The sequence below is a fragment of the Notothenia rossii genome (genome assembly GCF_949606895.1).
Source record: "Notothenia rossii genome assembly, chromosome: 3".
NCBI classification, from domain to species: Eukaryota; Metazoa; Chordata; class Actinopteri; order Perciformes; family Nototheniidae; genus Notothenia; species Notothenia rossii.
Window position 1 is genome coordinate 55,035,370 of NC_136901.1, and position 72,089 is coordinate 55,107,458.

Genomic DNA, 72,089 nt, shown 5'->3' on the forward strand with positions numbered 1-72,089 from the left:
GGTTCTTTGTTTCTTATTAGAGGTTAACAGTTTTATATAATGTAATAAATAGCCTAATAAATGCAAAAAAACTGTAGTTTTTGTCTGATATAACAATAAATACAAGCTATGACATATGTTTTGCGGCTCCTGCCCTAGTAGGACAGTAGGGTATAATGAGTTCTTTATTTCTTCACCCTCTGACATTTGTCAGAGGGTGAAGAGAGCAAAACACCTTGAAACTGAATATAGTTTGTCGGATCGATCCCGGCTCCTCTTGTCCGCAGCCGTCATTGAGCAAGGCGCTGAAGTCTGTGTCGCATGGCAGCTCCACCATCCGGGTGTGAAGGAGCGAATGGGCAGCACATTGTAAAGTGTTTCGTTCTGTAAGGTAAAAAGTAGTCCAGTCCATTTCCAGTCTCTTTAATCAGTCTAAGTAGTCCACCTGCCCGACTCATTCATTCGCCCATCGCTCATTAACACTGTCCTTGTACACAAGCGACTGAATAAAAAAGTAATCTGGAGTTTAAGGTGATATTCATGTGTCGCAGGAAGTTCTTCTCATTTGATTGGTATTCTCAATGATTTTTGATGTGTTTTGCCGTAATGTAACAGACACTCTTTGTCCGGTCAGCCAATGTGTCTTTCCAAGGACTGAGGAAATGTCTCAGTTTGAGTTCTAACTGTGATGGGGAAGAGTAGCAGGAACTTATGCTGGGTTCCACTTTACAATAAGACTTCCCTTATAAAGGATTCAGAAAGGGTTTATAATTAGGTTGTAAACACTTTATTAATCATTAAGAACCATTTATTTGGCAAGATGACTAAGCCTTATATTGGCTACTTAGCGAGAATCAAGTCAGTGAGCAACAGATACCAAGGATGCTGACTGATGAAGAACACAAAGTAAGCTAGGTAGCCAATATAAGGCTGAGCAGTACAGATAAATGTCGGCTCACTATTTGGCAAGCAACCGGTCACAGTTGCCCTGTTCATCTCATGTCTTATAAAAGCGTATTAATGATTTATAAAGTGCTCACAACCTAATTAATAAATGCATTACAAACTATTCGCAAACCCGTTATAAGTCTTATTGTAAAGTGGTAACATTGACAAAGGACAAATTCAAGACGTTTACTTTAAGATCAAGTCAAGTATATTACTTTAAGATCAAGTCAAGTATATTCATTTTTGCCATGTTAAGTTCTCGACACATTAATGTCTATTTAGTTTGTTAGATATCCAGTTATATGTTACATGTTTAGCTTATGATAATTCAAGTGTAGTCTTGTTGTGCACTGTCTTTCATTGCACTTCCTGTTTTATTTTGTAATCTCCATCTCGTTACTTATCCCTTGACTTCCTGATGTTGTGTGTGATCGTTGCCACCTGTGTCCCATTAACTCTTCTGTAAACAGTCCTCGTCTCCCTTTGTTCTGTGCCGAGTCAACAAAGCCAGCATTTTCCAAGCCAATAACTCAACTCAGTCTTTTACCGTGAGCCATGTTTATTTAGTCTTGCATTTTGCCTTTTTTTCCTCTTGAAGCTTGATTTTCTTTTGTTTTACTTCAATCTAGTAAAGACTTTTACTTTTGTGTCGAGTCGTCGCATTTGAGTCCCAGTCACTGTCACGTCCTTGACATTTAGTAGATTCAATCCAGACAAAGGGCCTTAATTAAGCAGCTGAGTATCTGCTCTTTGCTTATGTGAGTTGTCAGTTTAATGGCAGTTGAAGGGTGCTTTACGTTAAATATATGTCCAATGAGAGACATTTTGAAATGCTTTCACAGACCAATTCCTAATATTGTACCGTGCAGATGTATCCTCAGAATGTCCTGGCTCAGAGAAGCTGCTGTACATGGGTCTATTGGAGGTAGGAAAGTTCACCTGATATACAATTCATATTTAAGCAATAGTTCATACTTTGTTTCAAGTAGATACATAAAATGAAAGTCATTTATTAATAAAATTACTAAAAGGTTTCAAGATAATCCCGAGATTGCAGACCTCAATGGCTCAGAGTTCAGATCCATGTAGGAAATAAAAAGCGATATATATCGGTTGTTATTATGATATGAAGGTTCTTGTTTGTTATGTAATGTCACATTTGCGGTAATTTGTTATAATGAGAAGAGACACTAGAGGATGAGAAACTTTTTGTTGCGTTATTTCCCGTGGAGCATACTGTACAGTTTATCCTTTATGACTCATATGATGACATTCTTAGCACACAAATTCAGATTTAGTTTAATCCAGGCTTCTGGGCGTGTAACGTGTCAGTCCTCTGCTTTTGTTTGTGTCACTTTCTAATGCTCATTATGCGAGGAGAAAACCACAACAACACCCCTAACTGTGAGGTCACGCTGTAAAAGAAGCTTCAGGTGCACCTGTTTCTGCAATAACCACGCTGGTCCAGTGATTGCACGATCAATTATGACTAATCCTGGAATATTTTCACTCAGCAGAGGTTCTTATTACATTTAAGAATCACCGAAGCTTTATTTTACAAGTTGGTCAATTTTCAAGGACCTTTCCTGCAGATGATGTTATTAATTATTGCTTGTGTTCAGCTGCAATCACAAGTGATTTATACTAATACGTGTACCCAAAAAAGCATTTCAATTCAAATGGTTCAGTTCAACAGAAAACAATGCTTTCAGCAAAGCATGCAGTTAGAATATACTTGATATGAAGAAAGACATTTCCAATAATACAGATCATAATTGTGTTTAACTACAGTATGAATCTACAGTTTATTACAATTTCAGATAAACTACTATTTGAATCTTCCTTCCTGAGTGTATGCATCAAGCTTCTCAACACTAACATGTGAGATGTTGGCCCTGGGGGTTGTGCAGTGGTTTGCTATTGTCAGTCAGTGTATGTGCACACTTATATTATTCACATAATTAATGTGTTAATATGGTAATATCTTTTATCATGTAGTAATAATACATTTAATAATAAATGTAATTTATATAGCGCTTCTCATCTGCCAGGACACTTCTCGTAGCGCTTGTATTTTGTAGTATGTATGATTTGTATGGAGCTGCAGGATGGAATCCAGAACACATTTCCTTATGGGGACAATTGAGTGTAGGCCAAAATGTGAGATTAAATGAAATATTTAGTTTCGCAATTTCACCCTTTATCATTATATTTGACTATGGAGTCTGTTTACTTCTTTCTGATCTATACCTTTTCAAATGATTTATTCATTAAAAGCTAATGATTGAATTTGTAGTGTAAAGTCTTTTGCACAGTAAGTCCGCTGCAGGTGTTTTTTTTTTATTGACAGTACAGATGAACACACCTTGGTTAAAACACATTTGAATCTGCATTTGTTCTTAATACTAATTGTGTCAGGGAGCTTTAGGGCTGTTGTATACTTGCAATACTAAATGCATTACAAATGTATGTTTTGACTGCACCACGGCCAACAACACAAAACATTTGTAAATGTTGTACTTACAAGAGTTAGGTCAAAGAATCAGCACCAGCCCACCGGCGTATTTAAAGCAAATGTACTTGTTTCTTGCTGTTCTGAATGTGTAGCTCTATGGTTGATTGTAGACACCCTTGGAAAGAAGCTTCAGGCAGAAGAAAAGCAGGCTTCAATCCCTGCATAGAAGTGTTCTACACAAATGGAACACAAGCTTCTTTAGTTTGAAAGTATCACTCCAGGTGTTCATGAGAGCAAAGGTGATACAATTACAAGTCCTGCATTCAAAATGTACTCAAGTAGAAAAGTATTTGCATCAAAATATACTTAAAGTAGTCGTTGTACAGATTGGTCCATTTCAGAATAATATACGTTTTATAATGATTGATCATTAAAGTGTTCTCAAAGCTGGTAAAGGTGCAGCTAGTTTGAATGACTTTGTATACTGCAGGGTAGCTTGTGAATTTACTCCAGGTGGAACTAAAGTCTGAATTAACACTTGATTATATTTCACATCATTCATCCACATCTGTGAAGTAACTAAAGGTATTAAATACATGTAGTGGAGTAGAAGTACACCATTTACCTCTGAGCTGTAGTGGAGTAGAAGTACACAGTAGCATAACAAGTAAAGGTCTCTCAAAACTGTACTTAAATACAGTAGTTGAGTTTATGAGTTTATTAGGATCCCCATTAGCTGGTGCATAACAACAGCTAATCTTCCTGGGATCCACAAATAACATAAAACATGACATTTGACAGTAAATTACAAGACAATGAAACAAATCGCGTACGGCGTCAATTTTCCTTCAAACAGTGACTTTCATATCAACCATCACATACAGCTTATTTTCTGATTCCCCATTTCCTTGGAAAGAAAAATAAAAGAAATAAAAGAATAATAGTAATTTTACAAATGTCTCCCTTCGCTTCTTTTAGAGTAAAAACAAACTAAACAAATACAATCCTAATCATAACTGTGAAATGCTATGTGTGTGTCTGTGTTAGCGAAAGTGCCATATTCCTGCATGTGTTTAAAAAACCTATATGAATCGGTGTGCTGCTGTATGTTTACCATAACCTGTCTGCTGCTTGTGTAATTTACAATCTTTGGGCTTCTAGATGCCTCTTCAATCGTCTTTTGAAGCTTGCTTTAGTTGTTTCTTTAGAAATCTGATCTGGCAGTGTGTTCCATGCAGCCATGGCTCTATACAGCACTGTGCTCTTCATAGACTCTGTTTTGGCTTTAGGGATTTGAAAGCAACCTCTTGTGGCATGTCTCGTTTTATATGTATGGATTTTAGAGCTAGGTGTAAGTTGCTTATATAGACAGGTTGGATGTTTCAGCTCATTTATGTTTCTCAAAAAGACAAGGAGTGATACCATTAGCCTCTCCGTGACTAATGTCCAGGAGAGCTTGACATGCATTTTGTTTACATTATGTCTTGGTGTACACATAAGGGCAAGCCGAGCTGCTCTGTTTTGAACCAGTTGCAGCTTTCCCAGGTCCCTCTTGTTTGCCCCTGACCAGATCATTGAGCAGTAGTCCAGTTGTGAAAAGACTAGAGTCTCAATGACTTGTTTTGTCAGTTGCGGTGGTAAAAATACTGAGCACCTCTTGATGACAGATATATTCCTCCCCATTTTTGCCACCACTGAATCTATGTGTTTCGTCCATGATAAATTGTTCACTAGGATGAGTCCCAGGAGCTTTGTTTCCTCCACCTGATCAACCTCTACATTATTCAGCATCAGATTCAACTGCGGTTGAGACCTTAGTACGTAATTTGTGCCAAATACAACACTTTTTGTTTTTTTAATGTTGAGCACTAATTTGTTGCTGGTCACCCATTCCATTACTGTTTTCAGTTCTTTGTTCAAAATATCAGTTATCTCACCGATTGTGGGAGCCTGTGTATATATTGTTGTGTCATCCGAGTACATAGAGACTTGTGCTTTTTCAAGAGCTAATGGAAAATCATTTGTAAAGATTGAGAAGAGTAAAGGACCTAGTGAACTTCCTTGAGGAATTCCACTTGCAACACATCTAGCACTAGAGATACTGCCATTAAAGTATACACTTTGAGTTCTGTTATATAGATAGCTTTCTAGCCATGATATCGCCTTTGGGGCAAAACCATAGCACTCCAATTTGTCAATTAAAATTCTATGGTCTATCAAATCAAAGGCAGCGCTATAATCTAATAGTATTGCTCCCACCATTTTCTTCACATCAATCTCTTTCATCCATTGATCTGTCATTTGTGTTAGTGCTGTTGAGTGACCCTCTCTATACGAATGTTGATACTCACTCATCAGACTGTTAACAGAAAAATAGCATTGTATTTGATTGAATACAATTTTTTCTAGTAGTTTGTTTAGAACAGGTGACAGGCTTATTGGTCTGCTGTTAGAGCCAGTGAAGGCATTCTTTGCATTTTTAGGGAGTGGAATAACTTTAGCTACTTTCCAGATTTGCGGTTATGTACCTTCCAGACTCATGTTAAAAATATGACAGATGGGTGCAGCAATGAACTTGGCTACATTCTTTAATAGCTGACCGTCTAAGTTATCAATACCTGGTGGTTTATCATTATTGATTGCCAACAATAACTTGTCCACCTCTTCTGTACTAACTTTACCCAGCTCAAAGGTGCAATTAAAAATTTTCATAATACGTTCTCTAATATTAACATAGGACTCGCAGCTAGATTTTGGCATTCCCTGCCTTAGCTTCTCCACTTTATCAAGGAAATAGTTATTAAAACAATTGGCAATATCTAGTGGTCTAGTGATGTATGCCCCCTCTGATTCTATAAAGGATGGTGTTGAGTTGTTTTTCTTACCCATTATGGTATTCAAGGTACCCCAGAGCTTTTTTCCATCATGCTTTATATCATTTATCTTAATCTCATAATACATTTTCTTCTTCTTTCTGTTCAGTTTTGTCACATTATTTCTTATTTTGCAATATAACTGCCACTCAGAATGATTGCCGGAATTTATTGCTGCCCTTTTTGTTCTGTCTCTATCAGCCATACATTTCTTTAGCTCCTCGTCAATCCATGGTGCCTTTACTGTTTTAACGGTTAACTTCTTAACAGGTGCATGTTTATCCATTACTGGTAACAACAATTTCATGAAAACATCCAGTGCCACATTTGGGTCACTCTCTTTAAAAACATTAGACCAACATACTCCCTTAACATCCTCCACATATGAATCACAGCAAAACCCTTTATATGATCTCTTCAGCACTATTTTCGGTCCTGCTATTGGGACTTTAGCTTTCCTACATATTGCTACAAGCAGTGGTGTAGTCTACGTGATACGCTGGTATACGCCGTATACCCACTAGAAAATGCCAGTGATTTCCGTATGCCCTCTTAAAAATGAGCGATGATACGTAACAACATCATTTTGTGACTTCGCTTTCACGCTTTCGCCCCCTTCTGTGTTAATACTTTTGGACGTCTGGGGCTTCCGTCGCCTTTGGCCTGTTGCTAAGCAACAGCAACACACTTTGTTCGGCTCAGCGCCATATAGATAGAAGAGTTACGACAGCGGAAGTCCAAAAACGGTTATCGTCACGTGGTTCATGTAGACGAGGATCGTTCCTCGGAAGTTCATGGCGGGCAATGTGAATGCATTGATAACAGGAGATAGAACTACGATTTTTGGTAATTATTAGTGAATAAAGGTTTTGATTTACAATATTTATACAACAAATCGATATGTGTATGTATTTACATCAATATGTTTTAAAAAATAAAATAGAATTTGCTAATATTAATTGATAATATTAGGATTAGTGTGAACAACTAGTTTACATGTTAGGCTAACAGTGCCTTGGTTAAAGAGCCTGTTGCGGTTTATTTATAGCTTTGAATTCTTTAAAACCAATAGTATCTTCTTAAACTTGTATGTTAGTCAGGAGCATCACTTTCTAATGTTTATTGATATATTTAGAGGGAGGGGATCTAAAGGAATGCTTCAAAATTCAGATTAGATTCATTTCTACCATTTTCTTAAATTCATGTTAGTTTCAGTAATCCCATGGTAATTGAGGACACAAGTTATCTAAATGACTAATGTCATCTTTATGGATTTCAGAAAGGACAGGAGACCGACAGGTGACTATCAAAGGACTAGCAGCAGCAGCAGCAGCAGCATGATGATGATGATGATGTTAAATGTGTTATTTTAGGAATATCCATTGCAAATTCATGGAATTCAATAAACATTGAATAGCATATCATGCAGTTTGTCTGTGCCTTTTCCTCCGTGTTGTCCTGGTTTGCTGTGCTGCCTCCTAGTCGCCACCATGGTTTGCTGTGCTGCCTGGGGATGCTCAAATCGCTCCGAGAAAGGAGTACGAATGTACGGCTTCCCCACTGACACAGAGCGGAGGAAAAAATGGCTGGCTCAAGTCAGCAGTAGCAATTTCACGACCAACAGCAACAAATATGTGAGGTTATTATATACAAACACTGCATTTGCACTTTTTCACAAAACGAAAACCACACCATTGGGAAAGCTTAATGTTTTGTTTAATACAAAAAAACAGGGAAAGGCTTGAAAAACACTGAGAGTTGAGACTCAGGGTGCAGGGTGAGGGTCTCAATGCAGGTATTCAGGCTCCATTGAATCCCCCTCTGGTTCTTGTGCTGAAAGAGGGAGTAACAGACAGGAGAAAGGGTTATACACACCTATATAGCACACCTATTGGATGGGAAATTGCCTTGGGGAGATAAGGTGTGGTCTTTGTTCCCAACTGAAGTTATGGAACTTTATTATTTGTGAGTTTAACAAAGTATGACAAATGGCATCAGTAACAGATGTGATATGAATTTCTATAAAGTTGTCTCACATTCTTGGTCATATTTTATATACAGTATGTAATGAGTATAACATGTCCAGTAAGTATAAAGTGTTTCCTAATACTGTGTATTCAACCACTATGGTATAGTGTATGCCGGTACTATGGTATGGTATCCTAGCTTAATCTGTTATCTGTAAACGTTCCCTAAATCTACTAATTTAGGGATAATCCACTGACATCCTTTAATACACATGTTAATTTGAATCAGATGCACTGATAATATCCGCAATATAAATCTTTAAACTTCTTCTTACCTTTAAAAGTCCGTCACGAACTGGCTATTATGCTGCAACTCTACAGCTCTGTTAGCCTTGGCGCTAACTTCCGGGGAACGATTGAGAGGCTCCACGATCCGCCATTGCAGTAAAAAAGTGGTCCATTGGCTGTGAACGGAGATGACGTAACTCTCAGTCTATATGGCGCTGGTTCGGCTCTGACAAACCCCACGTTTCTCTAACGTTATCAGAATTTGATCCTTCCATCATTCAAGTTCGCAGAGTGCTAAACAGGAAGCAAACATGAAACGAAAACAGACGAAAATATTTTAATGTTTTCCGAAGTGTTCCCCTATTACCACTACAGAAGAAGAGCCAGGTCAGGCGGCTGTCCTAAAGGTGACAGAGAACGAGCCCGGCGCTACCGCAAATTTGCCCGGTAAGTGGAATTAGCATGGTTATCATTAACGTAACAGTAGCTGGAATGTAAGAACAGGCATCCTTGGTTAGAGTGGAGGGACAGAAAGTTAGGTAAATGTCAGCACACATGCAAAGGAAAGCTGATCTAAACAACATAAATTCATAAAGTCAATGACTATGCAAATGAGAGTTAATTCATGGTCATGTTAAAAGTGCATTTAAAACATTTGCACCATTATATTACTATATGTTAGTTATCAGTAGTTGTCAAATAATTAGCTATTGAAAAAGTGGAACATTTTTCTCCTTTTATCTGCTTTTCATGCATTTGTTAGCCATGATGTAAATATTGTAAGCAGTTTATTAAATACTTTTGAGTAAATCTTGGCTCTTTTCTGCATATATTATTGGTAAAAACTTGTATTATGCTAATTAGTCATGGTTTTGTTTATTTCCAGGTTGTGCTCTTTGCAGCGCTACAAAATCAACAGGTGTCCTCACAGAACAACGAGTGTCTATGTCTGAGGAGTGGGTGCACTTTAAGATCCAGTCCTCAGATTCAAGCAGATCAACATCTCTGGCCTCTTTGAGAAACAAGGTTAGACGACATGAGACGTTCAGAGCACACAAAATAGCCCAGGAGCTCACGGAGAAGGGTGGACAGGATTTAGTTGGAAATTTGGTGAGAGCTGTGTCAGAGACAGTGTTTGCATTAGGCCATATTGAGATTTTGATAAAAATGTCGATTAATTGTTCAACCCTAGAAGATAAGTGGGCTTTTTCCATCATTGTTCATTCTTTTATTTTTTTATTGTTAATGTCTCTGGCAGTTAAAAGTCACATAAAAATGCTTATAATACATTGACATGTTGATAACACATAACCAGTCTCAAGACTAGTCTATGCATTAGTAAGTGTGATGGTGTTCATGAGGTGTTGCTTCGAGACAGGATGAATACAATTATTACAGTATACCCACTACAAAAAAGTAGACTACACCACTGGCTACAAGGTTATGATCGCTGAAGCCAATTGGTACTGATACCGCTTTTGAGCACAGTTCACTGCCGTTTGTGTATATGTGATCAATGCATTTGGATGATGTTACTCCAGAGCTATTGGTAATTACCCTGGTTGGTTGATTGATCATCTGATCTAGGTTACATGCACTTGTTACCGTCATCAATTTGTTTTTCAATCAACAGTCTGATGACAGAAAGTCAATATTCACGTCACCCAATAAATATATCTCCCTGTTTTCATCACATTCCTTCTCAATCATTTCACACAATTTATGTAGATAATTACTATCAGAGCTTGGTGGTCTATAACAACATCCCAGCAACATAGGTTTTAAATGGGGCAGGTGAACCTGCAGCCATACCATCTCTACCTCACTTAACATCAAATCCTCCCTATACTTCAGAGGAATGTGACTTTGTACATAAAAAGCCACTCCTCCCCCATTGCAGTTTCTATCCTTTCTGTAAAAATGTTACCCCTGTATTGATATTGCACCGTCCTCAAACGAGTCATCTAAGTGAGTTTCAGTGATGGCCAAAATATGAATATTATTTGATACCAACATATCCTGAACACACTGAACCTTATTTCTAAGGCTGCAGATATTCAAGTGAGCGATCTTTAGCCCTTTCTTAGGTAGTTTAGCATTCACTGACATAAATAGAGAGACTAACAGCAAATTAAGCACAATGTCCATTACAGTCCTGATGCTAAAGTGCATGTATGTGTGCATCCCTTGTGTGTGCGTGTGTATATGCATGCACCAAGCTACAAACCCCTTCTGTCTCTTTAGTCCCTTTTCTCAGTCCTCTGAGATGAGTGGCGTGAGTCCATTCTCACAGCCCTTTGGGATCGGGGGAGGGGTGGGGGTTTGCGGAGGATGAACAATTAGTCTGTCATACCTAATGTAAGCAATGTTCCCTTTGCTCCTTTCGGCCTTCATGGCAGGGATGAGTTCCTTTCTCTTCTGGCGTACCGCTTCAGGATAATCCTCGTTGAGGAAGATGTTCGTTCCTTACAACCTGTTTCGTCTCCCCATCACAGCCGTCTTGTCCTTGAAACGCAGGAACTTCACAACAATCTGCCTAGGCTTGTCTGCGCCCCTGCCGTTTCCCATTCGATGTGCCCTCTCCACCTCGATCCTCTCCTCATCCATCTGTAGTTCTGTTCTGAGCAGCTCCTGGACCTTGTAGTCCGATTCCTCCCAACTCTCCCCTGGAGACTCTGGGATTCCATCAATAATTAAGTTATTGCGTTTCGATTGGCCCTCTAGATAGTCTGATTTTCCACTCATTGTCATAACAGATTCACCCACAGTACTAATGTATGTGCGTGCTTCTTGGCTCTTCTTCTTCAACTCCTTACAAGTATCTTTTAGTTCATCCACTTCTTTTTGGGAGAACTGTAGACTGTTCTTAAGGTCCTGAGCCTCCCTATTCATATCATCCATTCTCTTGTTGGTGGAATCAACCAAGATTTGGATGAAACTTTTAAAATGGTTTTCTTGCTGCGTTAGTAGCTGCCCGTATACATCCTGTTGTTGTTTTAACAGTTCACGCACCTGTGACAGGCTGACGTTGTCCTCTCCTCTCGGCGGCATGGTTGCTTGGTTACCGTGAGTTTGACGCTAACTCCAGTTAGCTGCTGTTAGCAGCTACGTTAGCCTCCTTTGGGTTCCCTCTTGGCACGTCCTTACTCTGTACCAAAGGGCAGGCTGGGCTCACGTTCGGTGGTCCTATATAGTGTCCCGGCTGTAGAGGATCACAGCATTACAGCTCTTCAGCGACCTACCCGCCCGGATCCAGGCTAAAGGCTAGCCACACCAGGTTTAGCAGGTCGCTAGCTGCCGCAAAGCACTAACCACGGTGGTCCAGTTTGTTCGAGGGTCCCACACGAATCACAGTGCCTCGGAACCGGTGGTATAGCAGTCCGCCTGTGATAGTTTTGGCGGTGCTGTACAGTTCAGGGCTTCAAAAATCAGTTACTAATTGTCACGAGAAAAGAGTTTCAATTTCCCACAAGCATGAGAAGCCTTTCCTCATCCAGCAGCCCCAGCCTGCCATGTACTTAGTTACTTTACACCTCTGAATGAGAGCTCCAGCTCTCTCCTCCGTGTTAATCACTCCTGAACGAGGCCTGTCCTGTGTTCCTCTCCGATCCAACTAATGTCCCGGCTCAATCCCGTTCCCCTCCATTTCCCCCCCGCTCCGTCCTGTCTCTCATGTGTCTCACCTCTCCTGCTCCCGCTGGCCTTCTCTCCATCAAGATCAATGGGTTTCGCCTGAGAGGGAACCAACGCCGGGACACACACACACTCCTGCAGGCACGTTCCAACGAAGACAGGCACACCAGTGTTTAAGCACGTGCGCATATTGTGTCACGCTGAAGCCACACACACACACACACACACACACACACACACACACACACACACACACACACACACACACACACACACACACACACACACACACACACACACACACACACACACACACACACACACACACACACACACACACACACACACACACACACACACACACACACACACACACACACACACACACACTGAATCACAGGCAGAAAGGTTACATTGATCTTAGTCATGGGTGAGATTGCAAAAGCCTTCATCCCTCATCTCTACCTCTCTCTGCCTTGTTCTCCCACTCTCCTTGTATGTCTATACCTCTCTCTCTCCATGTTTTCCACTCTTTGTTTTGCCCCTCCCACCCCCTCTCCCGTCCTCCATCACCATTTGCTCCTCTATCCTCCGTCATGCTCCTCCTCCTCTGAGTGCTGATAATATTCACTATAAATCATGACCACACTGCGATAGCAGCTGTACATTGCCGCGGCTTGCTTACGTTGCTAACCATGCATTAACTATGCATTGGCTCCTTTCAAGCATTCTGGTGTGTGTGTGTGTGTGTGTGTGTGTGTGTGTGTGTGTGTGTGTGTGTGTGAAAGAGAGAATGTGTGTGTGTGAGAGAGAGAGAGAGAGAGAGAGAGAGAGAGAGAGAGAGAGAGAGAGAGAGAGAGAGAGAGAGAGAGAGAGAGAGAGAGAGAGAGAGAGAGAGTGTGTTCGTGTGTGTGTGTGTGTGTGTGTGTGTGTGTGTGTGTGTGTGTGAGAGAGAGAGAATGTGTGTGGTAAATCTCCAAATGATTTCGCTTCGCAGTGAAATAGCTGTATTAGTCATCGGCACACAAACGCACACTAACAGGCCTAACACACACCGGGATAATCATCACATCTTCTGAGAAGTTCCTCTTATAATAACTCACCACTATTCAAGCAGGCCAGTGAGTTGGAAGCAGTCGGATAAGTGATAAGATCCTCGGCTTTAGGACGTGAGCAGAGTTCAGATTTATTTCGGAAAGGAAGAACGCCTATTGGGAGAGAAGCACTTTCTCCTCACTCTGATAACCTCATTGAGCCATTGGAAGAAGAAATGTGTAAAGGAAGAAGCATATCATTTACGAATGTTAAAGTAGAAACACGCTTTCAAATGCTCCATCCTGCAGTTAAATATTTTCTAAAGAGACAGTTTGTTACAACTTGCATCTGTTCACAAGTTTATGACCATGACTTTTATCAGTTTTGTACAAAAGAGAGAAAACCTATACAAATCGAGGCCATGATTGAGTCGTTCTTGCACCTGATATGTGATATCCATCGATCCATAGATCCATCGCACAGTTAGACTCAACAGCTGGGTTAGGGGGATCCAATAGAGGGGTTCTTTCTTTACATACCTACGTTCCAGTGGCATTCACTTGTATGTCTGCATTTTTCTAGCGAAGCTTTTTGACAATGTAGAGGCAGTCCAGACACCAAACTGACCTCCAGTCTCCAGTTCTGATGCATGCAGTTAGATGGGTGTTGGATTGCAGCTTAACAAAGAAAAAAAAGCATGAAAGAGGCCCTATTCTGCCTAACGCTCCAACACATTGTACGTGATCTCTAAGGACATCTCTAAGTGGTTGACCGATCACAACAGAGCCGGCCAGCTAACCAATCAGAGCAGACTGGGCTCTGGTTTCAGACAGAGGGTGAAAAGAGGTGCTGCAGCATGAGAGAAATAAAGATCTTTTTAAACATTAAAGCATGGAGACATGTCAGAGTAGAGACACTACATACTGATATAAACCTGAACATCAGCAGGAGAGGACTCTTTTAAAGTAGAGACACTACATACTGATATACACCTGAACATCAGGACTCTTTAAAAGTGACCTATCATGCAAAATGCACTTTTGTAAGTCTTTTATACATGAATATGTGTCCCCGGTGTTCCAGGGAACTCACCAAGTGTCAGAAAACACATCCCTCTCTATTTTCCTCCATACCCAAATCACTAAAAAAGGGCCTGCAACGGATCTGATGCAGACTGATCCAGATTTGAACACTTCTCTGACGTCACAGAAGTGGCGCTACGGCTATTGGGCCAACTCCACCAATCAGGAGGAGACAGCCACGGACATTGCCGTTCGAAAGCGCTGGAGACGCTGTAGTACATATGCCAGGCCTGTAGATGGTGCTGTTCTCACAGAATCAGCCCATGAAAAGACAGTGTTAAATTGAGCGAAATGAGGAATGGCTAAAATGCATGATCTGTTTGGTACTTTGAAAAATAAAAAGTATAAATATGCCTTATATAGGTATGGTCCTACACTATATTATTCAAATATAGCATGATAGGTCCACTTTAAAGTAGAGACACTACATACTGATATACACCTGAACAGGACTCTTTAGAGTAAAGACACTACATACTGATATACACCTGAACATCAGCAGGAGAGGACTCTTTAAAGTAAAGACACTACATACTGATATACACCTGCACATCAGCAGGAGAGGACTCTTTAAAGTAAAGACACTACATACTGATATACACCTGAACATCAGCAGGAGAGGACTCTTTAAAGTAGAGACACTACATACTGATATACACCTGAACATCAGCAGGAGAGGACTCATTAAAGTAGAGACACTATATTCTGATATACACCTGAACATCAGCAGGAGAGGACTCTTTAAAGTAGAGACACTACATACTGATATACTCACGAACATCAGAAGGACATTTTCCGATTCACCAAACATTGCGTACCGGCGAGGAAAGTATGTACAGCACTTCCTACGCCGGTTTCCCTTTATAAATCACAATCGACTCGAAATGCGGTGCAGCTTTTGCGGGCTTCACGTAACGCCCATATTTGCCTATAAATAGTCAAAGAAACACCCTTTCATTCATTCATTTTGACTGACTACATGAAGAAGATCGCAGGAAATGACGACAGAACAGCTAAAAAACCCATCTCACACCGTGTCAGATTTTTGTTATTTTGGGGAGGTCGAGATAAATCATATTGTTTGGTGGATGCTGTTTGAACCAGAGTAGCAGCATGGAGGTCGGATCATCACCAAAATAAATAAATAAGTGGTCCGAAAAAGGTTAATGACAAAAAAAATACACATAGCCTTCCTCAGGCAGTGTGTTTGTACCGGGGAAAGGAGACACCCCCTTGATGAGAAACTCTAAGAAATGATCGGGGAATCCCTCCGGAGTGGAGTCATGACGACTGGATCTGAATTATGTTTTCGTATTTGGTGGTTTGTGTCCCAGCTGTCGATCAGCTGTGTGCATCGTCTCCGCTGCAGCCTGTGCATCCCCCCCCCCCCCTGTTAAAGGAAATACAACTAATGTGTTGCGTTATATTAGCTGTACAATTGACCACATATGGTGTTCTTAGTTTCCATACCTCCTGTGTTTTATGAGCGACTTATCAAGTCTTAGCAAACGGCATAAAACATGAATAAACATGATAGTATATAAAACCATGCTCGTATCTACAACCTATAGAATAGCAAAACGGCGTCAGTTTAGACGTAATTCTGTCCTCCTGCTTACCGCATCATTTATGAGAAAACATTTCATAACATTAACACAACATATTCAAGGTGGTTTTAAATAACATCCGTATTTATTTATTTCTCCCAGTTAAGTTTTTGTGTGCACTGAGGAGTCTCAAACAGGCGTTTGTTAAATAATTTTAAGATTGGCTTTAATCAATGTTTGAAAATGAATTCTTCATATCTGATAAATGAGAGGTAACATTTTATTTATGGTATTATTTTCACATATTTCTCTCCATTCTGCCTTCTGCCAACGGTGTCGCAGTTTCTCGTCTCTCCCGTTTTTGTGTTTAGTGCGCACGCATGGATTAGAGTTTGCGCGGAGGACCGCACGTTTTCCCGTCAAGATAGTATTTTAGAAATTGCAAACATTGCGTAGAAACTGGCGTACGCCATTTTTTTTTTGCGGTATATCCCTTTATAAATGAGGCCCCTGAATATCAGCAGAAGAGGACTCTTTAAAGTAGAGACACTACATACTGATATACACCTTGAACATCAGCAGGAGAGGACTCTTTAAAGTAGAGACACTTCATACTGATATGAACCTGAAAATGAGTGTAATATGCCCTCTTTAATTTGTGAGCTAGAATATTCTTCGGGTAAGACAGCCCCAATAGCTGGCTAAAACTACAAACAAAAAGGTTCTATATGAAGGCTGATACGTTGACAAAAAAGTGCATTCATAAAACGGCATGTTTTCTCTCTAGATGGAGCTCTGCATTCATGCCCTTATATTGAAACAATGTTGTAGCTCCAGGCAATGCACCATATTGACCCTTCATAACTAAATATAATATAAAGCCATTACATATCCTAAAAGCTAATTATCTGAAAATATCCCTAACCTACCCAAACACTGCTCAGTTGTCAATAGTCTCCAGTCCAACACTTTCTCATTGGCTAGACAATCGTTACCCTTTTAGTGCAACAATAATCAGGTTAAAAATAATTTAATATGCTTCAAAAAGGTTTTTGATGTCTATTTAAAAGGCTAGCGGGAGAGTGCAAGGACCTATCAATTGATGGAAGGCGGACTTCTAGTACACCCAGACTTCCATTGTGTGACTAAGCCCTCAGTGGTTATTTACAGAAAGCCAGACCAACAGACCAGCCCTCTCCCAAAGCATGGTGTAGTGAACCTGCTTTAAGTATCTCAAAGTCAGCAAAGTGGTGACGATGTAATCCACACACTCTTATATCCTCTTTATATCCTTTACCACAATAGTCCCTTCCAAAGCGAGTGATGAAGTGATGTCAACATGTCTTGATTACTCACCCCGAGGCTAAATGAAGCTTAATTAAAGAGTCTATGTCCAACCAAGGACAAGTGCCTGAAGCTGGAGGAATGAATCAGTGCGCCTTGAACACTGCCAAAATTATTCAAATATTTAATTGGTGCCTTGGTCTTGGAACAAGGTCACAATGTGTAATTTGTGACGGGGCAAAAAAACAAGCTGTCATCAGAGAGATTGTATACAAGCCGACAATAATATCTTACAACGTACATTAAATCAAGTATTGCACTTTGACATATTTGTACTTTACTTAAGTATTTCCATTTAATGCTAATTTATTCTTCTATGCAAATAGTGTACTTTAACTCCCCTACATTTATTGTACCAATTACAGTTAGCAGTTACTTTGTGCATATACAAACACATGATACGCAGATATTGTATAATGCAGTATAGTACTACTACTCTACACAGCATTTCCAAGTTTTGACAACAATACTAAATTGCTCTGACATGTATAAAAAAACATAATAACATAATACTGTGAAAAGATCCATTCTGTGTATTGAGAACATTTCGTTTTGATACTTGAAGTACATTTAGCTGATACTTCTTCTGTCCTTTATATTATTCTGAAATGGGTCATTGTGCAGAATGAGTACTTTTGATGCACATACTTTTGTACTTTTACTTAAGTAACATTTTGAAATCAGAACTTTTACTTTTACTTTTACTTGAGTATTTTGAGACCATATTATTTGTACTTAAGTAAAGAATCTGAATAACAGATGCATATGACACACGTTTCAACATACTCAGCCATTATTCTTTTTGGTTTCTATATCAAGACTGCATCTTGGTGCAAATCACCACCTTGGCATAGACTTTCTTCACATTCTATTTCCCAGCGTCAATGGGAAAATAGAATGTAAAAAAATAAGCATTTCTTTTCTAAGAGGCATTAGGCGCGTTCACACCACAGTACTTTTCCCACTTTAGTTCCGATATAGTTCCGAAATGTCGCGTTCACACCAAAAAGAGCGGGAACTCAAATGAGTTCATCAGAACCTTTTTTACACCCTTTTCCGTCCCTGCTAGAGAGCAGGTACTTTCGTGGGAGAAAAGGGTTCCTATGTCTGATTGGCTGGGCGGATTGCAAACCACGCCTCGTAAAACTCCCAAAAAGTTTTGTGAAGCCGCCATTTTATTATCCTCGCATTAGCATTATTAGCATTAGCCCAGCGCACAAACGCAGAGAGACTAACTTATGGCAACACAAAAGAAAACATGGGAGCGGTGGAGATGAGGAGGTGTCGGCGTTCTGGCGATTTACTCGGAAGGCTTCAGTAGAAGCAGCTGGGAGTCCCAGCAGCTTCTACTGAAGCCAGTAGAAATGGGCGAGTCCTGATTCATCCGGATCATTAACCCGGATCCTAGAAATGAGCTGGTCGTGACGAGTCTCCCCTCTCCATTAACCCGAGTCCTTTGAGTCCTACACCTGGTGTGACCTACAAATTAAAACTATCAATTGCGTCACTCGCTACTCTCTTTATAACATGTAAAATAACATTACAACGTACCCCAGTCCATCTGCCTACCCTTTAGCAAGTAGGATAGCTTCCAGAAGTTATCGTTTGGCTCAGGGGAGGGGACGCGGATCAGTGAAACTTCCTGCAGACTCGTGGGGACTCAGAGCCCTATATTATGCACGAGTCAACAGCAGACTCAGAGATTCGCAAATCCTGACTCACTGTGCAAAACATAGCAGACTCGTTCGGATTCAGAGCCGTAACCGTATAGCAGCAGATCCAGAGATCCAGCAGACTCGTCCTCATGCACGAGTCAACAGCAGACTCAGATTCCCCAAATCGCAAAATAACCCTTTTTTTTTTGTGATCAACATTTTTTATTAAAGCAAAAGGCACTGTGTAGTGGAGGTTAATGTAACATCAGTTGAATATGCTCGTGAAATGCAACAAATTTTCGGTTTCACCGGTAGGATTTCTACTGTCTTGGTGATGCTGACTCAAATGACTCGTATGATCCGGATCTCTTCAATGACTGACTCATAAGACACCGAGTCCATAAAAGGATCCGGATTTGCCATCTCTAGAAGCCAGTCCCCAACTCCGGGGACTTCCGGCCGGGGACTTCGGGTGGCAGTATACGCCGTGAAGTGGTTTGCGGCCTGCCAGTAAACCCAAAGCAGAAGAAGAAGAAGTGACGTCAGCGGCTTAATTTGCCTGATCCTCCCTCAGGGACTTATTCCGGTGTGAACGCAATCTGTACTTAGTTCATGAGAACTAAAGAGTTCTCGTGAACTAAGTTCTGATGAACCTTTGTGGGAAAAGTACTGCGGTGTGAAAGCACCTCTTGACTACTTGTGTATGTGCAGCATGTCGGGATGTGGTATATCTGGCTCTTAGTTGACACATCTGGATGCTTATAATTCTTCCAAATGGGCTCATATACAGACTTTGCTAAAGTGTGCGCACAGAATGCAGAGAGGAGTCTGACTGACTGGTGAATACATCGTTTATTTCCAGATGGCCTAAGGCTGACTATTGAAGGAACCCCGTCTACTGGCTGCTTCTTTCTCTCGTTTTGTCAGAAAAAACAGGTTTTACAAGCAGCCAAATGTATTGAAGTACTTTTGATATTATCCTGTTGGGAAGTTTGATCTTTAACTTTGTATCACAATTAGTTAAGTGTGGCAATCTCTTAAGGACGTCATTTACCTTTATCTATGGTGAAAAACTAACAATTAACTGAAGAATAAAACCAATGTTAAAGTGCTCCACACTCAACTGGTTTTAAAAATAAGTCCGATTGTATAGAAACCTACTGCAGTGTTAACGTTCAACCCTGAGGGTGGATTTTCGTTTCATAAAAGTTAATAACATTCTGGTTAACTTCAAAGCTCTTGTTCAGCGCTCAGTTATACTTAGTTTAACTTCTGGTTCCAAAAAAACAATAAGAAAAACACAAAATGCCAAACATTAGGCTTCATAACCAAGTCCACTTCTCATATGAAGACTATGGTTCTAGTATGTAAAACTGATAATGCATTTTGTTACGAACTCAGACACTTAGGATGTAGGACCCAATTGCACGACCGGGAGACAGAGGTAAAGTATTTGTAAGATACTTTATTTTCCAATACAGCAGTGAACAACAAAAAGGGTAACTATCAAGATGACAAAAATAGTGAACAAAAAATGAAAGCGCTCACGCAGTGAGGAATTAAACTTTTCACGAGCACAAGAAACATCGACCTGACCATACCATACCATAAGACAATACGAGCTGACAAATAACATTGTGAGACAGGGGAATTTAAGCACAGGGTGACAAGACACAGGTGGGACCAATCAGGGGCGGGGCTGACACTGATGAGCACAGGAGACACAGGGTGGATGACAGGTGCAAACAATCAAGAAGCCTGGAATGAGAGAAAGCAAACATAAACAACATGAACCTTTCTAGCATTTCTCTCAGTGCACAACACATTTTGATCCTTTGATTTGCTGGAAGAAGAGATTGTGTATTTAAATGGGACATTTCTGGCTAAATAAAGTATACTATAATAAATTAAATGTAGAAAAATAGTAAATATCTCTCTTTTTTTAAATGGCCAAAATCCAAATTTCCTGCAGAAAAAGAGCAGCAAACAATCTTTACAACACATTCTTAATAAGCTGCTTCAGATCGTTTTTGTTTCCCTTGCAGAAATGTCCCTAATATATTTTTAAGGGGTATTGATTTGAATAAAGTGCCCTTATTTATTTGAAAGGCTGCGATCCCAAACCTATGAAGTGACCATCTGCCTGAGTACAGTCTTTACTATAGAATCACCCTCCTTCACATTTCATCAGCAGTAGCTTTATAAAAAAAACTATAACTCAGAAAAATGACTTCAGTTTGAGTGTCTGCATAATTAAATACAGACGAGGCAATGATTAACCAGCAGAGTCAGAGGTGCTTTGTCACTGCATTAAAGACAAACACCGCGGCCAATCATAATGCGGTCAAATCTGTGGCCATTGCCCCCGAAATGACCTTCGCTGCTATATGAAGAGGTTTTATTTTCATGAGGTTTTTCTTACAGCCTGACCTTAATGTCTGGTCCAATCGCATCACATTACAGCAGCTCACAGTTACAGTAGCCCAGCTGTGCGTCAACATGATGCCAGAGTCAGGGGAGGAAGTCCTCCGCAGGGGGACTCACACACATACACGTTTGTCTTGCTGTTATTGTGGGGGCCCTGTGTAGACTACTTTTCCTGAGGCTAACCCCAACCCTCACCTTCGCTGAATGCTTCATTACATTTAGAGTCACAAGTCACAAATCCCCAGCTTGTGGCTTGGAACAGCCATGCCTGTGAGAGGTATGTTGTTGTTTCATCTGTCACAGTCATGTTTAAAGGATATTCTTCTCAGAAATCGGCCATGACACAGATTGTTTTTCTCCTTTGGATCATAACCTTGAAATCCTGCCTATGAGTGGAATGTTCTGTCAGTGGAATAGTGTTTAGTTTGACAGTGAAAATTGGCTAATGTGCAATGTAAAATTGGAGATTTAGAACATTGGCTAATTCGTTAGCATAGAGGAAAAAGTGCAACATTTGAAATGTAAAGATATAGTTCTCGATGGTGTCAATCTTTTATTCTATTAACATACATATTTAATTATTTTGTGCGGGAGCCGACAATTAGCTACAAAGGCCCAAACCACTCCCATTAGGAAAAACGCCTGTCTCCTTAAAAAACAATTCAAATATGAAAAAATACATTTGAATATGAAGAAACATCTTCACTAACTTAACGAAACATGCATTGCCATGAGGCTTCTAAAAATGCAGTGTAGATGAAACGCTGCAAATACAAAACGCTGCTAGAAGCTCAGAACACAACGGAAACGGGGTCTCTAGGATTATGAAGTTGGCAAAGTGTCTCTGTTTGCACAGTTAGTCTGTTTCATAATTGAGTTTTGTCGGTACATTGGAAATGACTATGTTAGCAATGCTAGCTAGCTAGCATATCTGCATTAATATCAGAAGGAATCATGCGATCACATTTCAATATAAGTCAATAAAATGTATATTTTAGCTAAATTTCCACCAGTGACAACTGGCCAACTTTATATTCCCCGAACACCAACAAGTGCTCCGGTCCCAGCAGTGTGCGTCATTGTTTATTGTTTTGGTTGTGTTTTGAGCTTCTTGCAGCGTTCTGTATTTGCAGCGCTTTTAGTAAACAATGTGCATGTTACCTAAAGTTGGTGAATGTTTACGAAATGCTGCGCATGTGTTGTCTATTTGGTGAAGATGTTTCTTAATTTGAATGTGTTTGAGCACTTCTGTTTTTCCATCTCCGTTTGCACCTGTCGGACACCGTCATTTTGCATTAACAAAGTACATTTGGGGGAAATGTTACCTGGATTTGGTTTTTTATCATTCAGGCAAATAGAACATATTGAAAAACAGTCCCTCTTTTTTAAGTATCTAATTCCTTTTGTGTGTTTTTATTGTTGGCTGTAAACAGTTTGTACCTTGTTCTTTGGGGACAGCGGTTTTTGTTGACTCATGCTGCATAATCCACTTTTCTCTTGATCTGTATGTTCAGCACTTTCACTGTTTACCTCGCACAGTGTTGTTCTAGCCAACTGAAAGTATCTTATGTATCAGTTAACTGAAGAAGCAGTGACTGTTGGAAATATAGTAAAGATACAAATCAACAGCACAGAAGGTCGTTGAGAGCTTCTCCTGGACTTTCCAATGGCCTCTTTGTCACTTTAGCCACTCTTCACGTCTACCAGGGAAGACTGAAGAAATCATGTAAGATTTTGAAAAAGCGAGTTTATCAAAAGTTATCACTGACATCCAGCATGTAACACAACAACCTCCGGGTTCTCAGCGACTTCTACACCTTTAATTTCCTCTGAGTTTATTCTACTCCCTGTTTGATCAAGTTTCCCTTAGCTAAACTTGAACCCGATCTCACCCCTCACACGACTCCTCTTATGTGACGATTAACCAGATAAGCAACTTTTATAAAGGGAGGCAAATACTTTGACACTAGACCTGTGTTCATACTGAAGGTTCACAGTGAACAATAGATCTCTGTTGCATATAAGCTGACATGTAATGTTAACTGTATGAGGCAAGGTTGCAACTAGAGCTGGTTGCAGGATTTATGGAGTCAGGAATCCAAATTCTGGCGATTCCAACCCCACTCTCCAAAGACATGTTGACTTTATTTTTAATCGTGTTGTTTTTATTATATTGACTCCTCCTGTGTATTAATGTGTTTAATTAAATACATCTCCTTCAATAATGTTTTGATTGATTATTCATACTAATAGGCATACAAGCTGGGGAAAGAATGACTAAACTTCTTCATTTCATTTAGCATAATTGTTGTCAACACATAAAGTTACTGGGCTTAAAAACATCAAGCTGAAGAGATGTTCATGTTTGTGTACACCATAAACCACGTCAGTGAAAAGCCTGTTGTTAAAAATCTACAAATTGTATGTGTTTAAAAAAAGGCTGTTGGTAACAAGTTGCTAAATGGACAACTACAGATGTAGCACTGAATTTCAGACTCCATCTTACAGCTTCCTGCCTACGACCTGCCAAAGACCAGTATAGAGGAATGTTAAGCCCTCCCACTATTTTCCAAGAGGGCGTTGCCAGATTTTCAATTTCAGGTTTTAACCAGGAGATGGCGCTTCATTCACAAATACAGAAAGACAAGTTTCATGGACTTTCAGTTGTGTTTTGAAGAGCATTTGAACACATCAATATTTTAGATCAACTAAAGTATATCTAATCTTGTAATTCAATAATATATAGTCTTTATATATTAAATAATCATAATTATAATGTAAATGTTTACATTACACTTCTTTATTTGTTATGCTCATACTTTAACCTTTACAATCGTTTGCTTTAATATGCAGTATATTTTTTGTATATTTTTGTGTTTGCTTCCTCCTGCTCCCTTTCGGAAACATACTGTATGATTTATTATTATTATTAATATGAAGATATTATTAAGATAAGATAAGATGTTACTTTATTGATTGAACATTTTAGTTTAGAATGTGCTGTCCCACGGTAATTCAGAAGGCTCACAGGTCACATTCCGACCATTATTTAAAACAATAGGTGCTTTCACACCGTCTACAGTTTGATTTGTATAGAGGGAGCTCTGTCAGTTTTCGAATTACCCATTTGCTTTCGGGGAGCCCTATTTTTCAGAGCACATCCTGCTACTAAATATGTCACACGCACGCTCTGTTGACTGGCGCAGCAGCGCGGATGCGATCAATTAACCTTTCGCAAAGCCACGCCCCCCCTTGGTTACTGTTGCTAGTCCGACAAGCTGAGAGCCAGATGCGTTAAACAAAGCCATAATGGAGGGTCTCCGTAACGTCGGAGTCGCCTTAACAGACTCATTTTGGAGCAATAACGTAGCAATATCCTCCAGGTCCCGACAAAAGGGGCTACAATACGCTATGGAGGGTTATATCCACAGTATAAACATTAGAAAAGAGGGAGGCACAACATCAATAGAGGCACTTGCATACAGGTCGCAGTGCAAGAGTGAAAAACCACATGAGCTGTATGTCAAATTCGACGAGCACAATATTGTGGACCAGGCTTGTTCGTGTACTGCTGGGTATGTTCTGCTTTTGTAATATCGAGTTGTCATTGCTATTGAAATCGTACATCTAGTTATTTTTTAGGGCTAACGTTAACGTCGATGTTGATCATCCTATCAAGCTAGCTAATGTTTGCAAGTGTAGCTGTACAATAAATGAATCGAGTGAAACATGAAATAAACATGCCACCAAGCTGATCTTTTAAAAATAATTTACAGTATGCCAGGTTACTGTTCACATACTGTGGGCTTGATGCACACACTGGACATTTGGCGTGCAAAAACAGAACAGATCTCCTCCACAAGCCAACCTCAACAATGGCACAAAGCCAGAGGGAAAAAAATAACTGGCCAAGCTATTTTCAATGTGGTGGTAGCCAAGGCCAAAGTCAACCGTAAGCGGAAGCCTATAACATCCAACTATACCCACAACAAGTAAGTTATTCCATTCTGTGTAGTGTGTACTGCATATTACCATACTTACCATATTTACCATCAGTCATGCTCTTGCTAATAATGCTATTTCTGTGTCTAGGCAAACACTAGGAACAAATACATACAAGCTCATGAAAGAGATGACAGATGCGCCTATAAGCTACCTTGCCGCAGAAGACACACCTGAGGTAGAAGTTTGCGGCAGGACATATGCTGTGGGATGTGGCCTAAGCCACCAGGTGAGAAACGTATATAATTATGGAATATGATAAGACCCCCCCTATATAATACAGCTCTGTACACATACATCTGATTAACACTACACTATTCATTTGTATATTTTGTACCCAGTTTAACCACCTGTTCATTGTATATAAATACAATGTACAGGTGGTTAAACTGGGTACAAATATACAAATTAATAAAAGTAATTAAAGTACTACAGCATAACTAGTAAGAGGGTAATAGTAGAAATATATAAATATAGGCATTTGAATCTAACAATATGAGAGAAATCAACAGTGTAAACAAGTGTGAGGGTCTGTATGCCCTATTAGTTATATTGATGATGCAAATTAGACAGTTTGAAATTAGTTGAATACAGAATAGAAGTACTTTATTACATTTTGGTAGTAAACAAATTAAATACAGAATAGAAGTACTATAAAAAAAAAACTGGATTACACTTTCAGCATATTAATGACTGTCATATTAAACATGTCCCACTAAACACAAATGTCACCAAGCCAAACATTTGATAACATCTATCTGTAGCTTTGTTCAATAGATTCAATGTTGTACTTTACTTGAGTATATTTCAAAGGAAATATTGTACTTTTTAACCCATTACATTTATCTGAACCCTGAAGTTACTAGTCACTTTGATGTACATACATTCTAAAATATACAGTAAAATGTACAGGAAGATATACAAGGATGTATAGAGTCCGGTGCCCTCACTGTTTGAGAATGTGTGGCTGGAAGTTTGAGAATACGCTCACCACATACCAGATCTGACTTATATTCCCCAACCTAGTATTGGGAATTCGGTCTGACACCATTTTGAATTTCTTTATCTTAGCGATGGCCCTTTCAACATGAACACGGTGCTTTGCGATGCGCTTAGTTGTGAGCACATCTCCAGATGGCATTTGCCTCTTAGACCTCGCAAAGGGTGGCAGGTTTAACTGCAGTCCGACAGACTTGATATCGTCCTCTATCAAAAAGCCCTTATCGGCCATTAGGCCATCACCTTTTTGCAGATAGCCAATTTCTATCTGTTTCTCCGGTAGTGGGATGAGACCACTCTCTCTGACTATCTCCTTGTCAGACATAGAGCCTGTGAAAAGTGCAGAAGAGAAGATCACAGCACCACGGGGGTCACAGGCAACTAACGATTTCAGAGTGTTTGTGCTTTTGTAACTCGAATAGCTCTGACTTTGCAACACCAGTGAGGTAGGCCGTTCCATTTTTAGTTCAGTGCAATCCAATATTGCAAATGTTGATGGATCCGTTTTGTAGGTGTCTGGCATATTTTCCATAATGACATCTCTGTGAGGCCAAATTGGTATTGCACCCAATACGTCGAGCATATAATGAATCCAGGAGTTGAAAAGATTACTTGCACTTTGCACGGTTATGCTGAATCTAAAGGCAAGGTTTTTCAAGTCTTCATTGTTGCGTAGTTTCATTAAAACAAATAACAGCTGGCTACGCAGGGGCATCTCAACAACTTGCCAATCATTCCGCTGGTATTTTAAGGGGACATTTATTTGAGTGGCACATGGATCATTTGGAATGCCAAATATTGTGCACAGATGGTTGAATCGTTCATATGTGAACCCAGTACTATATGCAAACATTTGGGGCATGGCACTGTTTTGGAGGAGTTCGGGTGTGAGAGTTCCTTTTCTAAGTGTGCCAATGTCTGCTTTCAGCCTTTCTACCTCTGTTTCCTTTAAAGCCAGCATCTCTTTCAGGTTACCATTTTCTAATTCTAATTTCTTCTCTTTTTCTGTGGACTGCTCCTCATCTGGTCCCCCTTCCAGTTGACCTTGTTCAGAAAGGAGGGGTGGCTCCACAGTCTCTGGAAAGACACATATTTACATGTTAATGATAGCATTTTGATCCCACCTTTTCTTTTTTACAGCTTCCCCTATTAAACAAGGGAGCCCCTTCTGCTGATGCTGAAGCGCCGCCTGTCTGTCAACCAGATGACTTCCCCAGCTTTCCTCTACCATCCCAACCGACAAGTTTATGCACAGTCCTGGATGAAAATGGCACGCATAGTTACAACAGAGTGACCATTTCCCTACCCGAATCTATAGCCCTAGAATGTGACACCAGACAACAAAACACAAACAACCTGTGGTTTAATGCAAGAGCTGATCGCTTAACATCAAGCGCCTTTAAAAGAATCTGCTCCAGGAGAGCAGACCATGACACACTTGCTGTAAACTTCAAGTATAAAGGATCAGTACAAACCAAGGCCATGAAAAGAGGTACAGAACTAGAGCCCATAGCAGCAACACAATACACAAAGCTAACAGGAAACCAAGTGTATACATGTGGTTTTGTTGTGAATCCGCAGGCACCACACCTCGGTACATCACCTGACCGTAAGGTCTTAGAAATAGGAGAGAGTGAAAGTCCAAGCTATGGGCTTTTAGAAATTAAGTGTCCATCCAAGGAAAGCTTCACTGAGTGTGCTAACCTCTTAAAGCAGGCAGATGGCAGCTACAAGCTAAAAGAGTGTCACGATTATCACTACCAGATAACAGGGCAGCTCGGGCTCACTGCTATGTCATGGTGTGATTTCTATGTTCACTGTGCAGAAGACTACCACCTACAAAGAATACACTTTAATGTAGCAAAATGGGAGCAGATGAAGAGCAAGCTTGATGCTTTTTACTTTGATTTTTACAATCCAGCGTAAAATGTAAATGACACTATGTAATAACCCATCATCTACACTCACTGCACACACATGTACACACTCACTTTAAACAAACACTCACCTTATCACTCACTTTAGACACTTTATATGTATCTATTATTAAAGAGATTTGCACTACATTCATACCTATTTGCACCTTAACTATACAGTACAGTTCTCGGCTACTTGTTTTGTTACAATGACTTGCTTTGTCATTTTGTTTGGAATTTAGTTGGTATGTATGTGACAAATAATCCTCTTGAATCTCATTCACTCTGTATTGTATATATGTATATAACTACTTGAAACTTGAACTTGAAATGTGGAAAAAAAGCTATGGTTCATTACTCACCATTGAAAATCACACACAGAGTCTCTTCCGGGGTTTCAATGGTGCTGGAGGTGGATGCCTCTTGCAACGTTTTGATGAGTCTGTACAACCATAATTTGTGTTATTTTGGAATAAAACAATACAATCACAAGAGGCATTAAATGTTGTAGTTTGTCTAAAGTTAACTACCGTTTCCTTGGTGGCTTTCTGCATCCACCTTGTTGTTCCTTTGTGGGGGTCGGGGTGCCCACTTGTGCAGCAGGATTAGGGAAGTCAGCAGTAGGCTTTCCATTAACAAAATGCTACAAAGATTAAAGCAAAATATAAATGAATGATTGCCTGTTGGCTTTCTTGTTTGTACTTTGACCACAGGTAGACTAATAACGGAGCTCAGCTGTTCAGACATTATTATGCATCAAGTGATATACATGGTCAAAACGACCTATAAGCACACAGCTTACAGCTGTAGTCGTGTGACTTTAGCTAACGTTAGTTAGTGAAATTAGTTAATTAAATTAGTTAGTGAATTTGTGAATGTAATCTTTGCTAGCTAACTAGCTACCTTAGCACGTATTTACCTTGGAGCAAACGTATTTGTGTTTGTTGATATTCGCCATATTCAGCTGGGCATGGGGCCTGCCGCATTTCTTTATCCACTGGCGGCATCTCTCCTCTCGGGTTTTGGGTTTAGGAAACGGGTAAAATATCACCCCCCCCCTCTAAGCTTATGGGATATCTGCTATCCGATTTGCAAAGACCATAAGCACAACGCTTCACCATTTTCGCAATGAATTTGAACGCTGAGCTTGTCGGACTTCCACAGGGAGCCGCGCACGTGATCGAATATGATTGGACAACGGGCATTAAGGGGCGTGGCTTTGCGAAAGGTCAATTGCTATAAAAACACTCTTCTACTAATACAGACGGTGTCACTATGCCGGCGGATGTGGCCGTTGTTGAAGCCTCTTCAGGGTCCGCATCGGCAGGCCTCTCCCTCGGTGTGGAGCTGTCAAGCTCGACGCTAACGCCGCTTACAGCCGGCCAACTAAAAGTTGTTTTCCGTTCACGTTGTCATTTTTAGACTCCTTCGCTTCTTTGCTTGTGAATCCAAAAGCTGTGACGCTTGGCTGTTTTCGTTTTTGCCATATTTTTTATTACAAAGTCAGAGTTAAAAAAATATCAATATGAACATTTCAAATACCGCGCCGGCGTCACCGCCATAACCATAGCAACGTAAGAATGCAGCGCCGCCACGTACAGATGGCAACACCCAGACATATTCACAAATATAAAACAAATATTCAGAAACTGTAATGAACAATAACTATTATTTATTTCAAGAACTGTTATTTACAGAAACTCAACATTTCTAATCTGTGTGACACAAATATGCACGATTGTTTTGGGCTCCCCGTATTTATCTCAAAGTCAGCCATCAGGGGAGCTCCCTCCCTCTTCGGGGGAGCCAAACTCCCCCTAGCTCCCCCCCATTTTGAACAGTGTCTGTGGCTGAATGGCCAGCGATTAGGTGCTGCGCATTTATCATAGGTGATCAGAGATAACTGCCTGCCGTCAGATTTCATTTAAAAAACAGATCTGATTTTAAGACTATTTCTGCGCTCATAAAGAATGATAAGAATAAGAATAATGCGTAATGAACTGGTTTCATTAATTAGTGAGTTTATTTAACACTAGAACCGCCAATCGGGTCAATTTGTGTGATGTGTGTTGTGTGTGTGCAATGTAACTTTTTTTCAATAAAATATTAAAGTCTCTCAGTCCGTGACTTTTCCTGAAAGTGTGTTATTTAGCACCCTATGTTGTTAAAAATTGCATTCTAATCGCGGGATTTGATGGGTTTAGGTAGGCTTATACAAAAACCTTTGGCGGTTCTAGTGTTAAGGTAATTAGGTACAGTAGAAGCCCTTTTTTTTAATCAGTAACGAATTTAGCAGTTGAACATAAAAGTCAACTAACTGAGGGTCACTTGCAATGACAGTGTTATGTCTAACTGTAAGCTTGTCACTCAAAGTAACCTACCGTTAATTTAGCTGCTGGAGAAGAAAGATCAAGGGGGGAGGGGGGGAGAGAGCTGTGGTTGATGGGCCATTAGTTGTGTAAATACACAGCTGAGAGCTGCCGTTTCATTCAGACTGTTTAAAAAACTGTAACAACGGACTATTTTTCTTAGCGGATGCATGTCAATTTAAATCAATACATACAACTATTTTTTAAATCAATACATACAACTATTATTTAAATCAATAAAAACATTTTCTAAATCCATAAAAGCATTTAAATTCATATTGGGAGTCATGTCGTTACTTTGTTGAGAATGTGGCCGTGTAATAAGCGGGATAATTTGCAGAGACTTGTTCCTTATGGGGAAAATAACACCCGTCATGTGTGTGTAGAGGTGTGTGTGGTTAAAACACTTTCATGAAGTGAAGGAATTTCCTTCTATAAAACAGCTGTGGGCAGCAGTGAGTGTCACGGACATGAATTCATAGATCAAGGCAGACTGGTGCACACACTCTCCTGTCCTGCCAGGCGACACGCCCGTTCTAAGCCGTGTCCCTCACTCCTCACATCCCAAGCATCCCCAAAAAGTGTATTATGTTGTTACATCTCAGATGTTATGTCTCAGATGTTATGTTTCAGATTACTCCGGGACCCGGAGTAATCTGCAGCCTTGAGCTGTTATGTGCCATCATGACACTGTTAGAAATTAAAATCAATGTTTTGATGGTATAATGTAGCTTAAACATACCGTCAGTTTAAACGCTCTTTTATATTGAAAAACCAGAAATTCTTGTACACAAGCAGTTAAGCTTTTTTTCTGAAAATCCTTCATCTACGGTTAGCATTTAGCATGTAGCTAATATACAATTTCCTAAAGAGGTGAATAGAGTAGTGAAATGACATGGAGTGGTGCAAACCGAAACCTACTGATTTAACACTACAACTATAGATGTCGAGATACTACCATGCTGAATATTAAATGAAAGTACAGTTTATTTGAATACACTATTGTTTACAGACGAGAGTAGCATGTGACAACATCCGGAATGACCGGAAACCAAACCAGCCGTGAAGCATTTTCTGTATGTTTTAGAGTATTGATTACAGCGTTTAGAATGTGTTACATGAAAAGTGATGAAAGAGAATATGAGGAGAAAAGGCGTGTTAAGCATATGTTGAAGGTGAAAAGTACCTATCCTCTGTTTAAATGCAACAACGGACATTAGAGGCGAGGCGAGCCGGCTGGCGGGGAGGAGCCAGCAGAGGATATATAACGGCACCGAACGGGGGATTGGCTCTTCTCTTCTTGCTCAGGAGAGCCAGATCACAGCTGTTTTCTGCCGGAACAATATTCTGTCTGTAACACTACCGCGCCTTTTTTAATTTAAGTATCCCATTTGAATCTTTTCAGAGACTCCATTTAGTCTCATTTTAAAGCTTCTCTCCTGGACGCGAGAATAAAGAACATATTTAACAACACGCATGGTGTTCTTTTTTTATATATTATAATGAAGTACGAGCTGTGTGCTCGAGTCTTTCTGCCTGTCGGCTCTGCTCATGGATGTATAATAAGGCTCTGCTGCTCCGAGATGATGGTCTAGCTTCAGCAGCTACGGGTGCGTTCGTTAATATTAACTGTGCGTCCGGAGTCACTGTGGCACAGACTGGACCTCTGGTGAGCAACTGTTAGAACGGGCCGTTCAGGTGTTCAGAGCAGTCTTACACGCTTCTCTGCGCTCTCTCCTAGGCAGTCATCCATAGGAATCCCGAACCCAATAAAATACCTAATATTAACGGTGTGTGTGTCTGCCCAAGGACAATTTCAAGTAAAACCTAATAGAGGTGTCATACATAATAACCTAATAAAAGTAAATGTAACAACTACTACAGTGCAACAAAACAGGCAGATTAAATGTGGTCTCTTAAACATAAGATCTCTAGCATCTAAAGCAATATTGGTAAATGATTTAATATCAGATTATAATATTGATATATGCTGTCTCACTGAAACTTGGTTGAGACATGAAGAATATGTCAGCATAAATGAGGCCACTCCACCCAGCCATATCAATACTCATATTGCCCGAGGCACAGGCCGAGGAGGTGGAGTTGCAGCAATCTTTGACTCAAGTTTACTTATCAATACTAAACAAAAATGTAATTATACCTCCTTTGAAAGCCTCGTTTTTAGTCTTACGCATCCGACCTGGAAAACTTTGCGGCCAATCTTATTTGTTACAGTGTACCGTGCACCAGGTCGTTATTCAGAATTCTTATCAGAATTCTCTGAGTTTTTATCAGCTTTGGTACTTAAAACAGATAAAGTAATTATCGTAGGGGACTTTAATATTCATGTTGACGAAGATAAAAATAGCCTTACTGTTGCATTTAACTCTATATTAGATTATGTTGGTTTCTGTCAGAGTGTAAATAAACCAACCCACTGCTATAATCACACTCTTGACCTTGTTCTGACTTATGGTATTGAAATTGAGCAACTATTAGTCGAATCGCATAATCCTGCCTTATCCGACCATTTCTCAGTAACTTTTGAAGTACTGTTACTCGACTACAAAGCATTAGTCAACAGCTCCTGCATCAGAAACCTATCCGTTAGTGCTATAGCCAAATTTAAGGAAGAGATTCCACCAATACTTAACTCGATAGCATGTCTGCATGTAAGGGAGGACACTTATACAAAATGTACACCACCTCAAATTGATCATGTTGTTGATAGTGCTACAGATGCGCTGCGAATAAAATTAGACTCTGTTGCTCCTTTGAAAAAGAAGAAAATAAAACAGCATAGATTAGCTTCATGGCATAATGCCGAAACCCGCAAAATAAAGCAAAAGTCGAGACAACTTGAAAGGATATGGCGTTCCACTAAACTTGAAGAATCTTGTTTAATTTGGCATATTACTCTCAATGAATATAAGAAAGCACTGCGTAAAGTGAGAGCAGCCTACTACTCTTCATTAATAGATGAGAATAAGAATAATGCAAGATTTCTTTTCAGCACTGTAGCCAGGCTGACAGAGAGCCACAGCTCGACTGAGCCTTCTATTCACATAGCACTACAGTAGTAATGATTTTATGTGCTTTTTTAACGATAAAATTGTTACTCTTAGAAACAAAATTAATGACCTCTTGCCTTTGACCAGTATAGTATTATCAACAGCTCCCGGAAACGTAAGTTCTAATATTACACTAGATAGTAAACTAGAATGCTTTTCAGCCATAAACCTTGAACAATTAAATTCAATGATTCTCTCTTCTAAACCATCAACGTGTATCTTAGACCCGATTCCAACTAAGCTGTTAAAAGAAGTGTTTCCATTAATTAGCACTTCTTTATTAAATATTATGAATATGTCTTTATTATCAGGCTATGTTCCACAATCATTCAAAGTAGCAGTGATAAAACCGCTTCTTAAAAAGCACAACCTCGATCCAGAGGTTTTAGCCAACTATAGACCTATTTCTAATCTTCCGTTCCTCTCAAAAATTCTTGAGAAAGCAGTCGCAAAGCAGCTGTGTGATTACTTAAAAAACTATGATTTATTTGAAGATTTTCAGTCTGGCTTTAGAACACATCATAGCACAGAGACAGCTCTGGTTAAAGTCACAAATGACATTCTAATAGCCTCAGGCAAGGGACTTGTCTCTATTCTTGTTTTGCTCGATCTTAGTGCTGCATTTGATACTATTGACCATGATATACTATTGCAAAGACTAGAGCACTTAGTTGGCATACAGGGAAATGCTTTAGGCTGGTTTAGGTCCTATCTATCTGAACGCTCTCAGTTTGTACGTGTCAACGATGAATCTTCCATGCAAACCAAAGTTAGCCATGGAGTGCCACAGGGCTCAGTGCTTGGACCTATTTTGTTCACATTATATATGCTTCCGTTAGGCAATATTATAAGGAATCATTCTGTAAACTTTCATTGTTATGCGGATGATACTCAACTATATTTATCAATCAAGCCTGATGAAATTAATCATTTAAATAAAATTCAAGACTGCCTCAAGGACTTAAAAACGTGGATGACCTTAAATGTTTTGATGTTAAACACGACCAAAACTGAAGTTATTGTACTTGGCCCGAAGAATCTACGAAACAAATTATCTAAAGATATACTAACTATGGATGGCATTAATTTGGACTCTAGTGAGACTGTAAGGAATCTTGGTGTTATATTTGATCAGGATTTATCCTTTAACACCCACATAAAATCAATTTCAAGGACCGCCTACTTCCATCTACGTAACATTGCAAAAATCAGGCATATCTTGCCTCGAAACGATGCAGAGAAACTAGTCCATGCATTTGTTACTTCAAGGCTGGATTATTGTAACTCCTTATTATCAGGGTGTACCAAGAAGTCAGTCAAGTCGCTTCAGTTGATTCAAAATGCTGCAGCTCGTGTACTAACCAGAGCTAGGAAAAGGGAGCACATTACTCCTGTTCTGGCTGCCTTACACTGGCTCCCTATAGAACACAGGATATAATTAAAAATTCTTCTTCTCACCTACAAAAAGCCCTTAATGGGCAGGCGCCATCTTACCTTAAATAACTCATTATACCCTACTGTCCTACTAGGGCATTGCGTTCCAAGAATGCAGGGTTGTTGGTTGTTCCTAGAGTCTCTAAAAGTACAATGGGAGCCAGAGCCTTTTCTAATCAAGCTCCACTTTTGTGGAATCAGCTTCCAGTTTGTGTTCGGGCGGAAGACACCCTATCCGTTTTTTAAGAGTGCGCTTAAGACCTTCCTTTTTGATAAAGCTTATAGTTAGGGCTGATTAGATTCAGCCCCTAGTTTTGCTGATATAGGCTTAGTTTGTCGGGGGACATCTTACTTCTTCCTTCTCTCTGTCTATACCTGTGTACTCTCATGTTCCGATTAACCCAGCTTCCCCAAATGTCTTTCTTTTTGGTGTCTATATACGCCGGGATCCGGAGTTATGGATGATCCTGCGGTCCTGTGTCATGGATCGCGAGTCCTGGATCTTGAGTCGTGGCTGTGGTCCTGGATCATAAGTCCTGGATGGATATCCTCGTGGATTCATCTTCCTATTATACACACATGCATTTCCAAACATTTGGACTACCTATGTTGCAAATGTATTATCTTTTCAATTTACACACGGCATATATTGCACGTCTGTCGGTCCTGGGAGAGGGATCCCTTCTCTGTTGCTCTCCCTGAGGTTTCTCCCATTTTTCCCTTTAAACTGTGGGTTTTCTCTGGAAGTTTTTCCTTGTACGATGTGAGGGTCTAAGGACAAAGGGTGTCGTATTGTCATACTGATATTCTGTACAAACTGTGAAGTCCACTGAGACAAATGTAACATTTGTGATATTGTGCTATATAAATAAACATTGATTGATTGATTGAGAGCTCCCTGTCGGAGCGGCAGAGCGTGATGTGAACTGAAAAGTTTTTCTGTGGCAATATTATTTAAAGAGCATCTTGCAGGTTGTTATTTTTTCTACATTTATGCTTAAACTTGCTTGAAAATTACAATTAAAAAAGTGAATGTAGGATTTGATATGTTTTTACGAGACATAACGGCAGGAATTCAGAGGGAAAGGAGCAATTTTGAGCTCTGCTCTTAAAAATTGCTTTTTTTTAAGGTCATACGTCAAACGCGTCATATTACATCACACAGGGGACACATCTCCCTCTCTGACCGCGGGTATAGTAGAGTTGCGTTGAGTAGAGCGGTTGTGTTTTGGTGAGCTGGTATTTTTCGGTAGTTTTACATTGTATTTCACCATTTGTAATCATGGTGCAGTATTGTGTTTGTGCAGGTTGCACAAATACCAGCCTGTCAGGACATCGAGTCCACAGTAAAAAGGACCGGAGCTAGCGTTCATTCCTGGGTGCGTTATGCATCCACCTCCCTGCAGCACACTCCCCACAGCTTTATCAGGAAACCGTATTACTTCTCTCCCCCACCCCCTTCACTGCTCTCTCTCTCTCTCCTCCGGTACACGGCACCATAAGACGTAGTGTGGAGTTCCATTAGGTAACGCTGTGGTGGCTGTACTGCTCCAGCCGTCTCCTTTGTGTTTGTTTGTTTTGCCCCTGTCTGTTATGTTTGTGTGTGCGTGGTGGCTGTCACTCCTGGCTCCCGGCTTAACCTCCACTCACCTGCTGCAATCAGCTGTGCACCCTCCCCGACTACACACCTGCTTTCCATCAAGCCATTTACAACGACATATCAACGGAGGCTCCACAACCTTTCTCCGCCAGATCGTCAAGTATCAGCCGTATCTCGCGTCTCTCCTCCGGTACACAGCACCGTAGTGTGGAGTTGCATTAGGTAACGCGAGATACGGCTGATACTTGCGCATTAGTTTCTGTTATGGATCAGTATCAACAGTCCTGCCAGTAACGTTACTATACTATCAATGCTACGTTAGTTATTGCCTGATATATGATAGCTAACTTTACAATGTTGTGATGTGACGTTAGCTAACATTCTGTAGCTAACGCCGGTCACTCACCAAGATAGCTGCCCAGTTCTCCACTGGTTCTCCTCACACCACAGCTCAATTTCTCTCCGATGGCCGTTATTTCTTCTAATCCTTGGCTGCTCCTGGTCTCTTGGACGCCTAGCAGGCTCATAATTATAAGGTTGTGGTCCGTCATATGCATTTGAATATTCATGTTCAACTTCTTCTGTGTCTTCTGTGTCGAAACTAGCATTGGGATCCATGTTTATTAATACGTTACACCGGCCACTCTCCCCCTTGTGTCCCCCGTGTTACGTCACACACGGGAGGTCACGTGCCGAGGCTTTTTTATGCGGAAGTGAATATTTCTTACAAAAACGACGCCAGATGTCACTGTAGTGTATATTTCTGTATATTTTTTGGAAAATCTAGTGTATTCATCATTTTCATACACATGTATTCACAGGTGTCTTTAACCTGGAAGTTGCTCTTTAAGAAATCGTTGAGCTAGCTAGCTAGCATACATTGTCACTATCTGCTAACGTTAGCTTTAGCCTTCTATTTCTAATAGTTTTTTTCATAGGCTATAAACAGAGGTGGTATAAGTATATATATATTTTACTTGAGTAAAAGTAGAAGTAGTCAGATCTTGTACTTGAGTAAAAGTAGAAGTACTCAGGTCTTGTACTTGAGTAAAAGTAGAAGTACTCAGATCTTGTAGTTGAGTAAAAGTAGAAGCACACAGATCTTGTACTAGAGTACAAGTAGAAGTACTCAAATCTTGTACTTGAGTAAAAGTAGAAGTACTCAGGTCTTGTACTTGAGTAAAAGTAGAAGCACACAGATCTTGTACTAGAGTAAAAGTAGAAGTACTCAGGTCTTGTACTTGAGTAAAAGTAGAAGTACTCACATCTTGTAGTTGAGTAAAAGTAATAGTCCCAGAGTGTAGGAATACTCTGTTACAGTAAAAGTCCTGCATTAAAAATGTTCCTCAAGTAAAAGTAGAAAAGTATTATCATCAAAATATAGTTAAAGTAGCGACAGTAAAAGTAGTCATTGTGCAGATTGGTCCATTTCAGAATAATAGATATGATATGTTTTATAATGATTGATCATGAAAGTGTTCTCAAAGCTGGTAAAGGTGCAGCTAGTTTGAATGACTTTGTATACAGCAGGGTAGCTTGTGGATTTGCTCCAGGTGGAACTAAAGTCGGAATTAACACTTGATTATATTTCACATCATTCATCCACATCTGTAAAGTAACTAAAGCTATTACATACATGGAGTGGAGGAAAAGTACAGCATGTACCTCTGAACTGTAGTGGAGTAGAAGAACAAAGTAGCAAAACATTGAAATACTTAAATAAAGTACAAGTATCTCAAAATTGTGCCCAAGTATAGTACTTGTTGAGTTTATGAACTTAGTTACTTTACACCAGAGGTGCCCAGTACGTCGACCGCGGTCGACCGGTCGACCGCGGGGGCAATGCTGGTAGATCGCGAGTCATTCATAAATTAAAAAAAATCCAGCTCCGTTAAAATAGACAAAACAGGTTTTGATCCCTCCTCCCTTGGCCTCCCTGCCACTTAATTCAGGAGTTGACTTGATTGACAGAAAAAGCGACCTCTTGCTTTCCAGTCTGTTAACCCAGAATGCAAAGCGATACAAAATCAGTCAAGTGCCGGGAGAGACAAACAACAAAATGAGTGCGGGAACGAGCAAAAAGCTAAAGACATACCACTTCCACACAGAATGAGAGGGAGAATCTTTTTTTGTGATGTCACATTCAAAGGTTATTTGCCTTATTTGTAAAGCAAGCATCGCTCTGCCAAAGAAAGGTAACGTGGAGAGGCATTATCGGAGTGTTCACAAGGCATATGACAGCGACTTCCCTCCGAGGAGCGAGTTGAGAAAGAGAAAGGTCATGTATTATTGCTACACAAACATTATCTCTTAGTCTTAGTGTCGCCAACTCGTTTCTAAAATGCAAAAAGACAAACAAATGCGTCTATGGTCGGTGTATTTTCTATCTTTCCAATCCAGAAGAGATCTCTCTCCCCCGTCTGTTTGCAAGGGGGCGGGGCAGTTTACACACACGCATCTGCTACATGCAGCAACACACGGAGGAGATGGTGGAGAGAAGCGCTCCAAGGTGTGGTTACATGTTACCCGTCTTGAGGTGGACAATGCTCGTCACCAAAAGTGTTTAGCATGTAAGGGCGGTAACACGAGCAATTTGTCTAAACATTTAGCAAAAGTGCACCACATTCAGACGGAGGAATGCACCGGGTTCGACTGTCTTTCTAGTAGCTCTGTAGCCCCATCCACGAGTCACGTTTCCACGTCAGGTGTTATGTATGCTAGCAGCAACACACAGAGTTAACTCAATTATACAAACATGGGTTAATGATTATAGGTAACTGAGTTATTTATTTTGTTAAAGTTTCAGCTATTCTGTTTACAGTTCTGTCATCAGATTATTTAATAAGATTTGTTAAAACATTGTTGTTTCTTTTGATGTGAAATATTATTTATTTAATTAAAATAAAAAGCAATGTTAATTTTGTTCACAATTTGTTAAGTTAATTTAATAATATATGTATTTTTGAATCAGGTATTGATCTTTATTGTCTTCATTGTTAGTTTCCACATGCCTAAAACAACCTCAAACTAAATCTAAAAGTTGATGGCTAAATAAGAGCGTTTGAGAAATTGTGCAAGGCACACAGTAATAGTCCGAATAGTCGATTAATCGTTTCATTAATCTATAGATTAATCGATAATCAAATGAGTCGTTTGTTGCAGCCCTATTGTAGTTATCCCATGTAAAAATAAAACGTGTTATTCAGCAACCCTTGCAATTTGGGATTTTATTTTTGGTTGGTAGACCTCGGTTAGCTGGTCATTTCAAAAGTAGCTCACCAGCCAAAAAAGTGTGGGCACCCCTGCTTTACACCATGTGGCTATAAAGATAAAAAGACTTAAGCCTTGCACAGAGGCATGAAAATACATTTTCAAAATGCTCAACAGTGCTGCCAAAATTATAAACTGACTGCTACACAATTTAAAATAAATGCTTTTATATATTTCTATTAGATGTGACTCTTTGGCGTTTCTGTTATTATTAACACTGCTGCTTTAGTTGTTCTGACTGCTCAAATCCTCTGTTATTCCGTGGTGTGGGGGAGCCTGGGGCTCGGATCCTTGTCACCTTTTTCATACCTGATGAGTTTGCATCCCTGTATGTTAAAAAGCCTCAGTCACCTTAATTCATGTATTAAAAACATCTCAGGTCAGTAACACTCAAAGCTAAATGTGCAATACCATGTTCAGCTATGTTACTATTTATAATGTTATTGTTGTTACATCAGAAGATGTACATATTGGAATGATTTCTTAACTTACAGTAGGCTATTTTTTACAATGTGTGTTGGAAGGATTTATTAAATTACAACCCAGCTAACAATTGCACGTGGCTGCCACGTTACAGCCACGTGATGCTGTTGTTGTGACAACGTGGCAATTTACGTGGAGGCCACGTGATTTTGTATGGTTGAAATAACGTGGTCACCACATTGAAATGTAACGTTGAAATGTAACGTTCACACCACCTTTAGACCACTTTCTATTTGCAATTATATTTTCTTTCGATTAGCTTTAATTATGTCAAAGTAATCAACACAACTCAAATTTTAATAATACACTTCTTAGACAATTTTATTTGCATTTCAATGGTTCAAATGCATAATACATCATGACATGATTCAAATTGACAGATAGATATATATCAATAAGAAATTCCATAAACCCATAATTAATTTTAGGACATGTAGACAGTAGAATGATATTTTTTATCATATTTCTACAATTATGGAAATTTAAATATTCTCTGCAAACTTAAGGTGTATAAGTAACCAGTTTAATTTGTATGTTCCTGAACAAAAGAACATAATGAAGCCATGGTCAAATGTAGTAACACAAAGAGGGATATAAAAAGTGGTGTAGTCCAGGGTATACGCAGGTATACGGCGTATACCCACTTATTTTTCAGACAGCATGGCGTATACCCACTTCTCAATCACCGCTGGTGCGCATTATTTAGTAGTGGCTCAATGTCATTTCATAGTACTGTGAAGACTCATGACACAAACCTACTCTGCCTCATATTGGCTAACTCTATGCCTTCGCTGGTTAGATTGGTCAGGTTTTCAGCGCGAGAACTGATGAAAAACCAATCAGAGGCAGAGTAGGGCGGGTCTTAATAAGGGAAAAAAACTGCATATAGACAAATGTTAATTTACTTTCAACTATTTGCCATTACAAAAATTGTATGAACTGTTAGAATGAAGCGAGCCATTCAGACTAAAATTTCCTTTTACAATAAACGTCCTTGTGGAACTACATCGGCCAGCAGCTCAGCTACAGATAGTGAGGCTAGAACACCGGAGCTGTTAGCTGATAGCCCTGTTATCAGCAGCCCTGACATCAGCCCAACACCTGCGCTCCCTCCGTCCCCCTCATCCGTTGAAGAGGATGCTGACAGGGAAGGAGATGAAGACGACAATAACGGTGGGTCTCACTTCTATATTTTAAGATTTTTGTAACAAATCGTAGTTAGGTAGTCATATATACTAACATAAAAGTAGTAATAGCATTATTTTCGTTAATAGTTGGTTTCAACTTTTAAATTTAGTATTTCTGATTCTAGTGGCGCTAGTTAGCTATTATAGCTGCATGGCAATGAGCACAGCACACCTTAGTGAGACAGAAAGACATTTGGAAAATACATCCATTATTTGCTGCAATCCATATTTATTACTCTGAACTTTATTGTGTCCCTTATGCTAAGTGTCTGCCCCAACTTTATTTTCCCGACATTTACATTTATCTTGTACACAAAATCCATCCCCATACACCAGAGATAGCCTGAAGGCTTTTCAAGAGCATAGCTAGGTACCACGCAATCTGAAGAACGTTAGCGCTTAGCTAACGTTAGCTAACATAATGCTAAGATCATCGTGTGTTTGGTGACGTGACACAGCTATCTGCTTAATTGTAACATTAGCTGTGGCAACTGAAGATTAGTGTTTTGGATTGTCAGCGTTTTCCTGTCAAATGGAGATAAAAAATTAGCTAGCTAGCTAACACTAGCAGCTACATAATTTGAGGTCAAATGTAGCTAGTGCTAATTTATAGGAGACTGCACAATCTGAGGTTAGATGTTGGCTGCCAGTGGTCTCTTCTAATTAAAGACAGCCATTTATCTGCCGATCTACCTCTTTTAGGATTGAATAAAGTCTTATATCTGTGTTACTTTGGCGACTGTTGTTTCAGCCAACAGCTTAAAAATAGCAAGGGCATTTTGACCTTGTGCGACGCACAGCCAGATTCGGGCATAGCGACGCTACGTGTAATCCACGAATTCGGATACATTATGAAAACGGGTACTTTTATTTTGAAGGCAGGATGCAGTAGGAAGTAAAAGACGTATATGACGGTAAAAGTTTAAAAGTGCGTCTTCCTCACGAAAGGAAACGTGCTGTTGTTTACCAAGGACCTGGTTGAAAAGGGCACAAGGTTTGTCTGTGTTTAGGTCTAATTTGTGTGCAACATTGAGTCACGTCATAACGCCTTTTCTTAGAAGAGTTTTCACACTTTGTATTGACACAGCCATGGATAAAGCTACAGCTAGGCCCTGTGTAATTGACTATTTGACTATTTGGGGGCTAAAATGAAAAAATCTAATAATGCAGATTAGGAAGGTGACAACTTTACACTTTTGGATAGGTTATGGTCATTGTTCCCCTTTTATAGCCTATAATTCAATCACTTTTGTTGTTCTTCCCTTAGACATCAATAATGACTGGCCTGACCTGTGGACTGTCAATCAAAAAGAGGATTTTAAATCCAAGAACCCCTGGTTGGGATCCAAAAACAAAAAACTTGGTAAGTTTAGGTATCTTGTTAGTTTAGGTAGCTTCTGAAACAGTGGATACACATTAATATTGTGTGCGTGTGTGTGTGTGTGTCCTTTTATGTATATGGGAAAAATAGACCATGCACACATACAGCTGTGGATACAGTAGTTACATTGTATGTTTATGCTTCACAGGATGTCTGGTTTGTAGCAGTGTGAACTCCATTGGGATCAACAAGGAGCAAGGTGTATCACTCTCAAGAGAATGGATGAACTTTGAAATTCAAGTGTCTTCTCAGGGAAGTAGAGAAACAAGTCTGTCAGTCTTGAGAAATAAGATCAGGAAACATGCTTTGTCCAAGGCACACTCTCAGGCTGTGAAGGTGGCAGAACAACAAAAAGAATCGGCCATTGAGAATGCAGTGGAGGTTATGACTGAGCCCTACAAGAAGGAAACTGATGCTGTGTTCCGAACAGCCTACCATTTGGCCAAAAAGAACAGACCCTTTTCTGACCATGAGAGCCTCATTGAGCTGCAGGAACTGAATGGTGTTAAGATGGGCTCAATACTTCATTCACGTTACAGTGCAACACAAATCATACAACATGTTGCCAGTGAGATGCAGAGCAAAATTGTGAGTAACATAATAGCATCATCCACGAAGTTAGCTGTCCTTATTGACGAGGCCTCTTCTTTAAGTCACAAACCTGTCATGACAGTTTCTGTAAAAGCGTCAATTGAAGGAGCAAGCCCTGAGTTCATATTCCTTGATCTAGTTGAATTAGACAATCAGAGAGCAGATGGCATAGAACAGGCTTTACTCACCTGTTTAATGAAGGCTGGCTTTACAGAAGAGTGGCTTCTTGAAAACTGGGTAACATTTGTGTCTGATGGAGCCAGTGTCATGCTAGGAAAGAAGTCAGGAGTAGCAACCAGGTTGACCTCGAGATTCCCAAGGCTCTTTGTGTTGCACTGTATGAACCATAGGCTGGAACTAGCTGTGTCAAATGCTGTTGATGAGGTGACGGGTGTCAACCACTTTAAAATATTTATGCAGAAGCTATATTCACTTTATAGTATGTCGAACAAAAATGAGCGTGAACTCAAAGATGCAGCAGCTGAAGTAGGCTCACAACTTCTTCGCATTGGCAGAGTTTTAGATGTACGCTGGGTGGACAGTAGCTTTCGTACTGTTCGTGCTGTGTGGACATCCCTGGGAGGTCTTGTGCAGCACTTTAAGAATGCGTCTTCCGATGAGATGAGGTCCACCAAAGAGAAACAAATGTACAGAGGTTTATTATACCGTCTTCAAAGTCCTGAATTTATCTGTGACCTTGGGCTCATGTATGACACTCTCCATGAACTAAGTGTCCTGTCACTGGAGCTTCAAGCTCATTCTATAACTCTCCTCAGAGCAGAGCATCTGCTGAAACGCTCAATCAGAGTGATACAGTCTTTCAAAGAGAGTCCAGGTGAAAAATACTGTGAGGCTTTAGAGGCAAAAGAGGCTGGGGAGTATCGCTCTATAGCTCTAGTAGGAAATGCAAAGCTGAAGTCAATCAATCCAGGCCAGTTCTTACAAAGCCTTGTGAACAATCTTGAGCAACGCTTGTCTTTCGAAGATGCGGTCATCAAGGACTTCAGCATCCTTGATCAGAGTAAATGGCCATCAAGCCCCAGCATTCGCCATGGTGAAGACCAGGTTAAGCAACTGTGCAAGCGATTTCACTTGTGCACAGACCAAGCACTGAATGGGATGCAAGACCTACTGGAAGAGCCCAATAGTGAGCCCAAGGACCTAAAACCACTCATGAACTGTATGAAGACATTCCCTGTCAGCACAGCAGAGTGTGAGAGGAACTTTAGCCTTATGAACAATATAAGCTCAGACAAAAGGGCTGTACTACTGATCTCAAACATATCAAACTTGATGATGATTAATATCAACGGCCCCCCTACTTCTATGTTTGATCCTCAAAAGTATATGAGGACCTGGTTGAAGAGACACCGTGCTGCCACTTCTATGCGTTCAAGGCAATGCGGTGTGAAAACTCCTGCAGAAAGCAAGTCTGTCTGGAAAATACTGTAATATGAGCACTTACTTAGAAACCCAGCACTGGGTTGAGAGAGTCACTTTGGTTTTCATGGATATGTTGTAAAATGTATATATTTTTGTTCATTGTTAACTATATATTGTTGTTTTGTAACATATCGTTTTGAATTTATTGTTGAATTATTTGAATGATGATATTCAATATTTGTGGTGATATTTATTTATATATATGGTGATATTTATCTATATTGCCAAAAGTATTGGGTCACCTGCCTTGATGTGCATATGAACTTAAGTGACATCCCATTCTTAATCCATAGGGTTTCATATGACGTCGGTCCACCCTTTGCATCTATAACAGCTTCAACTCTTATGGGAAGGCTTTCCACCAGGTTTAGGAGTGTGTTTATGGAAATATTTGACCATTCTTCCAGAAGCGGCAACTGAAGTTGGATGAAGAGACTGGCTTTCAGGCTGTGCTCCTAATTCATCCCAAGGGTGTTCTATTGGTTTGAGGTCAGGACTCTGTGCAGGCCAGTCAAGTTCATCCACACCAAACTCTGTCATCCATGTCTTTATGGACCTTGCTTTGTGCACTGGTGCACGGTCATGTTGGAACATGAAGGGGCCATTCCCAAACTGTTTTCAAAGTTGGGAGTATGGAATTGTCCAAAATCTCTCGGTTAAATTACCTCACAAATGCGCTTCTGGAAGAATGGTCAAAAATTCCCATAAACACACTCCTAAACCTTGTGGAACGCTCTGCTTATTTATATAACAAATAATTCACTCATGAGAAGGAACGACAGATGTCCCGTAATGTAGTGGAGTAAAAGTAAGATATTTTACTTTGAAATGTAGTGGAGTAAAAGTAAAAAGTCCCCCAAAATGGAAATACTTAAGTAAAGTACAGATACTTCAAAAAAGTACTTAAGTACAGTAACGAATTACATTTACTTCGTTACTGTCCACCACTGTGTGTAAGTAATACTGAGTAACTATACTGGGTTAATATTTTTGGGGTGAACTAAATAGAGTATGTCACTATAAAACAGGGCGATAATCCTTTGCACTATGGGCTGCTTAAAATTTTTTGCAAAACTAAGAGTATACCCACTTCTCCAGGGACCACTACACCACTGGGGCCATGCCAACGGAAGCCAGAGGCGGCTGGCTTCCCTTGCCTCACAATCCAATCAAATCGCATCAATTTAGTGGTGCAGAAAAGTGGTCCCAAAAAGCGGAAGTAAGCTGCGCTCGGTTTCCCTCGACAAAAAAGCAATGGGATTTCTCCATAGGATTTTGGATAATAGCTCGAAAAAAGGTCAGTGGAAAACGAACCTGTTCGGTAAATGCACGTTTTGTTCAGTCGGATAATATCCACATGTCTACCCTACTTTTATAATTTTCGAATCTTAAATCTAATCGATAGAAGATAGATAGCGTCACTGCACCACTCTCACCGCCGTTAGAAAGTAGCAAGCAACTGAAGCAAGTGCAATTATGGAGGGTGGAGATTTGGAGTATTTAATCAAAAATAATTGGACTAAACTTCCGCTGCAGCAGCAACAACAAATACAATCTGATGACAGGCCAATGCCCAAACTGGAGCCGTTTACAGCGAGGAACAAAGGAGCGAACCGGACGTAAAACGTTAAAGGTCTCCTGATTTAGTTTGTGAATGAATGCTTATTAGAGTTTCGGCTGGAGAGTGCGTGCGGACCTGTCGGTCAGATAACAGGCGTGTGTAAGTCCTGCATCTGTATGATACAAATGCGTGTAAAATGATACCGGGCGCTGTAATCACTCATCTGGTTACGTTATTACATTGACCACCACACCCCCCCACCCCAAAAGAAAGGACGTATTATTGGCTTCCCCTAATTTTTTCCCCACGCCACGCTACTGGTTGTGGCCACGTTGAAATATAACGTTGTCCTTTCCATGCAAGTGGGTGCACATACATATGATTTGTATGTAAATAGATGGAGTCTACTCTATTATGTAGTTGAATATTGTTCGTCCATTTGTTGCTGTTGATGTTTATAACTGTATATGCTCTCACCAGCCTAAGAATTCAACCAATCACGGCAAATTTCGTTCGCGCCCTTTCTCAGTGTTCTGGATTTACCACTTCACATCCTGGTCGACCATACGCATACAAATTATATAGTCCCTCAAATATCCATCTATTCTCCCAGAAGATGGGATGTATTTTGCAAAACAGACAGTTATTCGATCGTTTTTCCCAGTTCGACACCCTTTCCTGTCCCTCGATGCCCCCACTAGCGCTGGTTAAAATTAATGCCGTTCAGCGACCTACAAACGGTTAAACGGATCTGCGAAAACGAGGACACGCTGTCAATCTCTGGAACGTTAGGCCTAAACCGCGTTTTTTTTATTCAAGTCAAGAACTTTCAATATATACTTGCAGGTAAGGAAGCCATCCTTTTTTAAAGTTTTGTAATTCGGGTCATGAACATATGGGGGAGTGTTCTATGCACAGCTCTCAGCATATTTTACACTTTTTCTGCCGAAATTAAGCAGGTGCCTTGTGGCCTCATGTGTGGCCTAATCTCGGACTCGGCCTCCATGTTGTTTTTTTCAGCAGGGCCGCTGGGCTGTGTGAACAAAGCTTACATTAAATCCGTGGGAGATCTATATCTGGTTGAGATATGTCCCGACTTTTCAATAGATAGCGACTACCCAGTTAATAGACGAACGTACTCTATGGGAATGTAAAGGAATTTAAGACAGGCTGACCAGGTGCAAGCCTAATAGAGCTAGCCACGCGCGCCCACGCTGCGCCCAGCCCTCGTAACCGCCATTATCAGATTATAGTAGTTTAGTAGTATTTAGTTGTTCTGCATGGGTTATAGTTTATCCAAAGTATACCACAGATGATGTAGCAATTAAATATATGATAGTAAGCTTAGTGATAAACAGCTTTTGTGTCTTGGTCTTCAGGTAAAAGATGTCGGGCGAATTTGTTGTAGTAGAGTTTGTGGACGAGATGGCTGTTGAAGTCGTCCTCAAGTAATGGATACAGTCAACAAGAGATGTAAGTAAATACATGCATGTACTTGGAACATTGTCAAATATATGGGTTTGCAGCCGTTTGATAAAAAATGGAACTTAAAGCGTTTCACATATGTGGTTGGTTGGGGCGGTGGTGTCTAGGGGGCTTTTCTTCCCCCTTTAGAGGAATTTTGGCCCTTTTTCCCACTGGTGGACGCACTTTTCCACTCCCTCCACACTCAGTGGAGGTGTACTAGTCAGGAGTCAAGGGGGGGGGGGGGGGTGGTGTTAGTGACATTTCGGTGACTGCGCCTTAAGCTTTTATCATCTTTACTATCTACAGGCCTCGTGAGACCACCCCTTGGGCCAAAAAAGTGGTCTCTTAAGAGAGGTCACTTCTCATAAGAGTTTCAATAACATGGGATGTATAGCCCTTGATCTCAATACAGGACCACTGTATATCACTAAGCAATTCATTAAAACATTTTAACTACATTCAGTCGCTGCTGTTATATTTCAGCGTCTGTGTTGCTATTGGCCAGCAAGGGGTGGAGCCTCTTCAAAAGCCAGGAGAGGGGAGCTGCCTGACAAAGAGAAATGGAAGCTTTATGAAGTTAGGATATTTTCATTTGGAGGTAGGAAGCATTTAATATTTACAGTTTGAAACGTTAGATTAAGTACATAATTCATGCTAGTTTTGTGTACTAAGCGGGAACTGTAATAAATTGAAGTGAAAAAAGGAAACAGAATGACGTTAATTTTATTACCTTGTCAGTATATCAGGTCTCTTAATATAACATATTGTTTCCAACTTCAGACACCTATGAGAAGGCTCAAGAAAGGGCGAGAAAGGCTGAGGATACCTCCAATGTAGAGACTGACACAGAAGAATGTCGACGGAAAACTAAGAAGCCTGCAAAGTTTCAGGTTTCAGAAACTGAAGATGCTGATGGTAAATACAGAGAATTGGGCATAAGAGTATATTTAAATATGTGACGACATAGATGGCTTCATAATTGCCACAAATTAATAGAAAAACAGTTCAACGGAATAAGAAATATTAACCCTTTCAGTTTTCTTTATTAAATGTCATTTAATGTGGTGCTTCACTTCACTTGTTAATCTTTATTAAATAATGTTAATACAGACGAAGAAGGGGAGATACTGGAGGCAAGTGACAGTGTCCCTGCTCTAGTTCTGGCCGAGCTACCAACACCTCCTCAACGGACAAATGGTAAATGAGGTTGGCACAAGGATCAAGTAGAGCTATATCCTCAACTGTTAATTTCAATTATTTTAGTTTCAACATGAAGCTTGAGTCACAAAAGGAAAAAAACAGCATTTGCTTGTATGCTAATTTTATTCCCAGGAGGTCCAACCTTTTCTTAAACACAGTATCTAACTGGCTAACTATGGGCTATTTTGACATATAGAACAATGATTACTTTTTGGTACAGACATTTATGCAGTACCAGGTAGATCAGTACCGGTAAATTGATATTTTGGGAGTATCTTCTTGCAGTGAAAATAAAGTATTGCTTTCATGTCCTAATGAAAAATGCATTAATAATGTTTTATCGATAACCGCACTCATTAAATTCTGTTTAAGGCTGTTCTGCACCGAGAGCGATATCACCAAGTACCAGTACCCCTTCCAGGTCTATTTCTGGCCATATAATCCAGTCTCCTGTGTGTCCTAACAGTGACACAAGATCAGGTATTTAGGACTATTGACATTGTGCATTTGTCTTCATATTTAAAAAAAACAACCTGTTTCGAGTAATGATATACATTGGTCCTCTTGAGAGACCACCCCATCTGCCAAGCCAAACCGATCTGTCATAAAGGGTGGTCTCTCATAAGAGGTTCAATAGCATGGGATGTGTAGCCATTGGTGCATGCTGTAGTGGTCTCCCAAGAGAGGTGGTCTTAAAATGAGGTCACTCAAAAGGGGCACCACTGTTTTCACTTTGCTCCATTTAGCCTTTCACTTTATATTAATTTAAATATTCTGATACAGACATTTATAAATTAATGACATTACTATCTCTGTATACAGTGATGACTTCAAGTGCACGACTGTCTGAGGATCCTCGTGGAGGAAAGCAACCCTTCCATACCAGGTAAGGAATCTGAGGCTTTGTAGTTTTACCCAAGTATTTACTGAGAGTAGTACGTACATGTATATCTCATTGCTCACCATGATTGGTCTAGGCCAGGGGTACTCAAATACAAATCTTAAAGGTCCAACATTTTTTTTTCAACAAGACAAAGGTCCGTTTATTACGGTCATTCAAACTTTTAAACAATTACAACAAGATTCTTAACACGAGGTTGCAAAAACAAAAATAATCTGTATGCAGCAGTTTTCCTTGTTATTGTGTCTGTGCTTGATCCCTCAGGGTCGCAGTGTAAGAGCTGCAGTTATGAATAAAGGCAGCCGCACCTTCTTTCATTCAGCATTCCCATTATTGCTTTATAAATGTCTTGCCCCCTTGTGTGTCCACTGAGGTTCATCAGGCCCAACATCTTCAACAAACCCCCTCTTTGCCTCATCATAAAAACTCACAAACACCAGCAACTGAGCATTGTCAGTGGTGTCAGTGGACTCATCCACAGCTAAGGAAACGCACTGTGCTTTTTGTATTCCATCACAAAGCTGATTCATCAAATCACCTGCCAGTATTTATGTTCTTCTGGTTGCTGTGGAATCTGAGAGGGGGATTTGCTTGACCTGTTATTTCCTCTTTTAGTTTGCCTTCAAACATGGTCTCCATCACTTCAGTCATGCATTATTTTATACTTCAGTTATGATCCAGTGGAAAGCCCTTACCTACTGGCCTAGTTCAATCAAAGTGGTTACTTTCTTTTGGCTGGGCAGTGTAGTTTTACACACCGTCTTATTTGACTTTCTCAGGACTTGAAACTGTTTTTTGGGGGCAGACCCCCACAAAGAAAAACATATATTTACACACGTAAGGTCATCATCTTAACAGTTTTGTATGCTCATCCGTGAGCAGAGCATCAAGTTGACATGTCTTTTACAGCTGAATGCGGCGATTACCATCTTGTTCAGCAAAACGCCTCACACACTGATTAAGATCAACAGCTTTAGTGCGTTTTGATTCAATGCTGAGTACAGCCAACCTGACAGGCTCTTCTCTGTCATTGCAGACCGCAAATACCTCATTCCATCAGTACTTGGGTCCGAATGCTTCTCGTTTTGCGCCGTACCGTTCAAATGAAATCGCCGCCTATCATATTTCCAAGCTCGCGCCAGGGCCGGGGGAGGGGTTACAAGGCGTGCGTCTTGTGCTGCATTCACTTGTACTCGGACATTAGAGACTTTCTCTCCGATGAGCCACAACTTTTCTTTCAAAACAAAGCTGCCAACTGGGGTGGCAGCTGGGGTGGCAAGGCCTATTTTGAGGGTAGCAGTTGCCCCCCCATGCCACCCCAGTAGGTGAAACTAGGCTACTAGAGCTCTACAGTACAGATGCAACTAGATGAGCTGTTAACTCTCTGACTTTTTTTTTTTAAACACACGCATTTTTCCCACCCGCATTCCGCGAAGACCCGCCCTACTGTGCCTCTGATTCGCAGACTGTTGGTGGGGGAAAACAACTCTGACGGGATGCTGAATGGGATTGGACCAATGTGTTGACAGACACACACAGACAGTGGAACAGTCGGACATGCAGAGCGCTGTTTGTTGTTGGACACAGCGGAACATTTTGACTCGTTGCGTTGTGGCGATGTCTCGCATATGAAAAGTATAATTTGCTCAGAGTCCAGAGACAGTTGTGGTTCGGTCCGGATCCGGACCGGAGTCCGGACTTTGAGGATGCCTGGTCATTCATTGGTACAGTCACCCTGTGCTAAAGCATTTAGACTAGTACATGTAGTACATTAGACCAATCTGATATTAAGCTGTAGCGAATCTCTGTTACTACTCATGCCATGTAACTATGGCTTACTGTTGGCATGTACTGCAGTGAAGTAATAATTTCATGTTATGTTTTCAGCACCCCCACAACACCCAGAGCTTCTACATCTGCTGCAATAAATCATGAAAGTGAGCCAACAGGTAACAAAGCCTAATGTAACAGTTTTACTTCAAGAATATTTTTCAAAATTGTGATCCAGAAAATATTCAATTTTGATTTCTTCATTCTAAACATTGTGTTCTTTTGAGACAAATTGATTGATGATTATGGCATCCTTTTCGCATTTTTTTCTCATTCCATTTACGTTTAGCTTGGGATCTAGCACTTGCCGTTGCTTGAAATATGTGTTTAACTTCAACGCAACATGAAATGTAATGAATCATTTGTCGCAATTGCCTTAATGCATTATACATGTATGTGGGTGAATAGATGCAAATTCTAAGCATAGTATTTAAAAATGTGGAATTGTGTTATCTTGCTACAGGATTCCAGAGCAGGATGCTGATGCGTATGCAAAACCTTGAAGAGTCACAGGGGGAAATCCTTAGAATGCTTCGCTTCTTAACAAGTGCCAGCAGAGCAGCAGGAGAGGAGTTGGATGATGTACTACCAGACCCTGTCAGCAGTACTGAGGAGCTGGATAGGCTTTGTGAGAGGCTTACAGATAAGGCCTTCAAGAGACAATTGGTATGTTCCATTGTGAAAGAAAAACTTATTTTGTTAAGAATCGCTTACATTTTATGAAGAAGTAACTCCATCTTCCAAAGAGACAGATAGGCAGACACCAAGACAGACAGGCAGGCAGGCAGGCACACATACAGACAGGTATACAGACAGATAGGCAGACAGACAGGCAGGCACACAGACAGCTAAACAGGCAGGAAGACGGACAGTCAGGCAGACATGCACCTAAGCAGGCAGCAGGCAGGCAGGCAGGCATAGATAGATAGATAGATAGATAGATAGATAGATAGACATAATTGGGACCACTGAATTATTTCAAAACTGTAGTAGTTATATTCAATGCTGCCTTTGTTATATATATCTGACAATTTAGCATTTTCACTTGGATGTACTCAAGGGTTTTTTACTAAGAAAACTAATTATCTACATTGCAGACATGCTATATGACTTCCTTGGGTGGCCACAACATCGGAGACACCATCCGGAGGATGCTCTCCAAGTTGGGAACCAATGCCTTATGGTCAACGTATAGCCTCAAGGGAAAGAAGGGCAAGAACGCGTTGATTGACCTGTCGGTCACCAAGGTCCTCATCAGTAAGTGTTTAAGTCATAAATGGCATGCAATTGCTTCTTCAGTATTTTATGAAGCTCGCCTGATGCACTCCAGAGATACTCAATATAACATGTTGATTATCATTTATTATAACCGAAACGACCATTTTGGGGATGTTATGTTTCATGTGCATGAGTTGGTACGTGTCTGGGTCTGCATCTTCGTTAGTGGATCTTTCAAAACTATGTGACATTCTAATTTACTTATTTGTATGAGTATTGGTCATCCATGGGCCAAGAACCCTCATGATTTTGTTGCTGATTCTATTTTTATATCTTTATTGTTGTGGCCATCTTGGATTTTCTTAATTTTCTCCGGGGTTTGGCCATACTACCGCGTAAATTTTTCAGCTGTTCATGGGGGGTAATCATCTCGGTTAGCGATAATGGTCCCAGGTGGGTGATAATGGGGGATATTGATCCTACATCGGCGCTAATGGGGATATTGGTCCCAAGTGCGAGATACTGGTCCCCAGTGGGTGATCATGATAATGAGGGAAATGGTTCAGCAAGAAACCCATTTGTCTGGCCATCTTGAATATTTGGTGCCAGTAAAGATTTGGGGGATGTATCCTGTGTTCGTCTGTGAATACCATTCTAATTACAAATATAAAATATAAAACTGCCTTAGGATTATTTAGTTTAGATTTGTGAGGAATAGTTGTTTTAGTGTTAATTCTTTCACCTGTACATATACTTGTTACTCTTCCTTTCTTCCGTGCATTGCTTGGGGTTAGCAGTTTGGTGCTACTTTTCCTACAGGAGCATGCTTGAAAAACCATCCTAAAGCCAAGGCTTCCGAGGTGGAGGAGCAACTGTCCGAAAATCTCAAATATGCACCGAAGAAAAAAGGAGGGCCAAAATACAAGGTGATAGTGGATTCTAGTGACTTACTTAAATATTTGGTCCATCTTTCCAAATGTCTGTCAATAAAGCATTTACATATCACATACATTTTCCACTTTGACATATAGTATGTGTCATCAGTACTTAAATCTTTGCATTCTCACAAAGTTAGTTATCATTATCACTACTCATCAATTAGGAACAATTAAGGATTTTATTTTCTAATATACCATGTATTCCCTAATGTGCGTTCTTGCTTTTTAGGAACCTGCTGCAAAGAGAAGGAAGAGTGTCGCATCTGCAGTCGATACAGATACAGATTCAGATGAACATTTCACATATTATGCCTGGTCATTGGTGCACGGACGTTTCGGCCAACGGACGTTTTGGCCAGGTATATTTGTCGGGGCGGACGTTTCGGCCAGCTTGTACAAAAAATATAATAACTGAATAAATAAATATTTTATTTCATTTAAATTCACCTACGTAGTAGATGCATGTTACTGCCATTCATATATATAATAACTGAATAAATACATATAGCGCCACCAACGTAAATGTTCATTTAGTCTACAAGGTCTCGGTTCGAAAGCCACAAATGTTCAGCTGGCCAGCTATTATTGTATTACCTTGGACAATGTTTTATCTATTGTTAGGTTATGTCCTTGAGGTACTTAGAAAGTAGTTTAGGTAAACCTGTTATGCCTTCATATAAAGAGATTGCAATTGATATCATTTATATCCAGTGGTGTAGTGGTCCCTGGAGAAGTGGGTATACTCTTAGTTTTGCAATTTTTTTTAAGCAGCCCATAGTGCAAAGGATTATCGCCCTGTTTTATAGTGACATACTCTATTTAGTTCACCCCAAACATATTAACCCAGTATAGTTACTCAGTATTACTTACACACAGTGGTGGACAGTAACGAAGTAAATGTAATTCGTTACTGTACTTAAGTACTTTTTTGAAGTATCTGTACTTTACTTAAGTATTTCCATTTTGGGGGACTTTTTACTTTTACTCCACTACATTTCAAAGTAAAATATCTTACTTTTACTCCACTACATTACGGGACATCTGTCGTTCCTTCTCATGAGTGAATTATTTGTGATATAAATAAGCAGAGCGTTCCACAAGGTTTAGGAGTGTGTTTATGGGAATTTTTGACCATTCTTCCAGAAGCGCATTTGTGAGGTAATTTAACCAAGAGATTTTGGACAATTCCATATTCCCAACTTTGAAAACAGTTTGGGAATGGCCCCTTCATGTTCCAACATGACCGTGCACCAGTGCACAAAGCAAGGTCCATAAAGACATGGATGACAGAGTTTGGTGTGGATGAACTTGACTGGCCTGCACAGTCCTGACCTCAAACCAATAGAACACCCTTGGGATGAATTAGGAGCACAGCCTGAGAGCCAGTCTCTTCATCCAACTTCAGTTGCCGCTTCTGGAAGAATGGTCAAATATTTCCATAAACACACTACTAAACCTGGTGGAAAGCCTTCCCATAAGAGTTGAAGCTGTTATAGATGCAAAGGGTGGACCGACGTCATATGAAACCCTATGGATTAAGAATGGGATGTCACTTAAGTTCATATGCACATCAAGGCAGGTGACCCAATACTTTTGGCAATATAGTGTATATATATATATATATATATATATATATATATATATATATATATATATATATATATATATATATATATATAAATAAATATCACCACAAATATTGAATATCATCATTCAAATAATTCAACAATAAATTCAAAACGATATGTTACAAAGCAACAATATATAGTTAACAATGAACAAAAATATATACATTTTACAACATATCCATGAAAACCAAAGTGACTCTCTCAACCCAGTGCTGGGTTTCTAAGTAAGTGCTCATATTACAGTATTTTCCAGACAGACTTGCTTTCTGCAGGAGTTTTCACACCGCATTGCCTTGAACGCATAGAAGTGGCAGCACGGTGTCTCTTCAACCAGGTCCTCATATACTTTTGAGGATCAAACATAGAAGTATGGGGGCCGTTGATATTAATCATCATCAAGTTTGATATGTTTGAGATCAGTAGTACAGCCCTTTTGTCTGAGCTTATATTGTTCATAAGGCTAAAGTTCCTCTCACACTCTGCTGTGCTGACAGGGAATGTCTTCATACAGTTCATGAGTGGTTTTAGGTCCTTGGGCTCACTATTGGGCTCTTCCAGTAGGTCTTGCATCCCATTCAGTGCTTGGTCTGTGCACAAGTGAAATCGCTTGCACAGTTGCTTAACCTGGTCTTCACCATGGCGAATGCTGGGGCTTGATGGCCATTTACTCTGATCAAGGATGCTGAAGTCCTTGATGACCGCATCTTCGAAAGACAAGCGTTGCTCAAGATTGTTCACAAGGCTTTGTAAGAACTGGCCTGGATTGATTGACTTCAGCTTTGCATTTCATACTAGAGCTATAGAGCGATACTCCCCAGCCTCTTTTGCCTCTAAAGCCTCACAGTATTTTTCACCTGGACTCTCTTTGAAAGACTGTATCACTCTGATTGAGCGTTTCAGCAGATGCTCTGCTCTGAGGAGAGTTATAGAATGAGCTTGAAGCTCCAGTGACAGGACACTTAGTTCATGGAGAGTGTCATACATGAGCCCAAGGTCACAGATAAATTCAGGACTTTGAAGACGGTATAATAAACCTCTGTACATTTGTTTCTCTTTGGTGGACCTCATCTCATCGGAAGAGGCATTCTTAATGTGCTGCACAAGACCTCCCAGGGATGTCCACACAGCACGAACAGTACGAAAGCTACTGTCCACCCAGCGTACATCTAAAACTCTGCCAATGCGAAGAAGTTGTGAGCCTACTTCAGCTGCTGCATCTTTGAGTTCACGCTCATTTTTGTTCGACATACTATAAAGTGAATATAGCTTCTGCATAAATATTTTAAAGTGGTTGACACCCGTCACCTCATCAACAGCATTTGACACAGCTAGTTCCAGCCTATGGTTCATACAGTGCAACACAAAGAGCCTTGGGAATCTCGAGGTCAACCTGGTTGCTACTCCTGACTTCTTTCCTAGCATGACACTGGCTCCATCAGACACAAATGTTACCCAGTTTTCAAGAAGCCACTCTTCTGTAAAGCCAGCCTTCATTAAACAGGTGAGTAAAGCCTGTTCTATGCCATCTGCTCTCTGATTGTCTAATTCAACTAGATCAAGGAAAATGAACTCAGGGCTTGCTCCTTCAATTGACGCTTTTACAGAAACTGTCATGACAGGTTTGTGACTTAAAGAAGAGGCCTCGTCAATAAGGACAGCTAACTTCGTGGATGATGCTATTATGTTACTCACAATTTTGCTCTGCATCTCACTGGCAACATGTTGTATGATTTGTGTTGCACTGTAACGTGAATGAAGTATTGAGCCCATCTTAACACCATTCAGTTCCTGCAGCTCAATGAGGCTCTCATGGTCAGAAAAGGGTCTGTTCTTTTTGGCCAAATGGTAGGCTGTTCGGAACACAGCATCAGTTTCCTTCTTGTAGGACTCAGTCATAACCTCCACTGAATTCTCAATGGCCGATTCTTTTTGTTGTTCTGCCACCTTCACAGCCTGAGAGTGTGCCTTGGACAAAGCATGTTTCCTGATCTTATTTCTCAAGACTGACAGACTTGTTTCTCTACTTCCCTGAGAAGACACTTGAATTTCAAAGTTCATCCATTCTCTTGAGAGTGATACACCTTGCTCCTTGTTGATCCCAATGGAGTTCACACTGCTACAAACCAGACATCCTGTGAAGCATAAACATACAATGTAACTACTGTATCCACAGCTGTATGTGTGCATGGTCTATTTTTCCCATATACATAAAAGGACACACACACGCACACAATATTAATGTGTGTCCACTGTTTCAGAAGCTACCTAAACTAACAAGATACCTAAACTTACCAAGTTTTTTGTTTTTGGATCCCAACCAGGGGTTCTTGGATTTAAAATCCTCTTTTTGATTGACAGTCCACAGGTCAGGCCAGTCATTATTGATGTCTAAGGGAAGAACAACAAAAGTTATTGAATTATAGGCTATAAAAGGGGAACAATGACCATAACCTATTCAAAAGTGTAAAGTTGTCACCTTCATAATCTGCATTATTAGATTTTTTCATTTTAGCCCCCAAATAGTCAAATAGTCAATTACACAGGGCCTAGCTGTAGCTTTATCCATGGCTGTGTCAATACAAAGTGTGAAAACTCTTCTAAGAAAAGGCGTTATGACGTGACTCAATGTTGCACACAAATTAGACCTAAACACAGACAAACCTTGTGCCCTTTTCAACCAGGTCCTTGGTAAACAACAGCACGTTTCCTTTCGTGAGGAAGACGCACTTTTAAACTTTTACCGTCATATACGTCTTTTACTTCCTACCGCATCCTGCCTTCAAAATAAAAGTACCCGTTTTCATAATGTATCCAAATTCGTGGATTCCACGTAGCGTCGCTATGCCCGAATCTGGCTGTGCGTCGCACAAGGTCAAAATGCCCTTGCTATTTTTAAGCTGTTGGCTGAATCAACAGTCGCCAAAGTAACACAGATATAAGACTTTATTCAATCCTAAAAGAGGTAGATCGGCGGGATAAATGGCTGTCTTTAATTAGAAGAGACCACTGGCAGCCAACATCTACCCTCAGATTGTGCAGTCTCCTATAAATTAGCACTAGCTACATTTGACCTCAAATTATGTAGCTGCTAGTGCTAGCTAGCTAATTTTTTATCTCCATTTGACAGGAAAACGCTGACAATCCAAAACACTAATCTTCAGTTGCCACAGCTAATGTTACAATTAAGCAGATAGCTGTGTCACGTCACCAAACACACGATGATCTTAGCATTATGTTAGCTAACGTTAGCTAAGCGCTAACGTTCTTCAGATTGCGTGGTACCTAGCTATGCTCTTGAAAAGCCTTCAGGCTATCTCTGGTGTATGGGGATGGATTTTGTGTACAAGATAAATGTAAATGTCGGGAAAATAAAGTTGGGGCAGACACTTAGCATAAGGGACACAATAAAGTTCAGAGTAATAAATATGGATTGCAGCAAATAATGGATGTATTTTCCAAATGTCTTTCTGTCTCACTAAGGTGTGCTGTGCTCATTGCCATGAAGCTATAATAGCTAACTAGCGCCACTAGAATCAGAAATACTAAATTTAAAAGTTGAAACCAACTATTAACGAAAATAATGCTATTACTACTTTTATGTTAGTATATATGACTACCTAGTGTTAACTGTGTTCGTTATTCTCCCGTCCAGGAGAGAAGCTTTAAAAGGAGACTAAATGGAGTCTCTGTGAAAGTTCAATTGGGTACTTTAATTTAAAAAGGCGCGGGTTGGTCACAAGCATGATATTGTTCAGTCAGACAAACAGCTGTGATCCACTCCTCGATAGGGAAGAGAAGAGAATGGATCTCTCCTCCGGTGCTGTTATATATCCTCTGCTGGCTCCTCCCCGCCAGCCGGCTCACCTCGTCTCCAATGTCCGTTATTGCATTTAAACAGAGGATAGGTTCTTTTCACATTCAATATATGCTTAACACGCCGTTTCTCCTCATATTCTCTTTCATCACTTTTCATTTAACACATTCTAAACGCTGTAATCAATACTCTAAACAATAATTCTCGGCTCGTTTGGTTTCCGGTCATTCCGGATGTTGTCACATGCTACTCTCGTCTGTAAACAATAATGTATTCAAATAAACTGTACCTTCATTAAATAATCAGCATGGTAGTATCTCGACATCTATAGATGTAGTGTTAAGTCAGTAGGCTTCGGTTTGCACCACTCCATATCATTTCGCTACAAAATTCACCTCTTCAGGAAATCGTATATTAGCCACATGCTAAATGCTAACCGTAGATGAAGGATTTTCAGAATAAAAGCTTAACTGCTTGTGCACAAGAATGTCTGGTTTTTCAGTATAAAAGAGCATTAAAACTGACGGCATGTTTAAACTACATTTCCCCATTAAAACATTGATTTTAATTTCTAACACTAGCTACGATTTGTTACAAAAATCTTAAAATATAGAAGTGAGACCCACCGTTATTGTCGTCTTCATCTCCTTCCCTGTCAGCATCCTCTTCAACGGATGAGGGGGACGGAGGGAGCGCAGGTGTTGGGCTGATGTCAGGGCTGATGATAACAGGGCTATCAGCTAACAGCTCCGGTGTTCTAGCCTCACTATCTGTAGCTGAGCTGCTGGCCGATGTAGTTCCACAAGGACGTTTATTGTAAAAGGAAATTTTAGTCTGAATGGCTCGCTTCATTTTAACAGTTCATACAATTTTTGTAATGGCAAATAGTTGAAAGTAAATTAACATTTGTCTATATGCAGTTTTTTTCCCTTATTAAGACCCGCCCTACTCTGCCTCTGATTGGTTTTTAATCAGTTCTCGCGCTGAAAACCTGACCAATCTAACCAGCGAAGGCATAGAGTTAGCCAATATGAGGCAGAGTAGGTTTGTGTCATGAGTCTTCACAGTACTATGAAATGACATTGAGCCACTACTAAATAATGCGCACCAGCGGTGATTGAGAAGTGGGTATACGCCATGCTGTCTGAAAAATAAGTGGGTATACGCCGTATACCTGCGTATACCCTGGACTACACCACTGCATGGCCCTGACCAATCACAGGTTGGCAGGGACATGACGTGAGCCTCATCTGATTGGTCAATCCCTCCATTTTTTTTCACCAAGGGAAGCAAATTTCGGCTGGCCTCCTCTCGCAACAGAGAGTGCAATCTACTGTTTCACCATAACATCTAGAGGGGCGCTGTTTCACTATTTGTAAAATACTCAATGAGAATGGAGGAGAGACGGGCCGGCAGCAACACACAACAATGAATTTCCGAAACTAAACGAAGTGTTTTTATTTATTTATTAAAATTATAACTACAATCCGAAAAAACAGGGGAAGCCTGGCTTCCCTTGGCCTCCAGGAGAAAACGCCACTGGCCACAACGTGGTATTTATACGTTATATTTCAACGTGGCCACAACGTGGTATTTTCTTTGTAAAACCACCCAAGTAATATTTTTTGCACAAATTACTATCCTTCAAACTCATATTCTGACAAAAAGGAAATAAATAAATAAATCTATAACATTAAACAAATCAGTATTTTTAGACGGGTGCTTGTGGTGAACCACAACGTTGGGGCCACGTGGCTACCACGTTGTGCACACTTAGACGGGTGCTTGTGGTGAACCACAACGTTGGGGCCACGTGGCTACCACGTTGTGCACACTTAGACGGGTGCTTGTGGTGAACCACAACGTTGGGGCCACGTGGCTACCACGTTGTGCACAGTGCAACCAAACTACCACTTTTAGGCCACGTGGTGGCAACGTGGCGTGTTAGCTGGGAATGAATATTGTCATTGTTGAATTTTTTTCATTTTTTTCTTTGGGATCCTGATCGACCGACGAAGCTCCATTAAAATATACATATTTTTGGTGAATTACTGAGTTTAGGCACGTTAATAATGTTTTAATGAAGTTGAATACAGTATATTCATATGTGTCAGTGATTTCATGTCAATTCGGCGAACATAAACATAAATGATCGTGGTGAAGATGATGATTAAATTAGGATTACAAATCGAGAGCCGGGCTGCATTTCCTCCCGTTCGTTTTTTTCTAATAACAAAATTATTTTGTTAAATAACAACATGGTGATGTTTTGTAAATGATTACATGTCTCTTATTTAGCACAGTAGTATGATATCCGTGACATATGGATCTTAACAAAGTTCCGCTGTACATCCAGCGTACTGTATCTGACTTTATTTCACATGAGCTCCAGTGTGGAACCCCACTGCACCCCCTGGTGGATCAATGATCCATTGCAGCTGGCTTCATTATAATTACATGTATCTATCACGGGGGCGGTCTCAAGTCAAGCTGGAGGTTTTCCCTTGAGCGAGGGCAGATCACGTACCAATCACGGCCCTCGCGTTTCAAACTGTCTGAAATGAATCGCTACATCTGAACATGTCAGCACGATCTTTAGCCTCCGTTAGCTTAGCGGTGGTGACGTGAAGTCATGTGACCATAATATAGTTTATAGCGCAAACGTTATTTTTGACTTCAGCCAAGTGCACTTTCTCTTCAACTATTATGAAAGCTGTGTGAAGCTGTGGAGATTATCCTTCTGAACCTAACCTGCGAGTTTCATAAACATGCGTTTGCTACAGATCAGATTTTCTGCAATATTCCAAATGTAATGAAAAAAACAATGGACCAAGGGAGCCCTCGCCATGCCAACTTCTGGGTCTGCTTTCAAAAATGCTTCATCGCTGCACCACTCTATTTCCACGATGAGTAATGTGATGGCAATGTAAATTACCAGCTGAGAAAGTTTTACAGGAATATCTGAGTTTTTAGTCCACTGTTAACGCTCCCCTTAAAATCTCTAAATCCACTGCCAGGACTTACTGTCCTCAATAGAAACCTTGTTAACATCCATACATCACCCAGTCTGACACAATCACTCACTTATTACGCATCCTGTTTACACTTCCTGTATTTTGCTGCAGGGGATTGTGGGTGTTGAATAGAAATATTGACATAAAATGGTCCCATATTTCCAGCCTGCACCGACTCCATGTCAAAAGTATTAACTGTCACACCCTCCAGCTCCCACACAAACACACACACGCACACGCAAACACACGCACGCACACACAGGAATATAACTGCATACACACACAGGAATATAACTGCATACACGTACGCCAGACTAGTGCCTGCACCAGTACTGCAAGAAGTACTAACAAATGCTCCACTTCACAAAGAAGTATGTAAGACTAATGAGGGAAATGTGCATGGTTTAAATACTGTATGGTTTATGGTTATAATGTTATCACTCATTAATCAGTGTAATACGAGGGTTTTAAGATTATTCTTATATATTATATATTCTCTCCATAGAAATGTCAAATACAGGTAGTTGAGTTCAATCTCTGAAAAAGACATGGAATGAAATGAGGTACAAGTTCCTCTCATTGTACTTAACTACAGTACTGCATGTACATGTCCTTCATACTCCACCTCTGGCCTACACACACACACACGCACGCACGCACGCACGCACGCACGCACGCACACACACACACACACACACACACACACACACACACTCATTACTGCAAAGAAAACACACACACTCACTGCTATAAACCGCATAGCCAGCCAGAGCCTCTCAGGGATCATTTCAGAATCACTAAACTGTACCCAGCGTGTGTGTGTGCCTGCTTGTGCATAAACATGAATTTGTCATGAGCATTTGTCCAAGAGGCCTTAACTCTTCCCTCGTCGCAGAGAGCGGCCCTCAGCCGGCCCTATCTGATAACTGCCTATTGATTTAGTCTCTCACAAACACACTCACACACTCACTTGAGCAGCCCTCCCTGCAGCTACACACACACACACACACACACACACACACACACACACACACACACACACACACACACACACACACACACACACACACACACACACACACACACACACACACACACACACACACACACACACACACACACACACACACACACACTCCGGGTGCTGGCATGTCAACAGGCTGCAGCAGGAGCACACTGCCCGGGAATGAAAGGCAGCTAATTAGGAAGGAAATGAAATGGAGAGATTGAATGATAGAATCCAAATAGAGTTCAGCTGCATGGCGCAGAAAAGGAAAAGAGAAATACCGAGCATCTTTTCATTCCCCTCTCCTCTTCCTCCCTTGTTCCCCACCTCCTCCTCAGAGCCTTTACGCTGGAATCATTTGTCTTCACTTGATAAAACATGAAAAGTGCTGAAGGATGGCTGCTCATTGAGGGGAGGTGAGATGGAGACGTGATTTGATGGAGTCTTGGGTTCAGTTGAGTGGCAGAAATATTGTTCTCTTTCATAAATTTGTACTCACACTCCTCCTCCCTAGATTACAGGGTTTATTCGAGCCCTTCTCTGTCTCCTGTCTCAGCTCGCCTCGGGCTGTGTTCAGACGAAGAGCAAACATCCTCTCTCAGTGTAAATGGGCTCAAAATGAGTTCCAGGTCTGCATGTAGAGTATCTCTGCAGATTGCATTGGCCCATTCACAGAAAAGTGTGAATGCACTGCGGGGCGGGGAAGTGTAGACGGAGATAAAGCAGATCCAACCGGCTGCAGGAAGGTTGAGGAATCTGAGCGGAGGTGTCGAGGTGTGAGGGGATGTTTGCATTTCATAAAGGCGCAGAATGGAAGAAATACATTTAGATATGTGAACTGGAGGTGTATATGTAATCTAGATAACCTATTGAAACATTATCCTAAGGGACTGCTTGTTCTTTAACACAATGATTGAATCAAGCACTGCAGAAATGTACAGATGAAGATGTGGGGGGCAAATGGTAGGTATTACTAATCTATAATACTTTCATGTACACCTGTTTGCAGGGATTCATCAGACCTACAGTAAGATCAAATACTTGTTTACAGGAGCCTCCAGGCTAGATAGGTCCAACATTAGGATTAGATTTCCAAGTTTGACCTTTAACCTTCAAAACAAAAGGGCTAGTTTAGGTCGGATTGCAGGGATTCAAGGGATGCCTCAGAATGTTTGGAAATGGCTTTGTATGAGCTACTTATCCATGGTCAGTGTATACATACAGTAGATGGATGTCAGCCTGCTGCAGGTGTGTGTGTGTGTGTGTGTGTGTGTGTGTGTGTGTGTGTGTGTGTGTGTGTGTGTGTGTGTGTGTGTGTCTGTGTGTGTGTGTGTGTGTGTGTGTGTGTGTGTGTGTGTGTGTGTGTGTGTGTAGTGTGTGGTGTGTGTGTGTGTGTGTGTGTGTGTGTGTGTGTGTGTGTTTGGGCTGGGTTTCGCTGTGTCTCGCTGTCTCGCAGAAGGCCACTGGGCTCACAGGGAGGGAGGGGGGGAGAGGCAGGAGCTTGTTGGAACAAGCCACGTAGGACAGAGAGTGAATACACATACTATACAGAGATGCTGTATGAGAAACCAATGTGAGTTTGGAACATTGAACAATGTAAATCTATTCTAGTAGACCTCAACAATGGAATTATGATCAGTAGAAATGGCCATGACATGGGGCCTTTCAGAACAGGGTAATTGCACCTGTTTACAGCCCTTTCTGAAGGGAATTACGCACTCGCTAAATGCACCCATCTCATTTGAACAAAAGGAGAAATGTTACCTTACCTGCTAACATGATGTTTTATTTGTATGTGTATTGTGTGTATCCGGGCAAAAAACTAAAAAGAAAAACCACTAACTAACTTCCCAATTCAGGCAGCAGTACACCAGCAACTTCCTTTAGCCTGTGAGATAAACATACCGTTCGGATAAATGCAGACTGATGGTGTTAAAGAGAGCCTGCTTCAAAAGGGCTGTCTTACTGCAAGTTAAATATCAAAAAGTACTCTGAGTAATGAGTACATATCAAGTGGTATTGATGTTTTAGGGAGCTAATGTATATCTCTGCTGCCTTAGTGGTACATTGCTGAGCCTCCACCTGTACATTGAGTAATATATCTGAACACCATGTCCTCATTTTAGCATGGGTACAGAAAGTGTATTAGTTATTTTAGAGGTGGTTATTTTAGTTAGTTTGTTACCGTCCTGTCTTTGTGTGTTTTCCCGCCTTTTTATTGTTTTGTTTATATTAATTGCACCTGTTACCCATCAGCCCTGCGACCACCTGATGTCTTGTACACCTACACCCTGGCCTATGCTCTCATAAGTTAAACTTCTATCTAAGTCCGGTTGAGTGATTGTTAGATTCTTGTATGTCGTGAAACACGTAGTTCTGTTCTGTTTGCTTTTATATTAAACCTTAAAATAAAGGTATTCTCTGTTAAGTCTTACTGTCTCCTGCATATGGGTACAAACTGCTCCGATACCAATGACAGTAAAAAGCAAAGATTGAAGCAGTGTTGTGAGGCCCATATACAGGTGTATATGGTCTTAACAAGGACAACAAGTAGAAAGCAAGGCCAAAAGGAATCAATGTAAAAGCTGGGAAACCACAAAGTAACTAAACAAATGGACAAATCAATCAGTGAATGATCGCTGCTTCCCGGAAGACCTCGTGTTTTACCTGGAATGGGAAAAATGCGAGCGAGTGTCGAGAGAACAGTTTCTCTACATTGTGATGAGCCGTGCAGAGAGGCAGCAGCAGTCTATTGAAGAGCAAACAATTAACGGGGAGCCCTGCACGAGGATCCGTTCATCCGTTCGCTCGTTTATTGTCTATATAGCCTCCAACGATAAAAGAACCATCGACTGCTCTTAATGAGTGATGCGGCTCTACGCTGTGTGTGTGTGTGTGTGTGTGTGTGTGTGTGTGTTTGTGTGTGTGTGTGTGTGTGTGTGTGTGTGTGTGTGTGTGTGTGTGTGTGTGTGTGTGTGTGTATGTGTGTGTGTGTGTGTGTGTGTGTGTGTGTGTGTGTGTGTGTGTGTGTCTCTGTGTGTGTGTGTGTGTGTGTGTGTGTGTGTGTGTGTGTGTGTGTGTGTGTGTGTGTGTGTGTGTGTGTGTGTGTGTGTGTGTGTGTGTGTGTGTGTGTGTGTGTGTGTGTGTGTGTGTGTGTGTGTGTGTGTGTGTGGGGAATTGCTTTTTATAGCGTTTTATTGTTGCAACAGGCTTTTATTTTGATGTTATGGTTATTGTGATTTAAAGTTTTAAAATGTGTTTTTAGGGTAAACCTTGTCTGCAAACTATATTTTAGAACCTTAAGGGACGATAACGTTTAAACCAGAGTGGAATCAAAGCGTCCGCTCACATTTTCGTCTTCTTACTTTGTTCTACTTGCCTTCATCCGTTCTTTTTTTCATTTTAAACACGCAACATAAATCTTATACCCACATGTCAGTCATAGGAATAATTATATTAAAGCTGGTTTTAATATTTTAAAAATGGGCTTAATAGTGATGGTAAAATCACTGTGACAAAAATAGCCTGGGGATTGAGCTACATTCATTAATTCCACAAGAACATGTTTTCTCACCTCCCCTGTTCGACTGTTTCCTTCATATCTATCATCCTTATTCCCTCATTTCGCTGGTATCAGCTCTATGGCTGTGTTAAATATGATTCTAATTATGTTTCCTCCCTTTCTCCCTACTATTATTTCACATTTTGCTTTCTCTTTGTTTCCTTCCTACCCCTTGCACATTTTTCTATTTGCCTTTCTCCTTCCTTTCCTCTCCTTCCTTTCCTCTCCTTTCCCTTTCTTCCACCCTTTATGTGAAATGTAAGTGAAGCCATGAAAACTGGACCAACAGAAGATATGCTTTACATTCAAACCTTAAAATACTTGGCTATTGCTTTGTGTTCGCACCTTTAACCTAAATGTGTATTGCTACCCGTCATATCATGTTATTTTTAGCATTACTTATGCTACTCAGTCCCGTTATTTGGCATGTCATTGGGAGGGTTGTGTCAAGACCAACATAATGGTGTCCAAGTGAAGACCAGGAACAGGTTGAGTCATGACTAAATGCTCAGAGACGAGGTCCAGCACAAATTGAGTCTGTTTCTAAACTATTATAGGCAAAAGTGTCTTTCCAATGCTCTGCTCTGCTTCCCACAGCTTGGATAACAGCTCATTTTTCTCAATGAAGTTAAAATAATATAATGGACTAGTTGAAAATGGAAACTAGACAACTGGCTCAAAATACTTATTTGCTTTACCCATTTAATCTAAAACAAAGATCATTTTAAAGTCCAAATCGTCCAATAATTGGACTCAAGACCACATCCTGTTTCAGGGACTACAGCCCTGGACAGTGGGACGATAATATACATGTTCAAGGACAGTTTATCTAACTTATATTCTCCAGTTAAGCTTGAAGAAGGGATACACCAATCACACTTTAATGATTTCAATACCTTTTCCTATGCCCAGACTCAGGCTATCTGAGATATACATTGTGATCTGATAACAGTTCTCTCTTTTACACAAATAATAGTCATATGTGACTGCATGGAGTTCCCTGGATTATGTTTACGTGAGGTTGAATTACTTAAAAAACCATAATGCAGGTAGCTGATAAATTCAAAGTACTTTTCTTTAGGGACAATTCCCATCAGGCGCTCCACAATGCACTCCAACAGGTCAGTATAGGTACCCACACCCATTTGTTGGATGGGACCATCCTTCGGGACATCTACAGCTTGAAGGTTGTAAATAGTGGAGTAACAAGCACAAGTTTCACTTTCAACTTTCAGCCCATAGGTTTGCTCACCCCAAACACATCCGTCCATCAAAGCCCCTTTGCTGATGGTGGCCGTAAGATGCGACTGAAAGCCAAATGTTCAAGTGAGTGGACATTTTGACAACTTCTGTTTGACAAACTAACATTTTGGCAAGTGTGCGCCATGCTACATTAGCTACTGGCAGTTCCTGTTTGCACTGTAGATAATGATCAACAGGATTAAGTTGGTAATGAAAAAAAGTTGAAATGTATCAAGGCACAATTTCAAGTTATAAAGACTACATTTCATATGTTTTTGAATAAATGTATATGTAGAAGGTTTCACCAATTCTCTTTGGAGAAGCTGTTCACTGATTCCAGCACCCTGTTTCACATGTCAACGAAATCAGGGTTATTAGTTGTAATTCATGTTAACCATGGTTTGAATTAAAATATGTGCATTTGTAAAGTGAAACTCGAAGTCCTAAACAGTAGAAAACGATACATTGTTTTTTTTCACCCTAGGCGCCAATTCCCATTTTCTCGCTCCTCCTATGGTCGCAAGAACCACGTTTATTCTGTCTTTAGGTGATCAACCATGTGAAAAGGGTGGCTCAGGTGATACTTTATCTACTAATCTGAAGGTCAGTGGTTTGACCCCAGCCCTTACATGTAGAAGTCACTTTGGATAAAAGCTTCAGGTAAATGACTTGAATGTAGTGTAACAGATAGAAGATAAAAATGACTGTGTAGCAGGGCCCTTTTGACCAACAACTACCTCTAAATGCCCCAGGGTTATGGACCCTCACGGCCCTCCAAGCCCCTCAGTTTACTGTGTGACATTCAGTATATGTCACACATGAATTACATTTGTCAATTAAACGTATGGTAATGTGAACCACCAAAGGGCCTTGAGTCATACATTGTTTTTAAGCTTGAGATCTTGTTTATAGAAGGTTTCATGTGACAAAATGTCAGTGTAACCTTTATATGTTCAGTTAATATGGGGAATATTCCCATTTCAATGTATTACCAACCAGCGGCCAGAGCAGACTAAGGGTAGGTGGTACTTGGCCGTAGCTTGATTTGCCTGTCGCCTCCTAGCAGGTTTTAAGGTGATGCAAATAACTGAGTCAGTGTCAATCCAAGGGTTTACTATCTTTGTTCCATAAAATAAAAATAAAAATAGGTTGTAAATTGACTTTTGGATTTGTGTGTAGATACAGATGCATTGATTTAGCTGTTATTTAAAGTGAGGCAGCTCCATTAGAGGAAATGACTTCTGAATGGTTGAACAGGCCTCAGGCTGGCGACTCTTCATTTTCATTCCCACGTCTCTCCCCGTCTCTCTTTTTCATTACGTCTTTGCCGATATGAGGAAAATCCCCTTTGACCAACAGAGACCAGGTCAAGAGACCGACCTTAAAGCAGCCCTGTATGCATTTAAAGGAACACACAAACACTTTGCTAATCGTGCTAAAAGTCCAAACACACATTCCTACACACACATGAAAATGAGTCCTCCTTGCAAATACCAAACCCAATGACCCTATTGATCCAAATGTATCGATTCTCTTCTTCGTCGTTTCTCTTCCTCCTGCGCCCGGGCCTCCACCATCTCTATTTTCTCCTTCTACATCTTTATCAGTGTTTCCTCTCTCCCACCATCTGTCTGTAATTGATTCTCCTCTCTGTACTTCCTCCTGTCACAGAGAAGGCCTCCTGGTCGACCTCTTTTGACCTCAACACAAACCTGAGATCCAGATAGAAGGAACTCTAATCCCACCACCAGCTAAGTACCTTTGTCCAGGAAATAAAGAAAGTGCTGTAGAACTCTGAAGGAATTCTTACACAGAATGATGCTGACCACATTCCCCTAGCTTGAGAACAACTCACAGAGATACTCAGCCACACGGTGTAAAACTAGCTTAAGGACCAATCCAACCCAAAGGTTTTAGGAGAGAGCATTGTCAGACACTTGGGTTGTTGGAGAGAAAATCGGTCTGGAGAGAACACAGGGATTTTAGCCTTTGCAGACCATTTACATGCACTAAAACGATATAACACACTACAGGGAAGAGAAAACCCCAAAAAGCACAGTAGGACCCCTTTAGAATGAGTTTCCCCCACCCCGGTAAATATTTGGGTATATAACAAAGGTAATGCTGGTACTGTTTATTAATGACTGGATTTAGTTTCTTTTTGAGGTAATCACTGGCATTAAAGAATCACTGCCAAAGCCATTTCTGAATCCTTGTGACCAACAATCAAAACTGAACAATGACCTCATTGGTGGAGGTAGTTATGATGCCAATTACTACAAAATAACACTTGATCTGTAACAATGTGTTTGTAAGTTGTTTACAAAAACCAACTGCTCAGCTACAATCATTCATATTTTTGTAGAAGGTTTTTCAAATTCAGGCTGGACAGATTTAAATTTGCTTACATTACCATTCCTGCCATCCATTGATTTCCATGCATTTATTTAATGTATACAAATTCAGAGGGACTGTATCAAAGAATCACACAATTAGTCATTTATGAACATTTATGGAAATCAATGGCTGTCTGGAATAGTAGAAAATAAATATTAAAAAAAATGTGAGGTCTTAATAGTTTAGTTGAGGAGTTAAACCAAAACAACACTAGTGTTTTCCATTGCAACAGAAAGGTTTACCAAAGGGTTAGGATTGGACTAAGCAAGAGTCAAAGAAAGAAAGAATATTCCACAATTGCAGTTACGTGTCAAAGTGTTGTGTTGTTATGATGGACACACATGTATTGAGACCCCACCACATGATCAGGCATCTTAAACCTCACACTGCAGATGTAGTCAGATACAACTTGCAACAAGCTCTTACACCCAATACCAAAGCACTTTGGATCAGAGCGCTATCACCCTGAAACAGATACAACCAGGTCCAACATCTCTGATATCCAACACTGCACACTGAAAGGGGAAAGTACAAGATCTTTGATCAGCGTAAAGCAGCATCTAAGAGCTAGAATGAATTGAAAACAAATGAGTCTGTGCTCTTAATCTCCAAAGGGCCAGACGAGCTATTCAACCATTAGCAGAATGCCGGATTGTATAAGAAACGGCTGCTTTCAACAGCTCGGAGAAATTGTCTGGTGTATACAGTTTTGTCTGTCAGACACAGAACATCAACACTCTAATCAAAGGTGCAGTTTTTTCTGCAGGATCCTGTCAGAGTCACCCGTCGGGAAACAGAGATCTGAGACGGGAACAGGATCTGCCTGCTGCTTCGAACACCTCTGACATTCAACCCTCTGCACAGACACGCTGAACCTTTCTTATCTCTCTGGAAATCAGGGGCAGCAGTCAGTGTCATACGCACGACATCACTGCCTGGAGATATCAGGAACAAAGAACAGCTGATTGATGCCACTGCCAAATACGAGGGTGCAGAACCCCTCTGACATCCTGCAGGTGTGAGAGGGCATTGCTCAGTGCTGCAGGGGGAACCACGCCAACACCAAAACCACACTGACTACTGTAGTCAGGTATAAGGCTGCAGCAATTCATTAATACAAAGACTACATTTTCTATAGTAGAGCCTTTTTCAGACTTTTCAAAACGCCAATACACGGGCCAATGTGCCAACAAAAGGAACAGCAAACATGTCTTAATATACTTTTTCAAATACATTCAACATTTTTGTTAAAAGGCACATATTCTGCTGATGTTCGGGTGTATATCAGTATGTAGTGTCTTTACCTTAAAGAGTCCTCTCCTGCTGATGTTT

General features: G+C 40.4%; 3 protein-coding genes across 3 annotated transcripts; 2 read left to right on the forward strand and 1 right to left on the reverse strand.

The window, feature by feature from the left end:
- Positions 1–24,485: 24,485 nt before the first annotated feature.
- On the reverse strand, positions 24,486–28,772 carry LOC307034389 (uncharacterized protein). Its single transcript, XM_079673230.1, has 3 exons — positions 28,681–28,772; positions 28,513–28,592; positions 24,486–27,311 (listed from the first exon to the last, which is right to left on the reverse strand). Exon 3 carries the CDS (start codon positions 27,193–27,195, stop codon positions 26,182–26,184), a length of 1,014 nt encoding a protein of 337 aa, XP_079529356.1. The 5' UTR covers positions 27,196–27,311; positions 28,513–28,592; positions 28,681–28,772; the 3' UTR covers positions 24,486–26,181.
- Positions 28,773–39,609: 10,837 nt separating this feature from the next.
- LOC307032973 (E3 SUMO-protein ligase KIAA1586-like) lies at positions 39,610–45,310 on the forward strand (the record flags this gene model as incomplete). Its single annotated transcript, XM_079671243.1, has 4 exons — positions 39,610–41,550; positions 42,832–42,927; positions 43,094–44,749; positions 45,273–45,310. Exons 1-4 carry the CDS (start codon positions 41,325–41,327, stop codon positions 45,308–45,310), a joined length of 2,016 nt encoding a protein of 671 aa, XP_079527369.1. The 5' UTR covers positions 39,610–41,324.
- Positions 45,311–47,998: 2,688 nt separating this feature from the next.
- Positions 47,999–55,418, forward strand: LOC307032630 (uncharacterized protein). The gene is made up of 11 exons (XM_079670743.1): positions 47,999–48,013; positions 48,491–48,605; positions 48,788–48,922; positions 49,118–49,204; positions 49,580–49,687; positions 50,030–50,093; positions 51,996–52,057; positions 52,402–52,604; positions 53,036–53,195; positions 53,976–54,082; positions 54,324–55,418. Exons 6-11 carry the CDS (start codon positions 50,032–50,034, stop codon positions 54,507–54,509), a joined length of 780 nt encoding a protein of 259 aa, XP_079526869.1. The 5' UTR covers positions 47,999–48,013; positions 48,491–48,605; positions 48,788–48,922; positions 49,118–49,204; positions 49,580–49,687; positions 50,030–50,031; the 3' UTR covers positions 54,510–55,418.
- Positions 55,419–72,089: the final 16,671 nt, after the last annotated feature.

Bases quoted from the DNA above. Each gene is read 5' to 3' on its own strand.
- LOC307034389 (XM_079673230.1), bottom strand. From the start codon at position 27,195: ATGCTGGCTTTAAAGGAAACAGAGGTAGAAAGGCTGAAAGCAGACATT.
- LOC307032630 (XM_079670743.1), top strand. From the start codon at position 50,032: ATGACTTCAAGTGCACGACTGTCTGAGGATCCTCGTGGAGGAAAGCAA. The intron at 52,058-52,401 runs GTAACAAAGCCT...ATCTTGCTACAG, and splicing joins TCATGAAAGTGAGCCAACAG to GATTCCAGAGCAGGATGCTG. The intron at 53,196-53,975 runs GTAAGTGTTTAA...CTTTTCCTACAG, and splicing joins GGTCACCAAGGTCCTCATCA to GAGCATGCTTGAAAAACCAT.